This window comes from Chiloscyllium plagiosum, unplaced genomic scaffold (assembly GCF_037043375.1).
Source record: "Chiloscyllium plagiosum isolate Xiang-an unplaced genomic scaffold, Cpla_swu_hap1 HiC_scaffold_16, whole genome shotgun sequence".
Taxonomy (NCBI): domain Eukaryota; kingdom Metazoa; phylum Chordata; class Chondrichthyes; order Orectolobiformes; family Hemiscylliidae; genus Chiloscyllium; species Chiloscyllium plagiosum.
Window position 1 is genome coordinate 72,008,104 of NW_028270154.1, and position 70,722 is coordinate 72,078,825.

Sequence of the window (70,722 nt, forward strand, 5' to 3'; positions counted from 1 at the left end):
CCTTGTATGTCTGGATATTTTCACACACTGAACCATACGCTGTTCCTGCCACAATCTTGACCGTCTGCTGTTGTTGAAACACCAGAATGAGAATTAGGAAATTTCATGTCAAGATTAATCTGACTTTGATCTGAGTGAGACCAGTAAAGGTGATTACCTCAGATTACAACGGGATCTTGATCAGATGGGCCAATGGGCTGAGAAGTGGCAGATGGATTTTAATTTAGATAAATGTGAGGTGTTGCATTTTGGGAAAGCAAGTCTTAGCAGGACTTACTTAGTGGTAAGGTCCTAGGGAGTAACCTTGGAGTGCAGGTTTATAACTCCTTGAAAGTGGAGTCGCAGGTAGATAGGATAGTGAAGGCAGCGTTTGGTATGCTTTCCTTTATTGGTCAAAGTATGGAGTACAGGAATTGGGAGGTCATGTTACAGCTGTACAGGACATTGGTTATGCCACTTGGAATATTGCATGCAATTCTGCTCTCCTTCCTGTCGGAAGGATGTTGTGAAACTTGAAAGGGTTCAGATAAGTTTTACAAGGATGTTGCCAGGGTTGGAGGATTTGAGCTATAGGGAGACATTGAATAGGCTGGAGTTGTTTTTCCTGGAGCTGAGAGGTGACCTTTTGGGGGTTTATAAAATTATGTGAGGCATGGATAGGATAAATAGACGAAGTGTTTTCCATGGGGTGGGGGGAGTCCAGAACTAGAGGGCATAGTTTTAGGGTGAGTGGGGAAAGATTTAAAAAAGACCCAAGGGGCAACTTTTTCACAGAGTGGTATGTGTATGGAATGAGCTGCCAGAGGAAGTGGTGGAGGCTAGTACAATTGCAGCATTTAAAAGGCATCTGGATGGGTATATGAATAGGAAGGTTTTGGAGGGATACAGGCCGGGTGCTGACAAGGGGGGCTAGATTGGGTTGGGATATCTGGTTGGACAAGTTGGACTGAAGGGTCTATTTCTGTGCCGTACATCTCTATGACGATGATTAGTGAAAACAGACTGATACTGAAAAGACCAAAACAGACAAAGTAAAAATTCCAGCCACATTTCATTTCAGGTTTATTTATTTTTTTTTAAATATTTTTGGAAAAATATATTTTTTACATTTTTTTTCAATTTAAACACTCTTCACATTCAACACAAATTGGCAGTGAAACTACCAAGTTCATAACTGAAGATGCCCAAAACTCCCTCTCTTCCAGTGGGTTGGTGTTGTTTACCTTACTGTCTGTCCATCTCCACAATTTCATTACTCATTTCTCCCAGGTGTTCATACTTACTGTACCATGAGAAAGGGGAGACATTACTTAAAGCCGAACTGTTTACCCAAGCACAATATTTCTGACCTAAGCGGACCGTAGCTTTTTAGATGGTCGACTATTACAACAGTGGAGAAAACTATTGTGTTGCAGATTCTCACAACTCAATATGCACCTAAACTTCCTGTTCCCTCACTGAGTTAGACAGTAACACTTTCAGTCCTGGAACCAACTCTCAGTCCGCGCAAGTCCTCACTGCCTTTTTTCTTACAAGTCAAACAAAAAAGTCAAGAGAATCTCAAACATCTGTCTCCTAAATAAATGCATTTGTACAGCACAATTCATCAATTATGGACATCCCTAGTTAGTTCATAATGCAGTATTATTCTCAAATGAAGTCACTTTAGGGGGAAAAAAAGTCAAGCCAATTACTGAATAAATGTAAGCAAAAGTAAATTCCCTAGTCCCAGAGAAACATAGGGCTGCTCTCTTACTTTAGAGGGAAACAACTGGCAGTGTTTAACCTGAACGGCACCACACCTCAGCCAAGGGACAAAACTGAGAAGGCAGTAACCAGTGGTCATGCAGAAATTGAATTTGCTATTAGCATCATACCAGCAATCCAGCCAACTGAGGTCAGCGTGGGTTCAATTCCCACATTAGCTGAGGTTACCATAAGGTCCCAATCATGCAGTTGGGCCTCAGGTTAAATCATCACCATTCATCTTCTCTAATGAGAGCACAGTGATATGGTCCTCTGGAACTATGATTAATCTGAATTTACTTTGAACAAAATGTATTTTAGTACTGAACAGTAGTACCAGGACCACATCCAGTTCACTCTCTACACCACAATCTTAACCAATGCTGACACCCTGCTCTCTCTGCATCACAATTTTAATTAGCACCAACATCCTACTCTGTCCCACAATCTTAACCAGCACCAACTTGCACTGTCTTTACCCCAACTTTGCACCCCAATTTTAAATCAGCACTGATACCCTTCTCTCCCTGCGCCACAATTTTAACCAATACCAACCTCTGCGCTCTCTGCACAGCAAATTCTCTTGTCCACAAAAATTTTGATCCCCACTAAGCTTGTGGCCATCAGCTGCCAGTATTCACATGTACAATAAATGCAATATTAATTGATAAGTCAGCAATTTCTTGAAAATAGTTTCAAGGTTTGAAACTGCAATCCAGAGTGATACACTTGTGCTCGAGGCAGAATGGCTTCAACAGGGGTTTTGCAAGGTTATTGTTGTTGAAAGGATGTCTGACATATACATTACACAACATTTGGTGAAAAGGTGTAACTGGGTGTTTTTTGGACAGTGCGTTCCAGTTACTTAAAATTTTCAAAAATTAACACCCTCTATTTTGTCAAAAGAGACATACTCAAAAAGAGAAAATCAATCAACAAATTTCTACAAACGTGCCTTTGTGCTCCTACTTTCTGCTTGCTTGCTTATTCAATTGCAAAGTGTTTCTGCAAATATCGGGATATTAAACAGTACAACTGCCAAAAGTGCCACTCAATTGTTAGGCTGAAGGTTGAACACACTTGGATTTTGGTAGTCCATTTGAATTAGCCAAGATCACACATTTCAGACCCCACTGACATCCATGTATTGTTGTCTGTTACTCTCACACCTCAATGCACTTGGGAGAGCTGCCAAACTATTAGCTAATCAAAACTCACTTCTGGAATTCACAAAACATGTGCCACTAGATTCAAAAAGAGAAAAAGTGTATCACTGTCTTTCTAAACGCCAAACCTGTTGTAACATCTTTCTACACTGCAGACACACATTTAATCAATTCCCATTCACACACCCAGAGAGAACAGGAAAGGAAAAGATAATAATCCACAATAACTGTTTAATTCAACAAGTGGCCTTTCATCCTACATCTTATTAGCAACTAGACAACAATACACCAATAAACACACAGTCGAGGTCTTATGATGTGCCCAAACAGCAAAATGGTTGAATCTTCCCTGCTCAATAATGGACTGACAAATGACAGCCACATGAGTAACATACATTCTCATGCCCACTGCTATAACTTTAATTCTTGTGTGAATCTACACTTTGGTGCCATCTTAAACAGCATCACAATGACTCTACATTGCCAAATGAGTGAGTACAGACAGCCTTCCCTCTACACTGACCTTAACCAGCACCATAGCCTCCAATCACTAAACTGTGATCTTCACTTGTGCTGACATCCTTTAACCTCTACACCAAGATTGTTACCCACACCAACACCATGTCCATCTCCACACTACAATCTTAGCCAACATTGAGCCACTGCTTTCTCTACACAATGATCTTAACTGAAATTGACAAACCCCTCTCTCTACACTACTGTCTTAAAACAGCAGCACATGCATTATACCAGTGGACAGGGAATCTTGTCATTTGACAGGGACTGGGAGACAACATAACCTGCACCATGTGACAAATTCTGGGATTGATTGCGATAGGTGAAATTTCCTGATCAATTGCACTGAGATGGGTTTCACTGTCTTAATGAATTCCCATTGCCATGTCTCTGATGGATTGACATGAACTTTCTCAGCAACACAAACAAGGGGAAACATTCTGAACACAACTGTACCTACAGAAGCTATGCTTATTACAAACTGGTGAGACTGAAAAGATCTTCAGTAGTGTATTAGCTTAAAGTAGAAGCACGAGCAACTTCTCCCCGTAAGACCAGTTCATGAAAACCCTCAAAAGTCCAGATTGTCAGAACTTTGTTGAATTAAGTGTCCAGCTTTGCCAAGGGAATACATAATACCTCCTATTAATCTCTGACAAGAGACCTCATATTTCCCTGACTAGACCATTCTCCCAGCCTTCAAGCTAACTGTAGACAAGAGTGCTCACACTGGTTACCAAGTCAGAGTTTAAAACAAGCTGCGAGAACAAATCCTGGCCAAGGGCTAAGAACAAGGGAGTGAACAGAGAACCAGCAAGCTCAGGTCTTCACAGCCACTGGCAACTATCCATTTCACCAGTTATTTGGCAACATAAGTCAAGGAAGTCGCAGTCAGCTAGGCAGTGTTAGGGCAGCATCCCCAGTCCATGCTGGCTGCTCTTCCCTCCCCGTGGCACTTCTAAGCTTCCTGTTTTTTTCAGTCAACGACTAGAAGCAAGTTATTGAATAATAACAGTCTCAGTACATTTATTTAGCATGCAACACTAAGTGAAAACTTTGGCAATGCACGAGTGTAACACAGTGATAGAGAAGGGAGCTTCTACTACTGGTTCCTCTAATACTGGCGTCACAGTGTGGAGATTGTGCTACATCCACCAACACAGGCCTCTGGAATCATCTTCAGTACTTCATCCCAGGAACAAACTCCTTCGCATTGGGGTTCAAGTTACTCTTGCTCTGGGGAAAAAAAAAAACAAGTCAATCACTTGCACTCAAATGCTGCAAAACATGATCAGCACACTTATATTTCATCACAAACCTGAGAACATAAGGCCAAAGCAGTCGCACCATTCAACATGGTCATGCCTGATTCACATCTCAACTTCACGTCCCCATCTTGGCTCTGGATCACAATCCCATTTGCTAATAAAAATCCTCACCTTCTGAACGTTAACTGTCAAAGACTGCAGATGTTTGAATTGTGTGTGAGTATGCAACTGCCCTATCCTCAATCCCAGAGAAATGTTTCATCAACAAAGCCCACAGACTGCAACAACAGGGATAGTCATTGGTCATGAAGAATGGCTCCATCTAGGTGAAGATGGGAAAGGGTGGGAGAGGGGTGGAAATAGGGAAATGGGCAGGGAGAGATGGGAAAAGGGGAGATGGGGGAAGGGACTGAGAAAATGGTGGTAGGGTACTGCTTCATGGGGTGTGGTGGGGATGGTGCAGGGGAATTGGTGGGAAATGGGCAGGTGGTGGAGAAGTCAGGGAAAATGGGATGGGGAGATAGGGGAGAGGGGATCCATTGCAGAGGGGGGGCTGGGAGAGGGGAGAGGTGTAGGGGCAGAGCAGGTCAGGGGAGATGGTTGGGAGAGAAGTCAGGGAGACGGAGGCAGTGGGAGGAGGACAAGGGTTATGTGGGAAGGGCCAGGGTGAGAAGGGGAGACAAGATGAGGAAGTAAGGAACATTAGTTGATGGTGCGGAGAAGATGCAGTTTGTTGCATGTTGAGGATGGATGGGAAGCTTACAGGGTGAGGAATGTGTAGAGGAAGAAAGGTGAGGAATGGGGATGTATTGGTGGAGATGGGGGAAGCTGTGAGGAGAGAGCAGGAAGCAGGTGGTGGGAAGATAGGTTCAGGGGAGTGTGAGGAAAGAGATTTGAAGTTGGGAGCAGGGGAGTAGGGAATAGGGAGCAGGTAATTGAGGGGGAAGGATGGAAGACCAAAGGTAAAGAGAGGAGGATGGGGAAAGGAGTAGTGTGCCAAGGATGGAGAAAGGAGTAGTGTGCCAAGGATGGATGAAGTGTGTCAGTGAAAGGGCAGAGGTAGAGGTATTGTTGGAGGGAGGAAGTACAATGCACAGGCAAAGGTTCGGTGACTTCTGAATGTTTGAGTGGTTGATTTTCTGCTGACCCTACATTCTGCCTCTCATTTGCCCATGCCCATCTTCCGCTGCTCCTCAGTCTCTCAAACGTTGTGTCACTAGATCCTGAGTGATAATGAAATCAGAAAAGCCTGAATCTGTACCATGCATAAAAGGAGAGCACCCATCTAGAAACAGCACTTGCTGCAAAACCCCGATAATCCCAAGACCCAAGAGTCTGGTGGAGTCTGCAGGTGTATGATACGCAGTGTAGAGGTGGGTGCTTGTACAAGGTCAGTGTGTATAAGGTGAGTTTACGGGCAGGTGTCCCAACAAGACCAGCATGTAAAGGGCAAGTGTATGGGTGAGTGCCTGTACAATGTCAGTGCGTAGACGGCAAGAGCGGGAAAGGCTGACGTTGTGACTTCAGTGTGTAAAGTGTGACTCTGGGGTAAGCTGCCCTGAATAAGGGTGGCCATGAAAGTTCAGTGCTTATCTGCAAGTGTGGGGTGAAGCTGCATTTGTGATGTAAGCACATGCTGGCCACGTGTGGCTTTCTGTTATGGGTGTGTACAGGAAAGGTCATCTTCATTCCATGGTAAGGTGCAGCCTTTCCCACTCTTGCCACCTACGCACTGACATTGTACAGGTACTCACCCATACACTTGCCCTTTACATGCTGGTCTTGTTGAGACACCTGCCCGTAAACTCACCTTACACACACTGACCTTGTACAAGCACCCACCTCTACACTGCGTATCATACACACGCAGACTCCACCGCACTTGCCCTGTACACAATAACCTTAGAGACACCTCACCTACTCGCCACTTATACAGTGTAGGCTAATTACCACATTATTTGGCAAAAACTGGGGAATATAGATTGGAGTGGCTGCTTGAGGATAAATCCACATCTATCATGTGGGAATCTTGTTAAGGTCAGTTGATTGGAGTTCAGGGCTAACATGTGTGTTTTGGATTTTAAGACTAGGTGGCATATTTTTAAGCTGAGAGGAGAAAAAGTTTAGAAAGATACAAGGTGCAATTTGTTTGCATAGTGGTTCCTGTGTGGAATGAATTTCCAGAGGAAATGGCGGATGAAAGTAAATGTTACAACATTTAAAGGTCATTTGGATAAGTACATGAATAAGAAATGTTTGGAGGGATATGGGCCAAGCGCAGGCAGGTGGGATTAGTTTAGTTTGGCCTTATGGTCAGCATGGACTGTTTGGACTGAAGGCTGTTGCCATGCTGTATGACTGTATGACATTGATTATATTTTCCTGAGAAGAAGATAGATAAGGATGGCAAGATTGAATAACAAGAGAAATTGAGAACTTAGTCAAAAAGGAAAAAGATGCATACATAAGGCTTAGGAAAATGAAGACATCTCGAAGAATATACAGATACAGGAAAGAACATGAAACAAAGAATTCAGAGGGCTGAAAAGAACAAAGAACAAAGATAATTTACAACCCAGGAACAGGCCCTTCGGCCCTTCAAGCCTGAGCCGATCCAAATCTACTGTCTAAACCTGTCGGTCAATTCCTAAGCATCTGTATCCCTCTGCTCCCCACCTACTCAAGCATCTGTCCAGACGCATCTTAAATGAATCTACCGTGCCTGCCTCTACCACCTCTGCTGGCAACATGTTCCAGACACCCACTACCCTCTGTGTGAAGTACTTGCCGCATGTATCCCCCTTAAACTTTCCACCTCTCACCTTGAAAGCATGGCCTCTCGTTATTGAATCATTCACCCTGGGAAAAAGCTTGACTCTATCGACCCTGTCTATACCCTTCATGATTTTGTAAACCTCAAATCAGGTCTCCCCTCAATCTCCTTTTTTTTTAATGAAAATAAACCTAACCAACTCAACCTCTCTTCATAGCTTGCACCTTCCATACCAGGCAACATTCTCGTAAACCTTCGCTGCACTCTCTCCAAAGCATCCACATCCTTTTGCCAATATGGCGACCAGAACTGTACACAGTATTCTAAATGCGGCCAAACCAATGTCTTGCACAATTTTAACATGACTTGCCAGCTCTAATACTCAATACCCCGTCCAGTGAAGGCAAGCATACTATCTGCCTTCTTGACCACTCTATCCACCTGTGCAGCAAACCTCAAGGTACAATGGACCTGAACTCCCAGATCTCTCTGCCCATCAACCTTTCCCAAGGCTCTTCCATTCATTGTATAATTCGCTCGAGAATTAGTCTTGCCTAAATGCATCACCTCACATTTGTCTGGATTGAAAACCATCTGCCACTTTTCCGCCCAATTCTCCAGTCTATCTATATCCTCCTGTATTCCCCGACAGTCCCTTATGCTTTCTGCTACTCCACCAATCTTCGTGTCATCTGCAAACTTGCTGATTATACCAACAGTGCCCTCTTCCAGATCATTTATGTATATTACAAACAACAGTGGCCCCAACACTGACTTTTGTGGAACACCACTGGTCACCTTTCTCCATTTCGAGAAACTCCCTTCAACTCCTACTCTCTGTCTCCTGTTGCTCAACCAGTTCTTTATCCACCTAGCTAGAACATCCTGCACACCATGTAACTTCACTTTCTCCATTAGACTACCATGGGGAACCTTGTCAAACGCCTTACTAAAGTCCATGTATATGACATCAACAGCCCTTCCTTCATCTATCAACTTGGTCACTTCCTCGAAGAACTCTATTCAGTTCGTAAGGCACGATGTCCCCCACTCAAAGCCATGTTGCCTATCACTGATAAGCCCATTCTTTTCTAAATATAAATAGATCCTATCCCTCAGTACCCTCTCCAGCAACTTTCCCACCACCATCAGGCTCACTGGTCTGTAGTTACCCGGAATATCCCTACTACCTTTCTTGTACAGGGGGACATGAGCAACCTTCCAGTCAGCCGGCACACCACCTGTATTTAAGGATGCTACAAAAATATCTGTCAGGGCCCCAGCTATTTCCTCTCTCACCTCCCTCAGCAACCTGGGATAGATCCCATCCAGTCCTGGGATTTGTCCACTTTAATAACCTCTAGCCTATTCAACACATCTTCCCTACTTATGTCAACGTGATCCAGACTAATCAAACTTCTATCTCTAATCTCAAGATTCATCACATTCCTCTCCTCAGTGAACACTGATGCAAAGTAATCATTCAGAATCTCACCCATTCACTCAGGTTCGACACACAGCCTTCCTTCATTATCCTTTAGTAGACCAATCCTTTCTCTAGTTACCCGCTTGCATCTTATATAAAGAATAAAATGCTTTGGGATTCTCCTTAATTCTGCTCCCTAAAGCTATTTCATGACTCCTTTTAGCCCACTTGATTCCTCATTTAAGACTTGTCCTGCTCTTCCAATATTCCTCCAGGGCCCGTTCTGTTCTTAGCTGCCTAGACCTTCTGTACACTTCCCTTTTCCTCTTGGCTAGTTGTACAATTTCTCCTGTCATCCACAGTTCATGAATCTTGCCCTTCATATCCTTTGCCTTCAATGGGACATGCCTAAACTGCACTATCTTTGAAAGCCTCCCACATCTCAAATAGCTGTGTCCAATCCACATTTCCGAGCTCCTGTCGAATTTTGATATAATAGGCCTTGGCCCAGTTTAGTACTCTTCCCTTAGAACCACTCTTCTTTATCTAAGAGTATTCTAAAACTTACAGAATTGTGGTCACTGTTCCCAAAGAAATCCCCCACCGCAACTTTTACCACCTGTCCTGGCTCGTTCCCTAGTACCAGGTCCAATATGGCCCCTTCCCTCGGACTATTGACATACTGCTCTAGAAAACTCTCCTGGGCGCTTCTTACAAATTCTACCCCATCCAGACCTCTGACGCTAAGTGTATCCCAGTCAATGTTGGGAAAATTAAAATCTCCCATCACCACTACCCTATTGCCTCTACATCTTTCCATAATCTGTTTACCGATTTGTTCTTCTACCTCACACTCCCTGCTGGGAGGCCTGTAATACAGCCCCCAACAATGTAACTGCACTCTTCTTATTTCTCAACTCCACCCATAATGCCTTACCACCCAAGATCACCATAGCGTGCTCCTTTAGCACAGCTGTGATATCGTCCCTGACTAGCAATGAAACTCCACCCCCCTTTTATTTTCCTCCCTGTCTTGTCTGAAGTGTCTATATCCTGGAACATTTAGTTGACAATCATCATGCCATTCCTTCAACCAAGTCTCTGTGATTGCAATAACGTCATACTCCCAGGTACCAATCCAAGCCCTAAGTTCATCTGCCTTACACACTACACTCCTTGCATTAAAGTAAATGCATTTCAGGCCACCAGTTTTTTTGCACTCATCTGCTCTCTGCCTACTCTTCCCTTTATTAATGTTATCTTCATAATTCTTAGTGTCCACCTCGCTGCCTACTTGTTCTCTCTTCTGGTTCCCAGCCCCCTGCCACATAAGTTTTAAAACCTCCCCAACAGCAGTAGCAAAAAACTCTCCCAAGGACATTGGTTCCAATCTGGTTCAGACGTAAACCATCCATTTTGTAATAGTCCCACCTTCCCCAGATCTGGTCCCAATGTCCAACAAATCTGAACCCCTCCCTCCTACACCATCTCTAAAGCCACGTGTTCATCCTGCCTATTGTTTCATTTCTACGCTGGCTAGCACGTGGTACTGTAGTAATCCCGAGATCACTACCTCGGAGGTCCTTCTCTTTAACTTCTCTCCTTGCTCCCTGAATTCATCTTTCAGGACCTCATCTCGTTTTCCACTTACATCATTGGTGCCTATATGCACCAAGACATCTAGCTGTGCACCCTCCCCTTTTAGAATGCTCTGCAGCCGATCGTTGACATCCCTGACCCGAGCACCTGGGAGGCAACGTAACATCTGGGAGTCCCGTTTTCGGCCACAGAACCGCCTATCTACTCCCCTTACAATAGAATCCCTATGACTATGTCCCTATGAATCTTTTTTTCCGGCCCTTTTAACAGCAGTGCCCGCCACGATGCCATGATCCTGGCAACTGCTGCCCTCCCCTGGTGAGCCATCTCCCTCAACAGTATCCAAAACAGTATACCTGTTTTGGGGGGAGATGACCTACTCTTTTTCTGTCTTTTGGTCACCCATTCACTGTCTCCCTAACCTGCTGAGGGGCAATGAAATGTCTTTGGCAAACATGGTTAAGGAAAATCTCAAGGCATTTTACATACACATATAAAAGATCAAGTGGCAGCTTGGGATTGGGTAGGAGGGATTTATGCGTGGAGATGGAGGATGTGAGTAAGGTCCGTAACAAATACCTTGTATCAATATTCACAAAGGAGAAGGACATGGTAGATTAAGAGTCTTGGGAGGGGTATGTTAATAATTTAAAGCACGTCAAAATTTTTTTAAAAAGTGTTGTTGGGTGTTTTGAAAAGAACCAAGGTGGACAAGTCCCCAGGATCTGATGGGATTTATCCCAGAATGCTGAGGGAGGCAGAGGGCCTTGTACAAAATCTTTGTATCCTCTTTAATCACAGCATAAGTCCCAGCTATTTTCCCTGGGGCGTCGGAGGCCTTAGAGGTATTTAAAATGATGAGGGGCATGATTGGGTGAGTAGCTGAGGCCTTTTCCCAGGGTGGCAGAGACCAAAACTAGAAGACATTGGTTTAATTTGAGAGGGGTAAGATTTGAAAGGAACCTAAGGGGCAACTTTTTGCCTGTATGGAATGAGCTGCCACACGTAGTGGCGGAGGCTAATACAATTACAATATTTAAAAAGCACCTGGGTGGAACATGAATAGGAAGGGTTTAGAGGGATATGGGCCAAATGCTGGCAAATGGGACTAGTTTAATTTTAGATATTTGATAAGCATGGACAAGTTGGTCAGAAGTTGTACTGGACGGCTCTAAGACTCTGACTGGAGAATTATTATCCCTGTTGCCTTTCTTAAACAAAGGAACAATCTGGGAAATTATAGGCCAGAGAACCTTATATCAGTGGTAGGGAAATTATTGGAGAAGATTCTCAGGAATAGGATTTACTCAAATTTGGAAATAATATGGATTTATTAGTGATAAGTAGCATGGCTTGGTGCAGGGAAGGGAGTTTCTCACACACTTGATTAAGTTTCTTAAGAAAGTGACAAAGATGATTGATCAGGGCAGGGAGGTCTATACTGTCTATATGGACTTCAGCAAGTCCTTTTACAAGGTCCCTCATAACAGACTAATACAAAAGGTGAAGTAACATGCGATCCACAGTAAGCTAAGATGGATATGGCTTAGGTCATAGAAGACAGAATACCGATGGGAGGATGGTTTTCAGTCTGGAGATCTGTGATCAGTGGTGTTCCACAGGTATCAGTGCTGGGATCCTCTTCTTTGTAATATATAGGATTCAGAGTAGAATGTAGATGGGTTGATTAGTAAGTCTGCAGATGGCACAAAGTTTGGGGGGAGACGCGGTTAGAGAGGAGGATTGCCAGAGGATACACAGGGATATAGATAGGGTGCAGACTCAGGCAGAAATATGGCAGATGGACTTTAATCTGCCTGACAAAATAAGACAAAAGGTGAGAAGATACATTTTGGGAGATCTAATGCAGGATGGAAGTATACAGTAAAATGACAGAACCCTTTGTAGCATCAACATTCAGGTCCACAGTTCCCTGAAAGTGGCAATATAAGTGGATAAGGTGGTCAAGGAGACATATGGCATGCTTGCCTTCATCAGTATAAAAACTGGAAAAACATGTTGTAGCTGTATAAAACTTCAGTTCGGCAACCAAACCTCATTTGGAATATTATGTACAGTCCTGGTCGCCACTATCAGAAGGACGTGGAGGCATTTGACAGGGTACAGAAACAATTGACCAGGCTGTTGCCTGGTTCAGAGGGGATCAGCTATAAGGAGCGATTGGATATACTGTTCTCACTTGGACACCATTAAAAAAAATCACAATGCCAGGTTATAGTGCAACGGGTTTATTTGGAAGTACTAGCTTTCGGAGTGCTGTTCCTTCATCAGGTAGCTAGTGGGGTAGGATAACAGGACAATTTCTGTGCACTATGATCCCACTCACTAGCTACCTGACAAAGGATCATCAGTCTGAAAGCTAACTCTCCAAAATGAACCTGTTGGACTATAACCTGGCGTTGAGAGATTTTTAAATTTGTCCACTGGCACCTCCACATCATGTTTTCATTTGAACATGAAAGAGTGAAGGGCAACCTGATAGAAGTTTTTAAAATTATGAGAGGCATGTATAGATTGGATAGTCGGCATCTTTTTCCCAGGTAAGAAATGTCAATTATTAGGGGACATAGCTTGAAGGTAAAAGGGGACAAGTTTAAAGGATATGAGAGAGCAGCTTTGTTTTTTTTAAAGAGGGTGCTAAATGCCTGCAATGCACTGCCTGTGGTGGAGGAGGAGACAGACCCAATAGCAAGGTTTAAGAGGCATCTGGACAGATATATGAATAGGCAGAGATTTGAGGTAAAGGGTGTTAGTTTAGAAAAGCTTCATTTGTCAGCACAGTCTAGGTGGGCCAAACGGCCAGTTTCCTAAGCTGTTCTTTGTACATACACCCTGAAAAAAAGGATCCTCCCTTTCTCACTGATCTTATACAGGAAGCCTCCCTTACACTCATCTTGTACAGTGACATTACTACACAGACACCCAGGCGTACGCATCTTGTACATATTGACCTAACACAGGATCCCACAGTCCCCCAAACACACAACCTAAGGTTGTTGAGGAAGGTTTGTTTACTGAGTCAGTATAGGTGGAAGTTAGAAAGAGCAAAGGAGCAGCCACCTCATTGGGGATTTTCTACAGAACCCTAAGAGCAGTCGGGAGGTTGAAGAACTCGTAGGCAGGCAGTTTCTGGAAAAATGCACGTAGCAGGGTTGTTGTTATGGATGACTTCAACTTTCCCCAATATTGACTGGAACATCCTTAATGCAGATGGTTTGGATGGAGCCGTTTTTGTCAGTGTGTTCAGGAGGGTTTCCTTACTCAGTATGTAGACAGGCAGACGGGAGGAATAGCCATTTTGGATTTGGTGCTCGGCAATGAGCCAGGACAGGTGTCAGATCTCAAAGTGGGAGAAAACTTTGGTGACAGTGACCATAACTGCCTCACATTTACCACAGCTACGAAGAGGGAAAGGAGCAGTCACTATGGGAAGGTATTTAATTGGGGAAAAGGTCATTATGATGCTACCAGACAGGAGTTGGGAAGTACAGACTGGGAGCAATTCTTCCACAGAAAGGGCACAAAGACATTTGGAAACTGTTTAAGGAGTTGTTGAGAGTGATGCATAAACTTGTTCCTCGGAGACAGGCAAGATGGGGTAAGATTAAGGAGCCTTGAATGACGAGAACAGAGGAGCTTCTCGTCAAAACGAAGGCGGCAGCTTACGTTAGGTGGAGAAAACAAGGGTCGAGCATTTTTAGAGGATTACAGGCTTACTAGAAAGGAGCTCAAATGGACTGAGGACAGCCAGGAGGAGGCTTGAAAAAGGCTTGGCGAGAAGGATTAGGGAGAACCCAAAGGTATTTTACTCATAAGTGAGGAATAAGAGAATGATCAGGGCCGATCAGGGATAGCGGAGGGAACTTGTGCGTGGAGTCTGAGCAGATAGGGGAAGCCCTAAATGAGTTTTTTGCTTTGGTTTTCATGAAGGAAAGGGACTTTGTTGTGAATGAGAACTTTGAGGAGCTGGGAAACAGGCTTGACCAGATAAAAATTGATAAAGTTGATGTGCTAGAAATTTTGGAAAACATTAAGATTGTTAAGTCCCCAGGGCCAGACCAGATTTATCCTAAGCTGCACCTGGAAGTGAGAAAGGAGGCTGCTAAGCTGCTGACAAAAATCTTTGCTTCCTCACTCTCCACGAGAGTCGTACCGGACGATTGGAGGGAGATGAATGTTGTTCCTCTTTTCAAGAAGGGAAATAGTGAAACCCCTGGCAATTATAGACTAGTCTGTGGAAAGAATTCTGAGGGATAGGATTTATGACTATTTGGAAAAGCATAGAGTAATTCAAAGCAGTCAGCAATGCTGTGTGAGGTGCAGGTTTCGCCTCACAGATCTTAATGAGTTCTTTGAGGAGGTGACAAGACAGATTGATGAAGGCCGAGCAATGGATGTGATGTATATGGACTTCAGCTTGGCTTTTGATAAGGTTCCCAGTGATAGGCTCATTCATAAATTCAGGAAGTATGGGATTCAGGGAGATTTGGCTGTCTGGATTCAGAATTGGTTGGCTTACAGAGAGCAGAGATTGGTTGTAGATAGAAAGTATTCTGCCTGGAGGTCAGTGGTGAGTGGTGTCCCACAGGGCCCTGTTCTTGGGCCACTGCTCTTTGTAGTTTTTATAAATGACTTTAATGAGGAGGTTGAGGCGTGGGTTAGTAATTTTTCAGATGACACAAAGTTTGGAGGTGCAGTTGATAATATCGAGGGCTATTGCAGGCTGCACAGCGACATAGACAGGATGCAGAGCTGAGCTGAGAAATGGCAGATGGAGTTCAACCTGGATAAATGCGAAGTGGTGCTTTTTGGATGGTTGAAATTAAATAGTGAATATAGGATTAAATACAGGATTCCTGGCAGTGTGGAGGGGCGGGGCTCAAGGGCCCCTCCAACCGCCACCAGGACAGAACTCCACTGGTCCTCACCTACCACCCCACCAACCTCCATGTACAATGTATCATCCGCCGTCATTTCCGCCACCTCCAAACGGACCCCACCACCAGGGATATATTTCCCTCCCCTCCCCTATCAGCGTTCCGAAAAGACCACTCCCTCCGTGACTCCCTCGTCAGGTCCACACCCCCCACCAACCCAACCTCCACTCCCGGCACCTTCCCCTGCAACCGCAAGAAATGCAAAACTTGCGCCCACATCTCCCCCCTTACTTCCCTCCAAGACCCCAAGGGACACTTCCATATCCGCCACAAATTCACCTGCACCTCCACACACATCATCCATTGCATCCGCTGCACCCGATGTGGCCTCCTCTATATTGGGGAGACAGGCCGCCTACTTGAGGAACGTTTCAGAGAACACCTCTGGGACACCCGGACCAACCAACCCAACCACCCCGTAGCCCAACACTTCAACTCCCCCTCCCACTCCACCAAGGACATGCAGGTCCTTGGACTCCTCCATCGCCAGACCATGGCAACACGACGGTTGGAGGAAGAGCGCCTCATCTTCTGCCTGGGAACCCTCCAACCACAAGGGATGAACTCAGATTTCTCCAGTTTCCTCATTTCCCCTCCCCCCACCTTGTCTCAGTCAAATCCCTCGAACTCAGCACCACCTTCCTAACCTGCAATCTTCTTCCTGACCTCTCCGCCCCCACCCCATTCCGGCCTATCACCCTCACCTTGACCTCCCTCCACCTATCGCATTTCCAACGCCCCTCCCCAAGTCCCTCCTCCCGACCTTTTATCTTAGCCTGCTGGACACACTTTCCTTATTCCTGAAGAAGGGCTTATGCCCGAAACGTCGATTCTCCTGTTCCTTGGATGCTGCCTGACCTGCTGCGCTTTTCCAGCAACACATTTTCAGCTCTGATCTCCAGCATCTGCAGCCCTCACTTTCTCACCCAAGTGGAGAGGATTGTTAAGAAAGTATATGATAATTTGGCTTTCATTAACAGGGGGATCGAGTTTAAGAGCCGCAAGGTTTTGCTGCAGCTCTATAAAACCTTAGTGAGACCACACTTGGACTATTGTGTCCAGTTCTGGCCGCCCTATTACAGGAAAGATACAGAGGCGTTGGAAATGGTACAAAAGAAGGTTTACCAGGAAGCTGCCTGGACTGGAAGGCTCATCTTATGACTAAGCTTGGACTTTTCTCTCTGGAGAGGAGGAGGAACAGAGGTGACCTGATCAAGGTATACAAGGTAATGAGAGCGCATGGATAGAATCGATAGCCAGGGATTTTTCCCCAGGGCAGGACTGACTGGTACGACGGTTCATAGTTTTAAGGTGTTTGGAGGAAGGTGTAAGAGGTAGGTTCTTTACACAGTTGTGAATGCATGGAATGCGGTGCCAGCAATGGTGGTGGAAGCAGGGTCATTAGGGACATTTAAGTGACTGCTAGACATGTACACGAACAGCAGCGAATTGAGGGGAGCACAGAGATGTACAACCCTTCAGTCCAACCTGTCCACACCAACCAGATATCCCAACCCAATCTCGTCCCACCTGCCAGCACCTGGCCCATAACCCTCCAAACCCTTCCTATTCATATACCCATCCAAATGCCTCTTAAACGTTGCAATTGTACCAGCCTCCACCACATCCTCTGGCAGCTCATTCCATACACGTACCACCCTCTGCCTGAAAAAGTTGCCCCTTAGGTCTCTTTTATATCTTTCCCCTCTCAACCTAAACTTATGCCTTCTAGTTCTGGACTCCCCGATCCCAGGGAAAAGGCTTTGTCTATTTATCCTATCCCTGCTCCTCAATTTTGTAAACCTCTATAAGGTCACCCCTCAGTCTCCGATGCTCCAGGGAAAACAGCCCCAGCCTGTTCAGCCTCTCCCTATAGCTCAAATCCTCCAACCCTGCTAACATCCTTGTAAATCTTTTCTGAACCCTTTCAAGTTTCACAACATCTTTCCGATAGGAAGGAGACCAGAATTGCACACAATATTCCAACAGTAGCCTAACCAATGTCCTGTACAATAGCAACATGACTTCACAACTCCTGTACTCAATACTCTGACCAATAAAGCATACCAAACGCCTTCTTCACTATCCTATCTACCTGCGACTCCACTTTCAAGGAGCTATGAACCTGCACTCCAAGGTCTCTTTGTTCAGCAACACTCTCTGGGACCTTACCATTAAGTGTATAAGTCCTGCTAAGATTTGCTTTCCCAAAATGCAGCACCTCACATTTATCTGAATTAAACACCATCTGCCACTTCTCAGCCCATTGGCCCATCCGCTCCAGATCCTGTTGTAATCGGAGGTAAACCTCTTCGCTGTCCAGTACACCTCCAATTTTGGTGTCATCTGCAAACTTACTAACTGTACCTCTTATGCTCACATCCAAATCATTTATGTAAGATTAGATTAGATTACATTACATTACAGTGTGGAAACAGATCCTTCGGCCCAATAAGTCCACACCGACCCGCCGAAGCGCAACCCACCCATACCCCTACATTTACCCCTTACCTAACACTACGGGCAATTTAGCATGGCCAATTCACCTGACCTGCATATCTTTGGATTGTGGGAGGAAACCAGAGCACCTGGAGGAAACCCACGCAGACACGGGGAGAACGTGCAAACTCCACACAGACAGTCGCCCGAGGCGGGAATTGAACCCGGATCTCTGGCACTGTGAGGCAGCAGTGCTAACCACTGTGCCACCGTGCCGCCCACAAATGACAAAAAGTAGAGGACCAAGCACCAATCCTTGTGGCACTCCACTGGTCACAGGCCTCCAGTCTGAAAAACAACCCTCCATCACCACCCTTCTACCTTTGAGCCAGTTCTGTATCCAAATGGCTAGTTCTCCCTTTATTCCATGAGATCTAACCTTGCTAATCAGTCTCCCATGGGGAACGTCGAACTCCTTACTGAAGTCCATATAGATCACATCTACCGCTCTGCCTTCATCAATCCTCTGAGTTTTTTGAAGAAGTAACAAAATCAAATTTGAGAGACATGATTTCCCACGCACAAAGCCATGTTGACTTTCCCTAATCAGGCCTTGCCTTTCCAAATACATGTACATCCTGTCCCTCATGATTCCTTCCAACAACTTGCCCACCACTGAGGTCAGGCTCACCGGTCTATAGTCCCCTCGCTTGTCTTTATCACACTTCTTAAACAATGGCACCACGTTTGCCAACCTCCAGTCTTCCCACACCTCATCTGTGACTATCGATGATACAAATATCTCAGCAAGAGGCCCAGCAATCACTTCTCTAGCTTCCCACATAGTTCTCAGGTACACCTGATCAGGTCCTGGGGATTTATCCACCTTTAACCGTTTCAAGACATCCAGCACTTCCTCCTCTGTAATCTGAACATTTTGCAAGATGTCACCAACTATTTCCTTATAGTCTATGTCTTCCATATCCTTTTCCACAGTAAATACTGATGCAAAATATTCATTTAGTATCTCCCCCAATTTCTGTGGCTCCACACAAAGGCCACAGCCTTGCTGATCTTTGAGGGGCCCTATTCTCTCCCTAGTTACCCTTTTGTCCTTAATATATTTGTAAAAACCCTTTGGATTCTCCTTAATTCTATTTGCCAACGCTATCCCATGCCCCCTTTTTGCCCTGGGTTAAGTTATTTTATTTTAAATTAGGAATAATCCTCAGCACAACAATGGGCCGAACGGCCTGTTCTGTGCTTTACTTTTCTGTGTACTACACACTGACATCACACAGGCCACCTCCCTCTCACCCATACCCTGACATTACATTTGCAACCTTCCCCACACTTGTCCCCTGTACAGGTTGACTTTATACAGACAGACTCCCCGACACTCATCTTGAGCAGACAGCCTCCTATTCACTTGGCCTCTACACACTGACCTTACACAGGCACCCAGGTGTACACACTCTCTACACATTGACCCTGTGCTGGAAGCCTCTCTCTCTCACATTCATCCTCAAGACACCCAACTATATACTTGCCCACTACACACAGACATTACATCTCCCACACTAATCCTGTACAAACTGACATTAATAGACAACATCCACTACAATTTCCCTTTACCCTGACCTTACACTGGCAGCCTCCCCTACACTTGTTCTGTACACACTGTCATGACAGCCAACTTCCCCCAAACTCATCCGATATGCACCGAACTTATACAGGCAGCCTCCCCCACATCACCCGGTACAAGTGACCGTACACAGGCCCTCTCCATCACACTAGTGCTGTACACACTGACCTTGTGTGGTAAGCGACCCTCACACTCACCCTCTACATACTGACATAACATAGTATGATGATGCTGTGGCTTTAAGAGGTTAATTTGTCCTTTTTTTTTTTTAAATAAAATGAGATTGTAAGGCAGAGGCACCAAACAATCTATCAAACCATTTGAGTAAAAGCTTGAGTTTTGTTTAACAACCTGAATGGGTGTTAAACAGATCAGGATTTCTGGGCTTTGGTATTTCAGTACTATCAGAGGCTGTTGGGGTCTCAGATTTGGAGGCTTTATAAATGTCTCCTAGCTGCTACTCTGAATTTTCTTGATATATTTTTTCATTGGATTGGAGGACTGCATGTGACAATCTGCGACTGAATTTGCCTTTTTGCCAAGGAGTGTGTTGACAGGATGTTACTACGTTCAAAGCAGTTAATTAGTAAAAGGGAACTGTATCTATTATTCCGTTATGTTTTCCAGTAAAGTTATTCTAAGTTCTTCTTTCTTTTGTTTGTAACTATAGTGTTTAAATAAATCATGTTTTTGCTTAACATCAAGTAGTTCGACCAGTCGCATTGCATCTGGAACACAGCACTTCACATCTGCCTTTAAAATAAGAAAAAGTTAGGTCCAGGCTACCTTAAAACATTTTGAAGGGATCTGGTCTGGTCCAAAACAATAGACACGTACATCTACACTTGCCCTCTTCACACTGACCTTATGCAAATATCCTCCCCCATTCTTGCACTGAACGCACATGCAGACAGGCTTCACTACACTCGACCTCCACAAACTGACATTACACAGAACACCTCACCTCCTCTCATCCTGTATGTATGGAGATTACACAGGCAGCCTTTCTCAGTTGTCCTGTACTCCCACTGCTGGCAGTGCATTCCACACACCCACCACTCTCTGTGTGTAAAGAACCCACCTCTGACATCTCCCCAAACACCTTAAAATTATATCCCCTTATGACAGCCATTTCTGCTCTGGGAAACAGTCTCTGGCTATTCACTCTATCTCTGCCTCCCCACATCTTGTACACCTCTATCATGTACTGACCTTACAAATCAGTTTTCCCTACACTCTCCCTCTACACAATGACATTACAAAGACACGTATATGTGCACTCATCCTCTAACATTGTTAATATCAGTTTGTACAGGGTGACTTTGGGGGTGGTTATCTGTACAGGGACAGACAGCCTCCACTACAGTGACCCTGTACACAGTGACCTCACAGACAGTCTTCCGCACACTATTCCTTTACAAGCTGAGCTCATGCAAACAATTCCCCAAAGACCCAGCTTGCCCTCTACACACTGACTTTACACAGGAAGCTTCCCCCACGGATGCCCTCTTCACTCTGACAGCACACAGATAGCCTTACATACACTCATCCTTTGAGCTTGTCAAATATGATTCTTGCTCCCTGAGTGGATGAGAGCAGGGAGCCTGTAGGGAGGATGAGCAAACTGACCATAAAACCATAATACAGGGAGCCATTCAAGTACAGGGAGGAGAGAGAGAGACATGTAGTTGTATTCCAGGATTGCATAGTCAGAGGATTATCACTGTTCTCCATGGCCAGGATCGAAAGTCTCAAAGGCAACATTTCCTGCCTCGTGCCCAGGTTCAGGATACTTCATCTGCGCTGCAGAGGAACTTGAATGAGAGGGGAAAGATCCAGTTGTTCTGGTCCACGCGGATATCAATGACACAGGCAAAAAGAGGCAAGAGGTTCTGCTGAGGGAATATGAACACTTAGAGACTAAATTAAAAAGCAGAACCAAGAGACTAATCATCTCTGGATTACTGAATGAACCACGAGCTAATCAGTTCGTGGTTACGAAGTCGTGGCTATCACAGACATAGCTGCAAGGTGATCAGGGCTGGGAACTAAATATCCAAGCATATGCATCCTACCAAAAGGACAGGCTGATGGGCAGAGTTGCCTTGTTACTAAAGGAGCTTTAAATTGATGACATGAAATGATACAGAGTCAGAAGGCACAGAATCTGAATGGGCGGAGCTGAGGAACCACAAAGGGAAAAAGACCCCGATGGGAGTCAGGGAGGACTGGAAAATGGCAAATGTAACACCCTTGTTTAAGAAGTGAAGGCAGAGAAGACAGGAAATTTTAGGCCTGTTTACCCAATCTTGGTCTTTAGCAAGATTTTAGAATCCATTATGAAGGACGACACTGCAGAGTACTTGGAAGTGCATGATAAAATAGGGCTGAGTTAGCACAGCATTGTAAAGGAGAGTTCACATCTGACAAACGTGTTGGAATTCTTTGAGGAGGAATTATGCAAGTTAGACAAAGGAGAGCTAATGGATGAGATCTATTTCGATTTCCAGAAGGCCCATGACAAGGTGCTGCAGAGGATAATGCTAGGTAAGAGCCCATGGTGTTCGGGGCAAAGTACAGGCATGGATAGAAGATTGGCTGACTGGCACAAGGCAGACAGTAGGGATAAAGGGGTCTTTTTCAGGATGGCAGCCAGTGACTATTCGAGTTCCGCAAGGATCTATGTTAGAACCACAACTATTCACATTATACATTAACAATATGGATGAAGAAACAGAGGGCATCATGCAGATAACACAAAGATAGATGGAGGGAATGGTAATATTGAGGAAGCAGGGACACTGCAAAAGGACATATACTGGCTAATGGAGTGGGCAAAGTGGCAGCAGATGGAATACGATGCAGGAAAGTATGAGGTATTGCACTATGGTAGGAAGAATAGAGGCATAGCCTATTTTCTAAATGGAGAATGTGCTTCAGAAATCTGAAGCACAAAGAGACTTAGGAATCCTTTTTCAGGATTCTCATAAGGTTAACATGCAGATATAATTGGCAGTTAGGAAGGCAAATACAACGTTCGCATTCATTTCAAGAGGGTTAGAATACAACAGCAGTGGCGTATTGCTAAGACTGTACAAGGCTCTGGTCAGGCCGCATTTGGAATATTGAGAGCATTTTGGGCCCCACAATGAAGAAAGAATGTGCTAGCATTTGAAGGTGGTTTATAAGAACGATCCTCGGGGTGAAGGGCTTGTCATATGACAACGGTTGAGGACTATGGGTCGACACTCAGTGGAGTTTAGAAGGAGGAAGAGAAATCTCACTGAAACTTGGAATACTGAAAGGCCGGGATAGAGTGGACATGGAGATGTTTCCATTAGGAGAGATTAGGACCTGAGGGCAAAGTCTCAGAGTGAAGGGACGATTGTTCAGAACGGAGATGAGGAGGAAAATTGAACAGTTGGGAGAACTGTCACCAGAACAGCAGTTGTGGACTGCTAGTCAGAACTCAGAGATACCTGTCTAGAGAAGGAGTTCGCAGAGTAAAATCTCAACACTGACCTGGGGAGCAAATCTACTGACAAAGATAAACAGAAGATTTGACCGCTGGCTGGTCTTCAAATTTGAAGTTTTCTGTAAATCGTAATTGGGAGTTTTATCAGACTAGTATTATAAAAGGGAAGGTAACAGATAGGTTAGAGTAAGGGATTGAAAATTGTGGGCGGCACGGTGGCACAGTGGTTAGCACTGCTGCCTCGCAGCGCTAGAGACCCGGGTTCAATTCCTGACTCCGGCGACTGACTGTGTGGAGTTTGCACGTTCTCCCCGTGTCTGCGTGGGTTTCCTCCGGGGGCTCCGGTTTCCTCCCACAGTCCAAAGATGTGCAAGTCAGGTGAATTGGCCATGCTAAATTGCCCGGAGTGTTAGGTAAAGGGGTAAATGTAGGGGTATGGGTGGGTTACGCTTCGGCGGGTCGGTGTGGACTTGTTGGGCCGAAGGGCCTGTTTCCACACTGTAAGTAATCTAATCTAATCTAATAAAATAGCTGTTAATTAATTATTCTCTGTTCTACTTTGAGAAATAAAGTTGTTTATTTTACTTTAACTAGTTCTTGACCTATCGAATTTTCACAGATTACTGCACGGGATAAATCTTTTCTGGCTTGCTGGGTTAAAATAAGCAGGAGAGTTTACTACGTATCATAACAACAGTGATCTCACTCAGGGTGAGTGAGAGGGTGAGTAGCATCCCTCTCACTCACCCTGAGCACACTGGCCATAGAGGTACCTTTGCCCTTGCTCAACCCATACACATTGACTTTTCATAGACAGCTTCCCCAAGTCTCGTTCGCCACACTCACCAGACACAGGCAACCTTCCCCTATATAAACATAGGAGAAAGTGAGGTCTGCAGATGCTGGAGATCAGAGCTGAAAATGTGTTGCTGGAAAAGTACAGGTGGTCAGGTAGCATCCAAGGAGCAGGAGAATCGACGTTTCAGGCGTTTCTTGAAGGGCTCATGCCCGAAGCGTCAATTTTCCTGCTCCTTGGATGCTGCCTGACCTCCTGCGCTTTTCCAGCAACACATTTTCAGCCCTATATAAACGTACCTTACTAGGCAGCCTCCCCTCCACTCGCACTGGCCTTAGAAAGCAACCAACCCTACACTCACCCTGCATGCACTGACCTTGTACAGGCTGCCACGTGGCACTCGCCATATACATAGTGACCTTACACAGGTACACTCTCCCACACACACATTCTGCACTTATGCTCTCAGCCTCACCCACAGTAACCCTGACCAGATACTGGCACCCTCCTATACTCAACACGTACACAGATCTTACACAGGCAGCTTCACCACATTTGCCCTCTATACAGTGACCTTATTCAGAGACTCATCCTTACACTTATCCTATAAGCACTGTACCAACCCCCGGATTTAGCACCGCCCTCTTGACCTGCAATCTTCTTCCCGACCTCTCTGCCCCCACCCCCTGTCTGGCCTATCACCCTCACCACCTTCCACCTATCTTATTCCCAGCGCCCCTCCCCCAAATTCCCTCCCCCCCCCCCCTACCTTTTATCTCAGCCCGCCTGTCACACCAGCCTCATTCCTGAAGGGCTTATGCCTGAAACGTCGATTCTCCTGCTCCTTGGATGCTGCCTGGCCTGCTGTGTTTATCCAGCACCACATTTTTCAACTCCTATAAACACTGACCTATAAGCACTATAAACACAGGAAGCGTTCCTCAAATATACACTCTGCACATCCACTTTATACAAGTGGCCTCAACCACAGTCACCCCATATGCACGACCTTATACAGGCAGCCTCCTTCACACTCCCACTATACACACTGATCATACACAGACAGAATCGCCTACGCTGACCCTCTGCACACTGATCTTACACAAGCAGACTTCTCACACCAACCCAACACAGTCAGCTTCCACACATTCACCCTGTATCTTAGTTTGCAGGAGATAATGAGCTCAGCCTTACCACAAGCTCATCCACTGATCCATTGCTGCTGATGACAAGTCCATTCAGTTGCTCCTGGATCTGTCCAATGGTCTGGGGCAGATCCCTTGCTGGAATAAACCATTCATGTTCCTCCTCCTCTTGCAACATCTCCTGGAAGCAGCGCTCGATGAACTCTTCCTCCCACAACTCCTCGACAATCTGGATGGGCCAAAGACAAAGATTCTATTGCTTGCTGGAAAATGCAGTTCACTCTGAATCAAAGCTGTACTTCATATTCCACTAAGAAAGCTTGATTGTGCACAATTCAGTTTTTGTTTCAGAAGGGCATGATAGGCAGATAAGTGATCCCAACTAATTATTCGTGGAAGAAGATAAATGAAATGAGCTGGCTTCTGTGCTGGTCGTTACCCATTTTAAAACATTCACCAGTATTTGTAAAATCTGTGTACCTGGCTGCTTCGGCCCAAGACTCTGGAATTCCCTCCTGAAGCCACCTGGCTCCCTCTCCATTCCTAAGATGCCTCTTTGACCAAGCTTAAGACTGATCACATTTTGTTTGCCAGTACATTAACCAATACACATTGCTTGTAAGCAACACCATTCCTCAGTAAAGCATTGTGAAATATGCACAAAATCAAAGCAATACTGTTGATGTGAATTGAAAAGCAAATGATAAATTAATCTAAGTCAGGTTATCAGGGTCAGAAGAATACAAGCCCACATGGGACGTAATGGTTCTAAAACACAAAGTTTAACATTCCTGTTGCTGTAAACTTCTCAAGTGTTTCTCCCAGGCAGTCAACAATAGCAAAGCCAACTTGCTGTTTAAAGGGAGACGACACACTTCATTTAAACAAAGTGTGCAGCATATGTTTCAACACAGTTTTTGTTCAAATGCAGTGTGGAGTGTGTTTAAACAGAGAGCAGGTTGCATCTACACACATTACATGAGAATGCACAAATATGTGAACTAGGAACAGAAAAGGACCATCTGCCCTTCAAGTCTGCTGCAGCATTTGATGTGATCATGGAAGATCTGTCCAATTCCACACTCTCATTTACCTCTCATAACACTTGATTTCCTAGCTGAAAAAGAATCTATCCATATTCTGAAAATACAAACTTCATCAGTACGGAGGGTGCACAGTACAACCGAAAAGGTCAGTAATGAGGGAGCACTACCCTGCTCTAGGCTTGGCACTGAGGGAGTATTGTACTGTTGGAGTGATTGGTTTTCAAATTAACTGTTAAATTGAGGGTAGCTGGGAATGCAATAGGTAGATGAAGGTGGGGGTGAAGGTGATAGGTTGGAGGGGAGGGTGGAGTGGATGGGGGGAAAAAGGAGGATGGACAGGTAAGCTAGGTCAAGAGGGCAATGCAGAGTTGGAAGGTTGGAACTGGGATAAGGTGGGGGAGAGGAAATGAGGAAACTGGTGAAATCCACATTAATCCCATGTGGTTGGAGGGTCCCAAGGTGGAAGATGAGGCATTCTTCCTTCAGGCGTCGAGTGGTAAGGGTTTGGAGATGGAGGCGGCCCAGGACCGCACGCCCTTGGGGGAGTGGGAGGGGGAGGTAAAGTGTTTGGCCACAGGGTGGTGGGATGGTTGGTGCTGGCATCCCAGAAATGTTTTCTCGAACATTCTTCAAGTAGGCTTCCTGTCTCCCCAATTATGTATGTTTCCCTTCCAATTCCTATCCGCATTCTGACTCTCTTGTCAGGGACATGTTTCCCACCAACCAACCTTCCCCTTCTGGCACCTCCCCCTGTCCCCGCAAGAATTGCAAAATCTGCATCCAAACCTCCCCCCTTACCTCTGTCCAAGGCCCCAAAGGAGCCTTCCATATTCGACAAATATTCCCCTACTTCCACACGACATCGACTGTGTCCGTTGCTCCCGATGTGGTTTCCTCTACATTGGGGAGACAGGACATCTACTTGTGGAACGCTTCAGAGAACATCTTCAGGACAAATGCACACAACTTCCCCACTGCCCCGTGGCTGAACACTAACTCGCCCTCCCACTCTACTAAGGACGTGCAGGTCCTGGGCCTCCTCCACTGCCAAATCCTAACAACCCAACGCCTGGAGGACGAACACCTCATCTTCCGCCTTGTGACCCTCCAACCACATGGGATCAATGTGGATTTCACCAGTTTCCTCATCAGCTCCCCCCCCTCCCCCTTATCCCCGATCCAACCTTCCAACACAGCACTGCCCTCTTGATTTGTCCATCTTCCACCTATCCTCACCACCCTCCTCTCTGACCTATCACCTTCACCCCCCCACCTTTATCCACCTATTGCATTCCCAGCTACCTTACCTCCCCACAGCCCCATTTCCCCCTCTCATTTATCTCAACCCCCTTGACCCACAAGCCTCATTCTTGATGAGCAGCTTATGCTCGAAATGTCGATTCTCCTGCTCCTCGGGTGCTGCCTGACCTGCCTTGTTTTTCCAGCACCACATTCTTGACTCTGATCTCCAGCATCAGCAGTCCTCACTTTCTCCCAAGGATTAGGTTCTGAATACTGAGGGATATCTGACATTCGAGAAGAATAGTAAGCTATGTAAAGCTGGAAACATAGTACTTGCAACCAGGTTTGGCAATAGTTAGAGGTGATCTTGGTCAGTGGAGCAGGACATAGAACAGTTTGGATGAAACTGAGTTAATAATGGGCAACCACTTGCTTTTAAACTAAATGAGTGATCCCGTATTTTTCAACTATGACCCCTAGCTCTAGATTCTCCCACAACACAAAACATCCTTTCAAAATACAGCAGTCAAATCCCCTCAGGATTTTACAGATTTTCATTAAATCACGTCTTACTCTTCTAAACTCCAGAGGATTTAGGCCTAGCCAGTCTTGTCTTTCCTTTTGTTATAAGGCAATGTGCTTATCAGTCCAGTAAACCTTCTATCAGTTTCCTCCAACACGTTAACAGCCTTCCGCAAATAGTGACTAGTACCGTATACAGTAATCCAGATGTAGTCGCACCAATGCCCTGTAAATCTAAAGCATAACCTCCAGCCTTTCAAATTCAATTACCCTCACAACAAAACATAACATTCTATTAGCTTTCTATTGGACCAATAGTTACGTCATTAACTCTTTTTTAAAAATGCCTGAAGAAACTGTTTATATCTGCTTTTATACTTTTGGGTAACTCTCTCAAACTCTAATTTTCCATCCTCATTAATATTTTCATAATCCTTTGCTGTGTTTTGTATTATTTCAAATCCTCTAACCTGTCATCTATCTTTGCACAGTTGTGTTTTTTTGAGTTTGATACTTTGTTTTAGTTAACTAATTAGTGGGTCTGCTCCTTACATTCCAACAAATAAGAATTCTATCTATCTAAAGAGAGAATCCATGTCAATTCTAACATAAAATCAGCATTAATCACGAGAGCTGGGCCTTGCTATTTCAGTAACACCAAAGAACCAAACAACTTTTACCAATAAGAGACCTGGTCCAATTATGGAAGTGTCAGGACCCACTGGAAAGCAATATGTGGAAGTCTGAGTTAAAGCAAAAGAATAAAAAAGTTTAGAGATGTAATTTCTGTGCTTACCTGCCTATTGAATTCCTCTTCATTTTCCATCCACATGTACTCTGCAAAAGGATTGTCCTCATCGTGCGAGTGACCATTTAGAACAACTTCATCACTGTTGATGCTTGGAGAATTATTACTCTGACTTGGGTCTTTCATTTTTTCCAACCTATTTAAACAGTAAAATCAAACAAAACTTAGTGTAATTCTCAGCACAATTGATCCTCAAGAAGAAAATGAATACTGTGAAATCAGAAGTATTTACGTCACTAACATTTTAAAACCCACTTCCATCTCAGGCCTTTAGATGGGAAACGCTGCATGCAGTATCAGATAACCTAAACAGGTTAAAACATTTCCAGTACCACACTCACAATCACAGGCCAATTGAGAGCCCAGCAGGTCAACTCGATATGGTGGCTGCAGTTACACAATACAACTGACGAGGGCAGCAACCAACCATTGATCATTTCTAATAATCCCTATTTCTCCAATGTTTATGGAAAGAAAGGAGACCAAGAGCCCTGGATAGAGATGAGGTGGTGTGAGAGGAGACAGTGAATCCTGCAAAGGGATTGGTTGGTGTGAAAAGACACCAAGAGCCCTCGATAGGGATTGGTTGGTGGGAGGGATGGAGTGCCCTGGAAAGGGATTCATTGGTGTATAAAGTTAAAATCACAACACCAGGTTATAGTCCAACAGGTTTAATTGGAAGCACACTAGCTTTCGGAGCGACGCTCCTTCATCCCTGGACCAGAACTGGGTAGTGAGAGTCTTGTAGTGATACAGAGTGCCCTTAACAGGGATTGGTTGGAGTTAAGGGAGATTCAGTGCTCTGAATAGAGAATGGCTCATGGAGAGGAAATAAAGCATTCTGGATACGTAGTGTGCCAAGACTGACGTGGTGTTCGCTCACACTTACCTGGCCTATTTGATCTATTTTATAAATGAATAAAATTACAGCAATGCTTCTGCTGTAGGCAATTAACATCCTGTTTAAGTACAGAATTCAATATAATCTTAAATCTTAGTCCAATATAAATCTTAGTCAATTTCCTTCTCTTTGCCCTATCAGTAACATTTCCCAGACCACTTCTTTAGTTATTCACCCTTATTCCCATGATCTAGCAGATTGAATCTTCCAATCCTGTCCGACAGTTTAGGAATTTGTAATTCAGGCCCTAATGGAATCATCCCATTGACCTGACTTCCACACATATGGAGTTCATCTCTACATGTCACTTAGATATTTACAGCATGATGGGCCCATCACATATACACTGTTTAAAAATGACGATTTAATTATTCAAATCCCATTTCCCAGCAACTGGCAACCAGCCGTGTATACTTTTCCATTACAAGTGCACATCTAAGCAGTGCACTACTTAAATGTTACGAGAGTTTCTGCCTCCATCATCATTACGGGCAGTGAATACCTTTGCACTCTGGGTGAAAAAGATTTTCCTCATATCTCTAAACCTATTTTCAATTTATACCCAATGTCATTGATCCTTCCATCGAGGGGAAATGTTTCTTCCTGTCTACCCTATCTATGCCCCTTATAATTCTTTGCATCTCAATCAAGACACCCTCAATCCTCTCTACTCTAAGAAAAGTGATCCCAGTGTACCTAATCTCTCTTCATTATTGAAACTCTCCAGCTCAGGCAACATTCTGGTAAATCTCTTCTGCAGCCTTTTCATTATTCTCACATCCCATCCTATAATGCGAATTCCAGAATTGCATGCAATATTCTAGTTGCGGCCCTACCAAGATTATATACAGTTCTGGCATCACCTGCTTGCCCTGGAACTCTGTATCTCAACTAACAAGGCAATTACACCATATCTCTCATCAATCAGTACTGATGATATCCTAAAGTACTGATGTACATGCACAAAGTCCCTCTGACCTTCAGTGCTTTCCAGGGTCTTGTCACTCATGATTTCCCTTTCTTTGTTTGACCTGTCCAAATGCATCATCTCACTTATCCAGACTGATCAGACTACCTGACCAGCCTGTCTATATTCTCCTGTGATATAAGGCTATCCTCCTCTATTTATTACCCCACCAATTTTTGTATCATTTGCAAATCCTCTTGCATTCAAGTCTAAATAATTCATATAAATCACAAACAGCATGGGCCCTGTGTGACCCCATAGGACAAAGACCTCCATTAAAAAAAAAACACCCCTCAACCATCATTCTCTACATCTGCTTCCTGCTACTCGGTCAATTATAGATCAATTTGCCAATTTCTTTCAATGCCAGGGGCTTCTACCTATGCTATCAGTCTTCAATGTGAGTCCTTATGAAAAACCTTAATGAAGTCCGGGGAGACTTTATTAAAAGCACTGGTCTCATTTACATATCTGGTTACTACAGAGAACGTAGGGCCTCTCAAAGATCAAGAAGGTCATCTTTGTGTTGACAGATAGTAAATGAATATTTCATGTCAGTTTTTTAACTGTGGGAAAAGAAATGGAATATAGAAAATGCACAAAAATAAACTTTGATGTTTTAAAAAAACAGTTCACATTACAGAAGAGAAAGTTTGGGAAGTCATAGAGAATATAAAAAGGTGGATAAATTCCCAGGACCTGATCTAATGCATTCCAGAACATTATGGGAAGTAAGGGAAGAAAGGGAAGAAAGAAATCGAGAGACAACTTACAAAAAAAACTTGCATCATCCATAACTACGGGTGAGGAGCCAAATAACTGGAAGGTGGCTAATATTGTACTTTTAAGAAAGATTGTAAGGAGACACCGGGAAACTATAAACCTGTGGAGGCTGACTTTGGTTGTGGGCAAATTGTTGAAAGTGATTATAAAAGGTAGAATTAACAGACATTTAGATGGGCAAAAATTGATTAGGGATCTTCAGCATAGTTTTGTGCGAGGAAAATCTTCGCTCACAAACTTGACTGAGCTTTTTTTTTTGAAGTTACCAAAAACATTGATGATGGCAGAATAATAGATGCTGTTTATTTGGATTTTAGTAAAGCCTTTGACAAGGTTCTGCTTGGTAAACTAACCAGTAAAGTTAGGTCACATGGGATTCAGGGTGAGCTTCCGATAATTAGCTTATCAGAAGACAACAGGGTGGAGGAGGAGGATGGCTTTTCAAACTGGAGGCCTGTGACCAGCGGTGTTCCACAGGGATCAGCGCTGGGTCCTCTTGTATTTGTCGTTTATATAACTGATTTGAAGGAGAATATAGAAGGCATGGTTAATAAGTTTGTGGATAAAATTGGTGGCAGAGTAGACAGCAAAGAAGATTTGCTAAGATTATAAAGGGATCTTGATTAAACGGGTCAATGGGCTTAAAAATGGCAGATGCAATTCAATCTGGATAAGTGCATCGTATTTCATTTGGGCACAAAAACAAGGGTCGGGCTTATACAATTACGGTAGGGCCTTGGGTAGCTTTGTAGAAGGAGGACCTAGGGGTGCAGGTACATAATTCTATAGACAGAGCAATTAAAAAGTTTGACACACCTGCCCTCATTGTTCAACCCTTTGAATATAGGGAAGTCATGTTGAGGTTGTAGAGAAAATTGGTAAGGCCTCTTCTGGAAAACTGTGCCCAGTTCTGGTCGCCCAGTTAAAGGAAAGATATGAAGCTGGCGAGGGTTCCAGAGAGAATTCCCAGGATGTTGCAGAGTATGGAAGGTTTGAGTTACAAAGAAAAGCTGGATAGGCTGGGACTTAATTCACTGTAGTGTAGGAGGTTGAGAGGTAATCTAATAGAAGTTTATAAAACAGTGAGTGGTATTGATAGAGTTAATGGTAGCTGCCTTTTTCCTAGGATGGGGGATTTGAAGACTAGTGGACACATCTTTAACGCGAGAGGAGAGAGATTTTAAAAAAAAAGTGATTCGCATGTGGAATGAACTCCCTGAGGAGCTAGTGGATGTGGGTAAAGTTACAACGTTAAAAAGCCATTTGGATCAATACATGATTCGGAAAGATTTGGAGGGATATGGACCAGGTGCGGGCAGATTGGATTAGTTTAGTTTGGCGTTATGTTCGGCATGGATTGGTTGGAGTCAAGGTCTCTACCTGTACTGTACAACTCTATGACCTCTTCGTTCTCCAAACTTTAGGCACCTCTCTTGCTGTCAGAGTAGAATGGAACATTTTTACAAGCCTCAACAACCTAGGAAACTTTTTATCCAGCTGAGATTTACATAGTTTTCCGCTGCCAGACCACTGAAAACTTTCTATCTATACTAATTTCTTTAACTGTTCACACACCTTCCCTCTGACCACTACATGCATTTCATCCCTCTCACTGGTGAACACCAACACAAAGTATTCATTTTGAATTCCTCCGGTTCCATGCACAAATTACCAGTGTAGTCTTAATGGGCTGTATTCTTTTCCCCCCACTATCTTGTAACCCTTCAAACACCTGTAAAACAAGTCTGGATTTTCTTTTGTGCTTGCCAGTAGCCTCTCATATTCCCCTTTAGTTGTCCTAATCCTTTCTCTTCTTGAATGCATGCCACTGTTTTGTGACACATTTACCTCAAATATCTGCTCCCAGTCCACTTTGGTCAAATTATATGTAATCTTATAGAAGTACTTTTCCCTCAATTAAGAATTTTCAACAGTTATGCAGTAATCAGTTATCACATTGAAGTGTTATGTAATACAGAGCACTGAGAACAAGATAAAGAACAGAGTGCGCAAATGTAATATCAAATCAACAAAAAAGAAATAAAGGGAACGATCGGCTGGAATGGACAAAAAAAGAAATACAAGAAGGAAAACTAAAACACAATAAAATTTGAAATTTTACACTCCCCAACAAGAGTTTGAATTGAGAGGTAGCCAACAAATTAACAACAGAAGTGATAACATCAATAGCACCTCCTCATGTATTTATCTCTCATTAATCTGACCATTCATTTTGGCTGGTTGAGGCAGTATATTTCTTTCCCCTGCGATTGGTTGAATTTCATGGATCAGGAAGATTTACTAAAGTCAATAAAATAATTAAAGGGTTTGAGAGAGTAGACCAGAATCAGTTCCCAATTGAGAGGATGAACAAAACTACAGACAATCAATACAAGATCACAGAAATCAAACATCAAATTTGGGAGAAACCTCTTCCCATGAAATGATAAGGATGGAACTCATTTCCAGGCAGTGGCTAAAACCTATAGAAGAGGCTGATGAACATGAGGGAGAAGGGAGTAAAGGTCAAAAGCAGCAATGAAGCACGGCCGACACCGGGAGGAGAAACAAAAGGGAGGATTGGCAGGATGTAGAGTTTGAGCAAGGCAGCAATTTGGGATGCAGATGGTCAGTGGAAAGTGGAGTGGTTCAGGTGATGAGCAACTTGAAGTTCAGAGATTGAAGAACAAGGGGTGGGGGGAGCAGTGTGAGGGAGATGGTCAAAGGATTGGAAGCTGGAACAATTAGGGTTACTGGATGAGGTGGTGGGGATTGGGGCTGTCAGAGGACGAGGAGCTGCAGGAGGGGAGGTGTCAGAAGATATGGAACTGGGTATACTGGGATGTCAGAGGGAGAGAGGCTGAGGGAGTTGAAGCTGTCAGGAGGATGAGGAGCCAGACAAGTGAGGATGTCAAGAGAGCGAGGAGGTGGACATCAGGGCCAACTCACCATGTTTAAAAAAAGAAAAAAAAAACATTCAAAATGTGAAGCCCCAGGAAAACAAGGAATAATTGTTTGCAGTCTATATCTCCTTTTATTTCATTATAAGGAGAAGCGCCAAATTTAAACTCTTCAATCCAGGCTAACAAGAGCAGTGAATTGGGGGGGGGCGGGGAGAGCGCCTGTGAGAGACAGTGAACAGGAGGTGATTTAAGGTATATAAAATAAGGGCAGGCATAGGTACAGTTGACAGGTAAGATCCGTTGCCCAATACAGAGAAGTCAATCACCAGTTGTTCACATTTAAGCTATCTGGTCAGAGGGTTAGAGGGAACTTGAATAAAGGTTTTTTCACTCAGAGGTCAGTGGATGCCTGGAACTTGACGTCTAGTTGGGTGGGTGAGGTGGAAACCCTCAACCCAATTTAAAGAAACCTGGATTAAGCAGCACACCAGATGCTGGGAAATGGAATGAGAATGGGCAGTTTTGTTCCTCAGCCAGCATACTTGACAACCTGCATGTCCTCTTTCCATGCTGTAGCTTTCACATGTTTCTGGGGTCTTGGAGAACATGTGTACAAAGTGCCTGTCATGCTACAGCTCAAGGTCAGGGTGTCCAAGCTTACAGGGCAGCTGGAATCATTATGCAGCATCAGGCAGAGTGAGAATTCCTTGCGTTTTACATTCGAGGAGGATGCCCACCCAAAAGGCTTTTGCCTGAAACGTCGATTTTCCTGCTCCTCGGATACTGCCTGACCTGCTGTGCTTTTCCAGCACTATTCTAACTTTGACTCTAATCTGCAGCATCTGCAGTACCCACTTTCACCCAAAAGGCAGTGAGAGTTCAGGCTAAGAGATAGGTGACCATCAGGAAGAGGCAGGAAATATAGGGATCTTCAGGGTGTATACCACTCAAACATGCACTCAACACTGGAAACTGCTGGGAATGACAATACGCTGAAGGATATCAATTGACATAAGGACTGGACACATGGGAACAGCAAAGAATAGAAATGCACACACAGAACCTTGTTGCAATCTGGATAAACAACTTTTTCACTGAGGAAAGAGCTATGGAGACAGCCAAATTCCTGTTGTATCCCCATGGTAACACTGTGGCAAATCAGAATTGACATGCCTGGTTTGAACGGAGTTAAATATCGCAAGTGAACAACTTTCATTTCATTGCCATGTCCACTAGTCAGCACTCTTCTCTTCTGCTGTATAAATTGTTGTTTGTTTTCTAAATTGGCTTTCTTGTACCTTCCTGGACGAGTGCAAGGTGGAAAGCATCCATTTCTTGTCTCAGAATTCTGAAACTACTTCCTCGTGATATGATTGCAACTGTCTTGCATGCGAGACCTGGTGAGATGTCCTATCCATGGGTCAGAAATTGGCCTGTTCAGTCACAGAAGATCCAAGGCAAAAGCTTGCCATCCTGAGTTGATGTCATCCTCAAAAGGATGACATCCTCAAACTGACAAGAAGCAGAGCTGATTGAGGCAATGGTTGGGATGAAAACTGATAAGACATGATGAACTGAAAAAGCTGACAATGCTCAGAGTGAATAGCAAGTGAATAAAGGTAACAGAAGAGTTTGCTGTAATCTTTCAATCTTTACCAAGGAAGGTGATGGAAGATTGGAACGAGACAAATGTAACCCCTAAGGTAGCTGTACTACCTTAATAATTTAATCAATGTGAGTAAGATATTGGAACCATAAATCAGCGGAAAGATAATCAGACAGTAGGAGAGAATTACATTAATGAAGGAAAGCCAGCACAGATTTAAGGCAGATCCTGCTAATCTGATTTTTCTTTTGATGAAGTAATAGAAAGATGTAACACAACATGCAGTGATGTTGTCTGAACAAATATTTAAGGATGGACGTGACAGGTACAGGAGGGTTTAACCAGAATCCTTTGAAGTATGAGGGGTTTGCTTCAAGGTTTGATGGAAGGTACTGCATTTGTTATTTTTTTTAAAGAAACTCTTGTGGGACATGGACATTTATTGCCCCATTTCCAGTTGCCCTTGAGAAGGTAGTGGTGAGCTGCCTTCTTGAACCACTGCAATCCATTTGATGTAGACAGACCCACAATGCATTTAGGGAGGGACTTCCAAGGCGCTGACCAGGTGACATGATAATTCCAAGTCAAATGGAGAGTGGCTTGGAGGTGGTCGCTTTCCTATATATCAGCTGTCCATGTTCTTCTAGATGGAAGTGGTCTTGGGTTTGGAAGGTGCTGTCTAAGGGCATACAGTGAATTTTTGCAGTACACCAAGTAGTTCATACACACTGCTACTCCCCAGCACAGTGGTGGAGGGAAAAATTGCTTGCAGGGGTGGTGTCAATCAAGCGGATTGTTTTTTTCCTGGATGGTGTCAAGCTTGTTGAATGTTGAGCTACATCTAAACAAGTGGGGAATATTTCATCACACTGCTGAATTGTACCGTGTAGATGCTGGTCAGGCCTCTGGGATTCAGTAGGTGAATCACTTGCTGCAGTATTCCTAGCTACTGACCTGCTGCTGTAGCCACTGCATTTATATAGCGAATGCAGTTGAGCTTCTGGTCAATAGTAACCCTCCCAGGATGTTGACATGAGGGGATTCAGTCATGGTAATGCCATTGAGTGTCAAGAGACAGTGGTTAAGTTGTCTCCTATTGGTCACTGCCTGGCATTGAAGGACAAAAGTTACTTTTCCAAGCTTGGATATTGACCAGATCTTGTATTTAAAAATGGACTGCTTCAGAATCTGAGGAGTAGTGAATGCTGATAATTGTGCAATGTTGAGCACCAAACTGCCCCAATTCTGACCTTATGACCGAGGGAAGGTCATTGAAGCAAAGGCAGCTGAGACGAGATTTTCTAGGAGGTGTATACAATTAAACTTTAGATTTAAAGAAAGACAACTTGATGGTAAAAGGACAGTAGACACAGATCCTAAGCAAGACATATGGGTACAAACTGTTTTGAGCAGCAAATGGAAGTGACACTGGTATTGGTAACTTACAAGGGTAATACATGGGAGATGAAGAATGATTTGCAAATAAATTGCATGGGCACTCAAATATAAACTTGAAGCGTTTTGGCAATTAAGTGGGGAAATGGGAATGGCTCCCTACAAGACAACCATTGTGAAATCAACAGGCAAACAACTTGTATTAATAACAATGATACTACATGGTATATGCATCTACAAAGCTACTCATTTATTGGTACTGTATTCCTTGGTAACTTTTCCATGCAATTAACTGGCTGCTTGGTCATTCCTCTTCTCCAGTTCTTCTACAGCCAACTTTTCTGTAGAACTCTTCTCCCTACATTTACCTCTGTTTTGATCAGCTCTCCTCACTCAGTTTTCATTTAGCCCTACTCTCTTACTATCTTAAAAGGCTTCTCCATTGTTCTATGCATCTGTTTTTAAAAGTTTCTTTCCTGCCCAGATGCAGTTTTTTCAAGGGGTATTATTCAAATCTTCCCAGCACAGGTGCGAAGATTTCAAATCTACTCCTGTTAACTCTGTAGTGAATGCTTGAATCTTCCTGCTCAACGACACGGCAATCACAGATTAGCAATTTTTCAATTCCCCTTCCTAAATCAGCAACAGATTGTAAATTAGAAAGAATTTAATTTAATCAGGTTAAACAATTATTTTTTCTAAATGAAGCCTGAATCTTCAGGTACTCTTGCAACCTTCCTAAAATGAGACGATCAAAACTGTACACTACTCCAGGTGTGGCCTCATCTATGCCATGGACAGATGTAGCAATTTTCATGTGCTATTTGAAGTATTTAGATGTACACTTAATGCCAACAAGGCTTTCGGCCAAGTACCAGAAAATGGGATTAGAATTCTTCTGCATTTGTTTTGACCAGTGCAGACACTATGAGCCTATTTCTGTAGACCTGATTCTATTCTCTTTGCAATGTCAACACATTCACAAACATGTACTCCCTCCACCACTGACATTTACTTGCAGCAGTATCATCTACAGATTCACGGCAGAAAATCTCAAAAACCGTTCAATAACACTTTTCAAACACATGACTTACCCCATCGAGGGGGACATGGGCAGTAGACACATTGGAACACCACCTGCAAGTTCCCTGCCATGTCATCACAATTTGACTTGGAAATATATTGCTGTTCCTTCAGTGTCACTAGGTCAAAATCCTGGAACTCCCTAACTGCATTATGGGCGTACCTACAGCACAGGGTCTAAGAAGGCAACCCACCAGCACCTTCGCTCTCAACTAGAGATAGGCCAGAAATATTGGCCCCGTCACCAACACCCACATCCCATGGGCAGATAAAAATAAAAACATTCCAACTGCCTTTCTTAACATTTGCTGTAACCTGCGCACCAATGTTGTGACTCATACATCAGAACATTCAAATCCCTCATTACCTCAGGTTTTGCAATCTTTCTCTATTTAAATATGCTTTGCTATTCTTCCTGTCAAAATGGACTCTCTGCCATTTTTCCCTCCACTCTCTCAACCTACATCTACCCCTTTGCAGGCTCTCTACTTCCTCCTGAAGACTCATTTTCCTATCTATTTTTGTGACAATAAATTTAACAGCCATATCTTTGATCCTTTCAACCATGTCATTTATATAAGTTGTAAATATTGCAGCCTCAGCACTGATGGCAAAGGTACAGACTTCACACCCTGCCAATCCAAAAATGATCCTTTTCTCCCCATTTTCTGTTTTCCATTAGCCAACTAATCACCTATCCATACCAATATGTTACTTCCCACGTCATGACAGAACATCTGGCTGTTTATCTGCCTGTCATATTAACTCTCCCAGAACTTTACATTGCCCAAATACCTCGTTTAAGGTGAGCTGTCCCAGCTATTTGAGCCCCTCCAGCACTTCAGGACCAGCCAGGGAAGGTGAAAGATTAGCTTGTGGTTTTAGGGCCTGCACTTCAGAATTGGAGCTGTGCATGAACGAAGGGAGAGCAGTCTGGGAAGGTAAGTGATTATAAAAACGTATCTTGTGGATTTGGGGCCTGCACTTCGGGACCATAGCTGAGCAGGACTTCGATGTTGTGGCCATTTCAAAGATATGGATAGAGCAGTGCGAGGAATGGTAGTTGCAGGTTCCAAGATTTAGATCTTTCATTAAGAACAGGCAAGGCAGTAAAAGAGGGGGGAGGCATGGCCTCGTTAGTCACAGATAGTATAACAGTGGCTGGAAGAACTTTTGACGAGGACTCATCTACTGAGGTAGTGTGGGCTGAGGTTAGAAACAGGAGAAGAGGTCACACTGCTTGGAGGTTTTTATAGGCCTCCGCAGAGTTCCAGGGAGGTGGAAGAGAGGATTGGCAAAATTATTCTGGGTAGGAGCGAAAGGAACAGGGTAATTACTGGGGACTTTAACTTCCCCAACATTGACTGGAAATGCTATTACTCTAGTACATCGGATGGATCAGTTTTTATCCAATGTGTACAGGAGGGTTTCCTGACACAGTATGTCAAAGGGCCAAGAGGGGAGGCCACACTGGATCTGGTACTTGGTAATGAACCAGGCCAGGTGTTTGATTTAGTTGTAGGTGAGCACTTTGAAGAGAGTGACCATCATTGAGTTACGTTTAGTTTAACGATGGAAAGGGATAAGTGCATGCCACAGGTTAAGAGTTACCGATGGGGCAAGGGCAATTACCATGCGATTCGGCAAGAATTAGGATGCATAGAATGGGGAGCAAAATGCAGGGGATGCAGACAATGGAAATGTGGAGCTGGTTTAAGGAACAGATATTGCATGTCCTTGATAGGTATGTCACTGTCAGGCAGGGAGGTGGTGATAAGGTAAGGGAATTGCATCTCTTGTTAAACGGAAGGAAGAAGCTTGTGTTGATGAGACAAGATGGTTCAGATGAGGCGATGGAGAGTTACAGATCAGCTAGGAAGGATTTAAAGAGAGTTAAAAACAGAGGACACGAGCAGTCTTTAGCAAATAGAATAAAGGAGAACGCTAAAGCTTTCTATAAGTATGTGAAGAATAAAAGGATGACTAGGGTAAGAATGGGCCAGTCAAAGACAGAAGTGGGAAGTTGAGTGTGAACCCTGTGGAGATCGGAGGTGCTAAATTAACATTTCTCTTCGGTTTTCACTCAGGAAAAGGAGAATATTGTAGAGAAGAATAAGGTACAAGATATTAGACTAGAAAGGATTGAGGTTAGTTATGAATAGGTGTTATCAATTCTAGAAGGAGTGAAAGTAGACAAGTCCCCTGGGCCGGATGGGATTTATCCAAGGATTTTCTGGGAAACTAGGGAGGAGATGGCAGAGCCTTTGGCTTTGATGTTTGAGTCGTCATTGTCTATAGGTTTAGTACCAGAGGACTAGAGGATTGCAAATGTCATGCAATCATGCAAATGTTCAAGAAGGGCAGTAGAGATGACACAGGTAATTATAGACCAGTGAGCCTTACTTCTGTTGTAGGCAAGGTTTTGGAATGGATTATAAGAGATAAGATTTGTAACCATCTAACAAGCAACAATTTGATTTCAGATGGCCAACATGGTTTCATCAAGGACAGGTCATGTCTCACAAACCTTGAGTTTTTTGAAGTGACCAAGCATGTAGATGAGGGTAGGGCAGTTGACATCGTATACATGGACTTCAGTAAAGCCTTTGATAAGGTTCCACGTGGTAGGCTGTTGGAGAAAATGCTGAGGCATGGAATGGAGGGTGATTTAGCAGTTTGGATTAGAAACTGGCTTTCTGAAAGGAGGCAGCGAGTGGTGGTTGGTGGAAAATATTCAGCCTGGAGTCCGGTTACTAGTGGTGTGCCAGAAGGATCTGTTTTGGGACCACTGCTGTTTGTTATTTTTATTAATGACTTAGTTGCAGGCATAGGTGGATGGATTAGTAAGTTTGCAGATGGTGGAGTAGTGGACAGTGTGAAAGTGTGTTACAGGTTGCAGGAGGACTTGATAAACTGCAGAATTGGACTGAGAGGTGGCAAATGGAGTTCAATGCAGCTAAATGTGAGGTGGTGCACTTTGGGAAGAATAACAGGAAGGCAGAGTACTGGGTCAATGGAAAGATTCTTGGTAGTGTGGATGTGCAGCGGGACCTTGGAATCCATGTACATGGATCCCTGAAAGTTGACATCCAGGTTGATAATGCTGTTAAGAAGGCATCCAGTGTGTTAGGTTTCATTGGTAGAGGGATTGAGTTCCAGAGCCACAATATCATGCTGCAACTATACAAAACACTAGTGAGGCTGCACATGGAATATTGTGTACAGTTCAGGTTGCCATATTTCAGGAAGGATGTGGAAGCATTGGAAAAGGTGCAGAGGAGATTTACCAGGGTGTTGCCTGGTCTGGAGGGAAGGTCTTATGAGAAAAGGCTGAAAGACTTGGGTCTGTTCTCATTGGAAAGGCGGCAGCTCAGGGGGGGATTTGATAGAGACATACAAGATGATCAGAGGATTAGATAGGGTAGACAGTGAACGATGACGTTAGCTTGTATGAGGGGACATAACTACAAATTTAGGGGCGATAAAAGACAGATGTCAGAGGCAGGTTCTTTACTCAGAGTGGTAAGGGCGTGAAATGCCCTATCTGCCAATGTAGTTAACTCAGCCACATTAGGGAGATTTAAACTTGGATACATACATGGATGATGATGGGATGAGTTGAGAATAGTTCACAGGTCGGCACAACATCGAGGGCTAAAGGGCCTGTTCCGTACTGTCCTGTTCTATATATAAAGGGCAAGAGAGAAGCAAAAGTGGACATTGGGCTGCTGGAACATGACCCTGGAGAGATAGTACTGGGGAACAAGGAAATGGCTGAGGAACTGAATAACTAGTTCGCGTCAGTCTTCACATTGGATTCACAAGTTATATCCAAAAATTCAAGAGAGTGAAGGGGCAGAGCTGGGTATGGTGGCCATCACCAAGGAGAAGGCGCTAGAAAAACTGAATGGCGTGAAGGTGGAGAAATCACCTGGACCAGATGGACTATACTCTAGAGTTCCAAGGAGACAGTTGAAGAGATAGTGGAGGCGTTAGTAGTGATCTTTCAGGAATTGCTAGAATCAGGAAGGGATTACACCAGAGTTTAAAAAGATGGAAAATTACAGACCAATTAGTCTAACATCAGTCATGGATGAGATCCTGGAATCCACTGTGAAGAATGTGAATTCTGAATACTGTGAAGTGTATGGTAAAATAGAGCAAGGTCAGCATGGTTTCATCAAGGGGAAGCCATGCCTGACAAATCTGCAAGAATTCTTTGAGGAAGTACTAAGCAGATTAGACGGTGAGCCAATGGACATTATCTAGCTGGACGTCAAGACAACCTTTGACAAGGTGCTGCACAGGAGGTTACTGAGTAAGAGAAGGGAAACAAAGAACATGACACGTGTGATCTTTCTCTCCCTCGCGCTTCCTTCCCCACCGAGAACTGAGGGAAAGTGCTTACACAGTTTTACATCTGGTAGAGACTCCACAAGGTCCATTGCAAGAAGGCATTTCACGCAGTACCCTCAGGTACAACAATCTGGACTTAACATCAGACAGATAGCCAGGTGTTGCAAAAGCTGTTCAGCAGTGTGATATGTTTCAAAGTAATAATTTGAAGGATTCCATGAAACAAAAATCAAAATACTACACCTGCCACAAATCTTAAATAAAAATACTAAGTGCTAGACTATGAAGCCAGACAAGGCACCATCTGGAGAGATGTTGGGTTGGGAGGAGATGTGGGGGGACCAGAGAGGGAAACAAAGAAAGATAAACAGATCATCTGGTGAAAGATCATCCAATTAAAAACACTGACTTTCTCTCCAGTCGCTGCCTGACCTGAGTACAGTATTGTCAACACTTTTTTTTTACCAAATTCTATCAACCAAATTTTATAAGACATTTAAACTTATTCACATTGAAAGGCCTTGTAAACAGCCATACTTCTCCAAACAATGATTATTATCCAGTAATGACAGCCAGAAAAGAAGGTAAAAACAATGAATGCAGATGCTGGATAGCAGATTCTAGATTCGTGGTGCTGGAAAAGCACAACAGTTTAGGCAGCATCCGAGAGGCAGTAAAATTGACGGTTCGGGCAAAAGCCCTTCATCAGGAATACAGAGTGCCTGAATGGTGGAGAGATAAATGAGAGGAGGGTGGGGGGTGGGGAGAAAGTAGCATAGAGTACAATAGGTGAGTGGGGGAGGGGATGAAGGTGATAGGTCAGGGAGGAGGGTGGAGTGGATAAGTGGAAAAGAAGATAGGCAGGTAAGACAAGTCATGGGGAAAATGCTGAGCTGGAAGTTTGGAACTGCAGTGAGGTGGGGGAAGGGGAAATGAGGAAACTGTTGAAGTCCACATTGATGCCCTGGGGTTGAAGTGTTCCGAGGCGGAAGAGGAGGCGTTCTTCCTCCAGGCGTCGGGTGGTGAGGGAGCGACGGTGGAGGCGGCCCAGGACCTCCATGTCCTCGGCAGAGTGGAAGGGGGAGTTGAAATGTTGGGCCACAGGGCGGTGTGGTTGATTGGTATGAGTGTCCCAGAAATGTTCCCGAAAGCGCTCTGCTAGGAAGCGTCCAGTCTCCCCAATGTAGAGGAGGCCGCATTGGGAGCGACGGATACAATAAATGATATTGGTGGATGTGCAGGTAAAACTTTGATGGATGTGGAAGGCTCCTTTAGGGCCTTGGATGGAGGTGAGGGAGGAGGTGTGGGCACAGGTTTTGCAACTCCTGCGGTGGCAGGGGAAGATGCCAGGATGTGAGGGTGGGTTGTAGGGGGGTGTGGACCTGACCAGGTAGTCACGGAGGGAATGGTCTTTGCGGAAGGTGGAAAGGAGAGGGGAGGGAAATATATCCCTGGTGGTGGGTCCGTTTGGAGGTGGTGGAAATGTCGGCGAATGATTTGGTTTATGCGAAGGTTGGTAGAGTGGAAGGTGAGCACCAGGGGCATTCTGTCCTTGTTATGGTTGGAGTCTGAGGGCAGAGGTGCGGGATATGGACGAGATGCATGGGGGGACATCTTTAACCACGTGGGAAGGGAAATTGCGGTCTCGAAAGGAGTTGGCCATCTGGTGCATTCTGTGATGGAACTGGCCCTCCTGGGAGCAGATGTGACGGAGGCGGAGGAATTGGAAATAAGGATGGCATTTAACCGCCTCAACCTGTCTACCCCACTCCAACCTCTCACCCTCAACGCGCAATCCCAACCTCACCATCAAGCCAGCAGATAGAGGGGCGCAGTGACCTCTACACCGCTGAAGCCAGACGCCAACTCAAGGACACCTCTTCCTATCGCACCCTCGACCATGACCCCACCCTCCATCACCAAACCATCATCTCCCAGACGATACAGAACCTCATCACCTCAGGAGATCTCCCAACCTCAGAACCGGGCAGAGCGCGGTTCCCGGACTACCACCTTCCCAAGATTCACAAGCCTGACCACCCTAGCCGACCCATTGTCTCAGCATGTTCCTGCCCTACTGAACTCATTTCTACCGACCGCGACACTGTCCTATCCCCCCTAGTCCAGGAACTCCCCACATACTTTCGAGACACCACCCACGCCCTCCACCAAGACTTCTGTTTCCCCGGGCCCCAACGCCTCATCTTCACCCTGGATATCCAGTCCCTCTACACCTCCATCCGCCAAGAACAGGGCCTCCATTTCTTCCTCTCCCGACGTCCCCAACAGTAACCTTCCACCGACACACATTTGTTTGGCTGAACTGGTCCTCACGCTTAATTTCTCCTTTGAATCCTCTCACTTCCTCCAGACCAAAGGGGTAGCCATGGGCACCCGTATGGGCCCCAGCTATGCCTGTCTCTTTGTTGGCTAGGGCGAGCAGTCCATCTTCCATAATTACACCGGCACCATTCCCCACCCCTTCCTCTGCTACATTGACGACTGCACTGGCGCCACCTCGTGCTCCCGCGAGGAGGTTGAGCAATTCATCCACTTCACCAACACATTCCACCCTGACCTTAAATTTACCTGGACCATCTCTGACACCTCCCTCCCTTTCCCGGACCACTCCATCTCCATTAATGACGACAGACTTGACACCAACATTTTTACAAACCCGACTCCCACAGCTACCTGGATTACACCTCTTCCCACCCTACCTCCCGCAAAAATGCCAATTTCCTTCGCCTCCGCCGTATCTGTTCCCAGGAGGAACAGTTCGACCACAGAACACACCAGATGGCCTCCTTCTTTAGAGACCGCAATTTCCCTTCCCACGTGGTTAAAGATGCCCTCCAACGCATCTCGTCCACATCCCGCACCTCCGCCCTCAGACCCCACCCCTCCAACCGTAACAAGGACAGAACGCCCCTGGTGCTCACCTTCCACCCTACCAACCTTCGCATAAACTAAATCATCTGCCGACATTTCCGCCACCTCCAAACGGACCTCACCACCAGGGATATATTTCCCTCCCCACTCCTTTCCACCTTCCGCAAAGACCATTCCCACCGTGACTACCTGGTCAGGTCCACGCCCCCCCTACATCCCACCCTCACATCCTGGCATCTTCCCCTACCACCGCAGGAATTGCAAAGCCTGCGCCCACACCTCCTCCCTCACCTCCATCCAAGGCCCTAAAGGAGCCTTCCACATCCAAAGTTTTACCTGCACATCCACCAATATCATTTATTGTATCCGTCGCTCCCGATGCGGTCTCCTCTACACTGGGGAGACTGGACGCCTCCTAGCAGAGCGTTTTAGGAAACATCAACCACACCGCCCTGTGGCCCAACATTTAACTCCCCCTCCCACTCTGCTGAGGACATGGAGGTCCTGGGTCTCCTTCACCGCCGCTCCCTCACCACCCAACGCCTGGAGGAAGAACGCCTCATCTTCCGCCTCGGAACACTTCAACCCCAGGGCATCAATGTGGACTTCAACAGTTTCCTCATTTCCCCTTCCCCCACCTCACCCCAGTTCCAAACTTCCAGCTCAGCACTGTTCCCATGACTTGTCCTACCTGCCTATCTTTTCCACCTATCCACTCCACCCTCCTCCTTGACCTATCACCTTCATCCCCTCCCCCACTCATCTATTGTACTCTATGCTACTTTCACCCCATCCCCCACCCTCATCTCACTTATCTCTCCACCATTCAGGCTCTCTGCCTGTATTCCTGATTAAGGGCTTTGGCCCGAAACATCGATTTTACTGCTCCTCGGATGCTGGCTGAACTGCTGTGCTTTTCCAGCACCACTAATCCAGCCAGAAAAGAAGTCAATCTGAAAAGTACACTGGTTTTCGATACTTCTCCCACTGGTTAATGTCTTTATCAAGCAGCCTCCATTGAACAGTGGGAAAAGCCAGAGAAGCAGGTCTGAAATAGTGCACACAGTTTTGGCAGCCAACTACTCCATGCAATGAGTTTGGGAATGTAAGTAAAAGTCAGATGTCTCCAGATCAGACAAAATCAGACACTATCACATGCTCAAGGCTTAAGGCCTTCTCCCTACTTCAATCCCTTAAGGTATTCACTGAATCAATGGAGCTTTTCCCAATATATTCACTTACCCCTTGAACAAGAGCAAGGAGCACCCAGCCACAGGAATAATCACTCCAAGACAAAAGCAACGACCAACCTGTAAAGAAATCCCATCAGCTCAAGCTCATTTTTCACTTAAATCAACTGAATGGAGCAGGGTGAGAGCTGTCAATTAACAGCCAGGTCAAACCACCACCCTCCAAATACACACACAAGCACTTCACTATCATGTCAGGGCTATCACCTCAGCACAGATCAAACAAAAGCTTAGCAACAATGGAGCACCAACAACAGAGGGCACCAAAGAAGGGGCAAGGCAAACACTAGCTATGAAAGGGAATGCTATAGACTCCAGCAGTTGTGTGGTTTTAAACACAGTCCACCTTCTTCCTTTGGATCTGGCGGTGAGACACAGTAGTCCACCACTGGTTCCATACTTTCACCACACCAGCTAAAATCCAGGCCTGATTTTGAAAGCTCTTCAGGCCCAACACATTGCACCTACCCCTAGCCAAACTGAACCTCACCAAATAACAGCTCAGTTCACTTTCCCAGGCAACATCAAGTCCTATCTGACACTATTCCTTCGAACAAACATTGAAGAGCCAGTCCAATTTAACCCCCCACCCCACCAAGAGGGATCATCTGGCGACGCCCTGAGGGAAACGACCTATTACCCTAGCCTCACCAAAATTCTTGATACCCCACCGATTACCCTAGTCCCACCCAAACATTCATGGCTCTTCCCCATCCAGACCACGGCCCCCACCATTTAGACACAGTCTCCTATTACCGGAGCAGTTCCGCATTTGCCCGGAGCTCGCTCTATAACCTGACCCCCACACCCCGGTCCCCCGCCTCCTTTGTCCTGGGGATACGCTAAGCCATGACCCCGCCCTTATTTAGCCTGGCCCAGTCCCCGCCTCCTACAGCCTGCCCCGTGACCCAGCACCTCATCGCCCCTACACGTTCTGGGCCGAGGTGCTGCATGACCTGCTCCTGCCCCACACAATCAGGATCCGCACCATCCAAACATCACGCTCCAATCACCTCAACACAGACCCCGCCCCATATTGTCCAGGCCCCGCCCCCTTTGCCCCTCTCCCATCAGGCAGTGCGCTGGCCATACATCTCCCGGATGTAGCCGTCAGGCTAACGGCCTTTTGAGTCTGTGATGTCGGATTCCCAACTCCACACTCACTCTGCCGTTAAGCCGGCTCTTTACTTTGTTGTGTCCGTGGTAAGGCCGCAATACCGTACTGTTCAGTGGTCTGTGCCCTGCAATGTGTCCAAGCCCTCAATCCGCACCCTCTCCCTCTCCTCAAGATCGCTCCGGCTTCAGGCAGCCAACAGGCAAACCGGAAACACGTCACCGTGCCACTGCGCGTCATCGCTCTGTGACATCACGTGTCCCGGGCGGCAGGTGGAACACGTGACACAGAGGACGCGCGGAAACTGTTTGGGCGGGTGAGAGAGAGAGCGCGCGTGTGACAGAGAGTGCATGTTCGTTCGTGCACATGACTGTGTGCGCGCGTGTGACAGAATGAGAGTGCATGGGCGCGTGACAGTGTGTTCGGGGTCTAGATCAGTGTGGCGCTGGAAAAGCACAGTAGGGCAGGCAGCATCCGAGGAGCGGGAGAATCGATGTTTCGGGCAAAAGCCCTTCAGAGCGCGAGCGAGTAACAGGGAGAGTGCGTGTGACAGAATGTGCACTCTGGGCTTTTCCCCGAAACCTGTTGTGCTTTTCCAGCACCACTCTGATCTAAACCCTGTGCGTGAGCGTGACAGAGTGCATGCCAGTTGACAGTGCATGAGACACTGCATGTGCACACGTGTCATAGAGTGCATGTGTGTACGACACAGTGCGCCGCATGTGACTGCACGTGCGTCTCAGCAGGTGAGTGACAGAGAGAACATGCATGGCCGTGTGACAGTGATTGTGTGGCCGTGTGACATAGCACGTGGGTGTGCAACAGTACATGCGTGTGACAGCGTGCGGGTGTGCATGTGATAGAAAGCATATGCGCATGCACTTAAGTGTGCGTGCATGTGACAGAATGCACGTCTGTGTGACAGACACTGCGTGCACGTGACACAATGCGTGCCTGTGAAACAGAGTGCATCTGCATGTGACAGAGCTCGTGCCTGTGACAGTGTGCGTGTGACAGTTTGTGTGCGCATGCTGGAGTGCATGTGCGTTTGACAGAGTGCATGTGAAAAGAGTGTGCTCATGTGACAGACACAGAGTGCGTGACAGTGTGAGAGTGCACTTGTGGGTGACAGCACACACATGCATGATAGAGCATATGTGTGTGACAGCACACGTGGCAGAGTGCATATGATTGCGCACGTAGGAGGTAGAGACATTGTGCGTGTGACAGAGTGCGCACGCACATGTGACAATGCACAAGGAAATAGCTGGAGCCCTGACAGATATCTTTGTGGCAACCTTAAATACAGGTGATGTGTCGGCTGACTGGAAGGTTGCTCATGTTGTCCCCCTGTACAAGAAGGGTAGATTAGATTACTTACAGTGTGGAAACAGGCCCTTCGGCCCAACAACACCGACCCGCCGAAGCGCAACCCACCCAGACCCAGACCCCTGCATTTACCCCTTCACCTAACACTACGGGCAATTTAGCATTGCCAATTCACCTAACCTGCACATTTTTGGACTGTGGGAGGAAACCGGAGCACCCGGAGGAAACCCCGCATACACGGGGAGAATGGTCAAGCTCCACACAGACAGTCGCCTGAGGCGGGAATTGAACCCAGGTCTCTGGCGCTGTGAGGCAGCAGTGCTAACCACTATGCCACCATGCCGCCCTTTTTTTTCACAATGATCCCCCATCACTGGCACTGTGACCCCCACATCACTCTCACAGTGACCCCCCAATCACTGTCACTCTCACGGTGACCCCCCCCATCAGTCTCACAGTGACTCCCCCCAGGTAACTACAGACCAGTGAGACGTCGGTATGGGGAAGGTACTGAGGGAAAGGATCTATTTATATTTAGAAAACAATGGGCTTATCAGTGATAAGTAACATGGTTTTGTTTTGGGGAGATCGTGCCTTACCAACTGAATAGAGTTCTTCGAGGAAGTGACCAAGTTGATAGATGAAGGAAGGGCTGTTGATGTCATATACATGGACTTTAGTAAGGCGTTTGATAAGGTTCCCCATGGTAGTCTAATGGAGAAAGTGAAGTTACATGGTGTGCAGGGTGTTCTAGCTAGGTGGATAAAGAACTGGTTGAGCAACAGGAGACAGAGAGTAGGAGTTGAAGGGAGTTTCTCGAAATGGAGAAAGGTGACCAGTGGTGTTCCACAGGGGTCAGTGTTGGGGCCACTGTTGTTTGTAATATACATAAATGATCTGAAAGAGGGCACTGTTGGGATAATCAGCAAGTTTGCAGATGACACGAAGATTGGTGGAGTAGTAGAAAGTATAAGGGACTGTCAGAGAATACAGGAGGATATAGATAGACTGGAGAGTTGGGCGGAAAGGTGGCAGATGGAGTTCAATCCAGACAAATGTGAGGTGATGCAGTCAGGCAAGACTAATTCTAGAGCGAATTATACAATGAACGGAAGAGCCTTGGGAAAAGTTGATGGGCAGAGAGATCTGGGAGTTCAGGTCTATTGTACCCTGAAGGTTGCTGCACAAGTGGATAGAGTGGTCAAGAAGGCAGATACCCACTGGAGGGGGTATTGAGTATAAGAGCTGGCAAGTCATGTTAAAATTGTGCAAGACATTGGTTCGTCTGCATTTAGAATACTGTGTACAGTTCTGGTCGCCACATTACCAAAAGGATGTGGACGCTTTGGAGAGGGTGCAGAGAAGGATGTTGACTGATATGGAAGGTGCTAGCTATGAAGAGAGGTTGAGTAGATTAGGTTTGTTTTCATTAGAAAAAAGGAGATTGAGGGGGGACCTGATGTGAGGTTTACAAAATCATGAAGGGTATAGTCAGAGTAGATAGAAGCAAGCTTTTTCCCAGGGTGAAGGATTCAATAACGAGAGGACACACTTTCAAGGTGAGAGATGGAAAGTTAAGGGGGATACATGCGGCAAGTACTTCACACAGAGGGTGGTGGGAATTTGGAACACGTTGCCAGCAGAGGTGCTAGAGGCAAGCATGGTAGATTCATTTAAAATGCGTCTGGACAGATGCATGAGTAGGTGGGGAGCAGAGGGATACAGATGCTTAGGAATTGACTGACCAGGTTTAGACAGTGCATTTGGATCGACTCAGGCTTGGAGGGCTGAAGGGCTTTTCCTGGGCTGTAAATTTTCTTTGTGGGATTGAAAGGGAGTTAGTGCGTGCGTGCGTGCATGTGTTTGTGACAGAGAGAGGGAGAGAATGCACTCCCAACTCTGTGAGAGTGACAGAGAGAGAGAGCGAGCGAGTGGGCACATGTCTGAGAGTGACAGAAGGTGAGAGTGATAGAGATAGAGAGAGTATGCAAGTGTGTGTGAGACAGAAAGGGAGACTGCACGCGTGTGTGAGAGTGATAGAGGGAGAGTGTGTGAATATGTATGTGACAGAGGAAGAGCATGCGTGTGCTTGTGTGTAACAGGGAGAGTGTATGTGTACCTTGTCTGTGACAGAAGGAGAGTTTGAGCATGTGTGTGAGTGACAAAGAAATTGAGAGAATGCATGCGTGTGTGTGAGGCAGAGGAGGAAGAGTGCGCAAGTGTGTGTGACAGAGAGACTGAGAGTGTGCGCGCCTGTGTGTGACAGAGGGAGAGAGTGTGTGCACGTGTGTGTGACACTGCACACGTGTGACAGACGGAGAATGCATGCGCATATGTGACAAAGTGCATGCACAAGTGTGACGGAGTGTGCATGCGTGCTTGTGTGTGACAGAGAAAGGGAGAGCGTGCACATGTCTGACAGAGTGAGAGAGTCCAAGCACATGTGTGACAGAGAGGGAGAGTTCATGTATGTAAAAGAGAGGGGGAGGGAGTGTGTGCACATGTCTGTGACAGGGAGAGTGTGAGCACGTGTGAGAGTGATAAAGAGAGGGAGAGAGTGTACATGCCTGTGTGAGACAGAGGGGGTGAGAATGCGCACGCATGTGTATGTAACAGGGAGGCAGAGTGTGTATGCATGTGTCTGTGACAGGAGAGAGTGCTTGTGCGTGTACTTGTGTGTGACAGAGGTACGAGAGTGCTCACGCGAATGTGAGTGTGTGATAGAGGGAGAGAGTGTATGTGTGTGAGAGACATGGAGAGGGAGCGAGTATACGTGCGCGTGTGACAAAAATGGAGAGAGTGCGTGCACACGTGTGAGAGTGACAGATGGAGAGAGTGCATGCGTGTCTATGTGAGAGAGACAGAGAGGAGAGTGTGCATACCTGTGTGAGAGCAATAGAGAGGGGGAGAGATTGCATCCATTTGAAAGTGTGATAGAGGGAGAGAGTGCACAGACGTGTGACAGAGAGAATGAGAGAGTGTGTGCACATGTGTGTGACAAAGAGGGAGAGAGTGCATGCGTGCATATATGTGATAGTGAGAAAGTGTGTGCACATGTCTGTGACAGAGAGAGGGACAGTTTGAGCATGTGTGTGACAGAGAGAGCAGAGAGTGCGCATGCGAGTGTGTGATAGAGAGAGGAAGAGTCACAGAGATGTACAGCACGGAAACAGACTTTTCAGTCCAACTTGTCCATGCCGACCAGATATCCCAACCCAATCTAGTCCCACCTGCCAGCACCTGGCCCATATCCCTCCAAACCCTTGCTATTCACATACCCATTCAGATGCCTTTTAAATGTTACAATTGTACCAGCCTCCACCACATCCTCTGGCAGCTCATTCCATACAAGTACCACCCTCTGCGTGAAAAAGTTGTCCCTTAGGTCTCTTTTATATCTTTCCCCTCTCACCCTAAACCTATGCCCTCTGGTTCTGGACTCTCCCACCCCAGGGAAAAGACCTTGTCTATTTACCCTATTCATGCCCCTCATAATTTTGTAAACCTCTACAAGGTCACCCTCAGCCTCTGACGCTCCAGGGAAAATAGCCCCAGCCTATTCAGCCTCTCTCTTATATCTCAAATCCTCCAACCCTGGCAACATCCTTGTAAATCTTTTCTGAACTCTTTCAAGTTTCACGACATCCTTCCGATAGGAAGGAGACCAGAATTGCACACAATATTCTAACAATGGCCTAACCAATGTCCTATACAGTTGCAACATGACCTCCCAACTCCTGTACTCAATACTCTGACTAATAAAGGAAAGCATACCATACGCCGCCTTCACTATCCTATCTACCTGCGACTCCAATTTCAAGGAGCTATGAACCTGCACTCCAAGGTCTCTTTGTTCAGCAACACTCCAAGGACCTTACCATTAAGTGTATAAGTCCTGCTGAGATTTGCCTTTCCAAAATGCAGCACCTCACATTTATCTAAATTAAACTCCATCTGCCATTTTTCAGCCCATTGGCCCATCTGATCAAAATCCTGTTTTAATCTGAGGTAACCTTTTTCACTAACCACTACACCTCCAATTTTTGTGTCATCAGCAAACTTACTATACCTTTTATGCTCACAGAGTGCATTAGCATTTGTGACACAGAGAAGGAGAGAGTGTACAAGCCTGTCTGTGGCACAGGGAGAGACTGTGCACACGCGTGTGAGAGTTATAGAGAGAGGGAGAGCGTGTGCACGCTTATGTGTAACAGAGAGGAAAAGTGTGTGTGCACATATCTGTGACAGCGAGAGTATATGTGCGCGTATGTGAAAGAGAGTCGGAGAGTGTGTGCACATATCTGACAGAGGGAGAGTGTGAGCACGTGTGAGAGAGTGACAGAGGGGGCGAGAGTATGCACGCATTTGTGTGACAGAGAGAGGGAGAGAATGTGGGCATGAATGTGAAAATGAGGAAGAGGGTGCGCATGCATGTGTGTAACAGAGAGAGAGGGAAAGTGTGCACATGCATGTGTATGACAGAGAGAGAGAATTCACAAGCGTGTGTGACAGAGAGAGGGAGAGAGTGCACATGTGACAGGGAGAGAATGCACGCATGTGTGTGAGAATGACCGAGAAAAGGAGAGTACTCACGTGTGAGAGTGACAGAGAGGGAGAGATTGTGCCCATGTATGTGTGACACAAAGTGCGCAGAGAGGCAGAGTCTGTATGCATGTATGTGACAGAGAGGGAGTGCGTCCTTCTGTGACAGAAAGGGAGAGAGTGCATCTTCATATGTGTGTGAGAGAGAGGGCCAGTGGGCATGCACATGTGTGTTTCACGGAGGGAGAGAGTGCTTGCGCAAATGTGAGAGTGATAGAGAAAGGGAGTGGGTGTACACGCACATATGTGACAGACTCACGTTTATGACAGAAAGGGAGAGAGTGCGCACGCACTCGTGTGTGTGACAGAAAGGAAGAGTGTGCGCTTGTGTGAGTGTGACAGAGAGGAGAATGTGTGTGTGTGAGTGAGAGTGATAGAGGGAGAGAGTGTATGCACATGTGACAGAGAATGAGAATGCACATACATGTCTGTGACAGGGAGAGTATGAGCACGTGTGTGTGACGAGAGGGAGAGAGTGCATTCGTGTGTGTATGGGGCAGAGAGGGAAAGCGTGCGCGTGCTTGTGTGACAGAGCGGGAAAGAGTATGCACGCACCTGTGTGTGACATAGAGGGAGATAATGTGTACATGCGTGTGTGTGACATAGAAAAAGAGTGCACGCACACCTGTGTGTAACATAGACAGAGTGTATGCCCACACCTGTGTGTGACATAGACATAGAGAGGGAGGGGGTGTGCGTGTGCTTGTGTGTGACATAGTGTTACGAAGATGTAGGCGTACTGTATGTTTAAGATAGTTGAAAAGCTAGCAAGGACTTAGAACGGCACAGAGAGTCCGGAACAAGGTAACAATATAACATTTGGTTGAAACAGCTAGAGTAAATGGGTTGCCATGAGATAAAAACAAATTCAAATTTGGCCAATCAGATTAAATTATGCCCCACGATACCAAACTGCAATCAAGTATGAATTTAGTATTTTGATAATATTAAAGCCAATGAAACAATCCAATGTTTTGGAGTATAAATATCAGACATTTTGAACAGTTAGCCAGAACGACAAAGAGAACTGCCAATGGACCAACAGATGTTGGCTGCTACTAAGAACTCTCTGAGAGGTACCTGTCTGGAGAAGGACTTTGCACAGAAAAAACTATTGAAACCAACTTGGAGAGAGAATCTACAGAGGACACTCAGCAAAGCTGACTGGACTTGAAACGTGATTTTTTACTGTCAATTGTAATTGAGACCAATATTGCAGAGGGGAGGTAAAAGATAGGTTTAAGAGAAAGGAGTTGTAGTTGTTAGTTAATGTTCTCTGTTAGACTTAAAGAATAAAGTTCTTAAATTTTTTCTACTTTAAATAGTGACTTTTGGGATAGTTCTTTGCCTCTTGAATTTTAACAGATTACAGCTCGGGGTGAATCTTTTCTGTTTGGCTGGTTTAAATTAGCTGGGAGGTTAACCCCGTGGCATAATACACAGAGAGAAAGAGTACGTGAGAGTGTGTGTGTGACGTACAGAGGGAGAAGTGTATCCGCGCGTGTGTGTGACAGAAAGACAAAGAGTGTGCGGGCACATTTATGGAACAGTCTGAGAGAGTGCACGCTCGTTTGTGTGAGAGACAGAGTGAGTGCACGCATGCTAGTGTGAGAATGACAGAGAAGGAGAGAGTGTGTGCATGTGTGCGAGTGAAAGAGAGAGGTAGAGAGGAAGGAGGGGAGAGTGTTTGGTGGGGGAAGGAGGGGTGTGTGTATATGGGGGGAAGGAGGGGAGAGTGTGGGGGGGAAGGAGGGGAGGGAGAGTGTGGGGGGGAAGGAGGGGAGGGAGAGTGTGGGGGGGAAGGAGGGGAGGGAGAGTGTGGGGGGGAAGGAGGGGAGGGAGAGTGTGGGGGGGAAGGAGGGGAGGGAGAGTGTGGGGGGAAGGAGGGGAGGGAGAGTGTGGGGGGGAAGGAGGGGAGGGAGAGTGTGGGGGGGAAGGAGGGGAGGGAGAGTGTTGGGGGGGAAGGAGGGGAGGGAGAGTGTGGGGGGGAAAAAGGGGAGGGAGAGTATGGGGGGGAAGGAGGGGAGGGTGTGTGGCACGGGGAAGGAGGGGAGAGTGTGTGGGGCGGGGAAGAGAGGAGAGTGTGGACGGGGGACGGAGAGGAGAGTGTGGGGGAAGAGAGGAGAGTGTGGGGGGGAGGGAGAGAGGAGAGTGTGGGAGGGGCAGGAGAGGAGAGTGTAAGGAGAGAAGAGAGTGTAGGGGGCAGGGAGAGAGGAGAGTGTTGGGAGAGAGGAGAGTGTGGGAGGGGAAGGAGGGGAGAGTGTGGAAGGGGCAGGAGGGGAGAGTGTGGGAGGGGCAGGTGGGGAGAGTGTGGGAGGGGCAGGGGGGAGAGTGTGCGGGGGTAAGGAGGGGAGAGTGTGCGGGGGTAAGGAGGGGAGAGTGTGCGGGGGTAAGGAGGGGAGAGTGTGCGGGGGTAAGGAGGGGAGAGTGTGCGGGGGTAAGGAGGGGAGAGTGTGCGGGGGTAAGGAGGGGAGAGTGTGCGGGGGTAAGGAGGGGAGAGTGTGCGGGGGTAAGGAGGGGAGAGTGTGCGGGGGTAAGGAGGGGAGAGTGTGCGGGGGTAAGGAGGGGAGAGTGTAGGGGGGTAAGGAGGGGAGTGTGTGGGGGGGTAAGGAGGGGAGAGTGTGCGGGGGTAAGGAGGGGAGAGTGTGCGGGGTAAGGAGGGGAGAGTGTGCGGGGGTAAGGAGGGGAGAGTGTGCGGGGGTAAGGAGGGGAGAGTGTGCGGGGGTAATGAGGGGAGAGGTTGGGGGGGTAAGGAGGGGAGAGTGTGGGGGGGTAAGGAGGGGACTGTGTGGCGGGGGAAGGAGGGGAGAGTGTGGGGGGGTAAGGAGGGGAGAGTGTGCGGGGGTAAGGAGGGGAGAGTGTGCGGGGGTAAGGAGGGGAGAGTGTGCGGGGGTAAGGAGGGGAGAGTGTGCGGGGGTAAGGAGGGGAGAGTGTGGGGGGTAAGGAGGGGAGAGTGTGGGGGGTAAGGAGGGGAGAGTGTGGGGGGGTAAGGAGGGGAGAGTGTGCGGGGGTAAGGAGGGGAGTGTGTGGGGGGGGTAAGGAGGGGAGAGTGTGGGGGGGTAAGGAGGGGAGTGTGTGGGGGGGTAAGGAGGGGAGAGTGTGCGGGGGTAAGGAGGGGAGAGTGTGCGGGGGTAAGGAGGGGAGAGTGTGCGGGGGTAAGGAGGGGAGAGTGTGCGGGGGTAAGGAGGGGAGAGTGTGCGGGGGTAATGAGGGGAGAGGTTGGGGGGGTAAGGAGGGGAGAGTGTGCGGGGGTAAGGAGGGGAGAGTGTGCGGGGGCAAGGAGGGGAGAGTGTGCGGGGGTAAGGAGGGGAGAGTGTGCGGGGGTAAGGAGGGGAGAGTGTGCGGGGGTAATGAGGGGAGAGGTTGGGGGGGTAAGGAGGGGAGAGTGTGGGGGGGTAAGGAGGGGACTGTGTGGCGGGGGAAGGAGGGGAGAGTGTGGGGGGTAAGGAGGGGAGAGTGTGGCGGGGTAAGGAGGGGAGAGTGTGGGGGGGAAGGAGGGGAGAGTGTGGGGGGGAAGGAGGGGAGAGTGTGGGGGGGAAGGAGGGGAGAGTGTAGGGGGGAAGGAGGGGAGAGTGTGGGGGGGATGGAGGGGAGAGTGTGGGGGGGAAGGCGGGGAGAGTGTGGGGGGAAGGCGGGGAGAGTGTGAGGGGGAAGGCGGGGAGAGTGTGAGGGGGAAGGAGGGGAGAGTGTGGGGGGGGGAAGAGGGGAGAGTGTGGGGGGGAAGGAGGGGAGAGTGTGAGGGGGAAGGAGGGGAGAGTGTGAGGGGGAAGGAGGGGAGAGTGTGAGGGGAAGGAGGGGAGAGTGTGAGGGGGAAGGAGGGGAGAGTGTGGGAGGGAAGGAGGGGAGAGTGTGGGAGGGGAAGGAGGGGAGAGTGTGGGGGGAAGGAGGGGAGTGTGTGGGGGGTAAGGAGGGGAGTGTGTGGGGGGTAAGGAGGGGAGTGTGTGGGGGGTAAGGAGGGGAGAGTGTGGGGCGGAAGGAGGGAGAGTGTGGGGCGGAAGGAGGGGAGAGTGTGCGGGGGTAAGGAGGGGAGAGTGTGCGGGGGTAATGAGGGGAGAGGTTGGGGGGGTAAGGAGGGGAGAGTGTGGGGGGGTAAGGAGGGGACTGTGTGGCGGGGGAAGGAGGGGAGAGTGTGGGGGGGTAAGGAGGGGAGAGTGTGCGGGGGTAAGGAGGGGAGAGTGTGCGTGGGTAAGGAGGGGAGAGTGTGCGGGGGTAAGGAGGGGAGAGTGTGGGGGGGTAAGGAGGGGAGAGTGTGGGGGGTAAGGAGGGGAGAGTGTGGGGGGGTAAGGAGGGGAGAGTGTGCGGGGGTAAGGAGGGGAGTGTGTGGGGGGGTAAGGAGGGGAGAGTGTAGGGGGGTAAGGAGGGGAGTGTGTGGGGGGGTAAGGAGGGGAGAGTGTGCGGGGGTAAGGAGGGGAGAGTGTGCGGGGGTAAGGAGGGGAGAGTGTGCGGGGGTAAGGAGGGGAGAGTGTGCGGGGGTAAGGAGGGGAGAGTGTGCGGGGGGTAATGAGGGGAGAGGTTGGGGGGGTAAGGAGGGGAGAGTGTGCGGGGGTAAGGAGGGGAGAGTGTGCGGGGGCAAGGAGGGGAGAGTGTGCGGGGGTAAGGAGGGGAGAGTGTGCGGGGTAAGGAGGGGAGAGTGTGCGGGGGTAATGAGGGGAGAGGTTGGGGGGTAAGGAGGGGAGAGTGTGGGGGGGTAAGGAGGGGACTGTGTGGCGGGGGAAGGAGGGGAGAGTGTGGGGGTAAGGAGGGGAGAGTGTGGCGGGGTAAGGAGGGGAGAGTGTGGGGGGGAAGGAGGGGAGAGTGTGGGGGGAAGGAAGGGGAGAGTGTGGGGGGGAAGGAGGGGAGAGTGTGGGGGGGGATGGAGGGGAGAGTGTGGGGGGAAGGCGGGGAGAGTGTGAGGGGGAAGGCGGGGAGAGTGTGGGGGGGAAGGTGGGGAGAGTGTGGGGGGAAGGAGGGGAGAGTGTGGGGGGGAAGGAGGGGAGAGTGTGGGAGGGAAGGAGGGGGAGAGTGTGGGAGGGAAGGGAGGGGAGAGTTGTGGGAGGGAAGGAGGGGGAGTGTGGGAGGGAAGGAGGGGAGAGTGTGGGAGGGAAGGAGGGGAGAGTGTGGGGGGGAAGGAGGGGAGTGTGTGGGGGGTAAGGAGGGGAGTGTGTGGGGGGTAAGGAGGGGAGTGTGTGGGGGGGTAAGGAGGGGAGTGTGTGGGGGGTAAGGAGGGGAGAGTGTGGGGCGGAAGGAGGGAGAGTGTGGGGGGAAGGAGGGGGGAGTGTGGGGGGGAGGAGGGGGGAGTGGGGGGGGGACGGAGGGAGAGTGTGGGGGGGGTCGGAGGGGAGAGTGTGGGGGGGACGGAGGGGAGAGTGTGGGGGGGACGGAGGGAGAGTGTGGGGGGACGGAGGGAGAGTGTGGGGGGGACGGAGGGGAGAGTGTGGGGGGGACGGAGGGGAGAGTGTAGGGGATGTAAGGAGTGGATAGTGTGGGGGTGTAAGGAAGGGAGAGTGGGGTCGGAAAGGAGTGTGTGGTGGGTGGTGAGGACGGAGGGGAGAGAGTGTGGTGGAGGGTGAGGGCGTAGGGGGGTGAGTGTGTGGGGGAGGAGGGGATAGTGTGTGGGGGGGGAGGAGGGAAGAGTGTATGGTGTGGGGGTGAGTGCGGAGGAGGGGAGAATGTGTGGCAGGGTAAGGGAGGTAGAGTAAGTGGGGGGAGGAGGGAGAGTGCGTTGGGGGGAAGGAGGGGCGAGTGTGTGAGGGGGGAAAGGAGGGAGAGTGTGTGGGGGGAGACGGAGGAGAGAGAGTGTGGGGGGGAAGGAGGGGAGAGTGTGGGGGGGAAGGAGGGGAGAGTGTGGGGGGGGAAGGAGGGGAGAGTGTGGGCGAAGGAGGGGAGAGGTGTCCGGGGGAAGGAGGGGAGAGTGTGGGGGGGAAGGAGGGGAGAGTGTGTGGTCGGGTGGTGAGGGCGTAGGAGGGTGAGTGTATGGTGGGGGGTGAGGGTGTAGGAGGGGAGAGTGTGTGGGGGGTAGGAGGGGGGAGTGTGTGGGGGGTAGGAGGGGGGAGTGTGTGGGGGGTAGGAGGGGGGAGTGTGTGGGGGTTAGGAGGGGGGAGTGTGTGGGGGTTAGGAGGAGGGAGTGTGTGGTGGGTAGGAGGGGCGAATGTGTGGGGGGTAGGAGGGGGAATGTGTGGGGGGTAGGAGGGGGGAATGTGTGGGGGGATAGGAGGGGGGAGTGTGTGGGGGTTAGGAGGGGGGAGTGTGTGGGGGTTAGGAGGGGGGAGTGTGTGGGGGGTAGGAGGGGCGAATGTGTGGGGGGTAGGAGGGGGGAATGTGTGGGGGGTAAGAGGGGGGATGTGTGGGGGGGTAGGAGGGGGGAATGTGTGGGGGGGGTAGGAGGGGGGAGTGTGGGGGGGGGTAGGAGGGGGGAATGTGTGGGGGGTAGGAGGGGGGAATGTGTGGGGGGGTAGGAGGGGGGAATATGTGGGGGGAGGAGGGGGAGTGTGTGGGAGGAGGAGGGGAGATGTGGGGAAGAGGAGGGGAGAGTGTGGTGGCGGTGAGGGCAGAGGAGGGTGTGTGTGTGCGCTGAGGGTGGGGGGGATGGAGGGGCGAGTGTGTGGTGGGGGGATGAGGGCGGAGGAGGGGAGTGTGTGTGGTGGGGTTGAGGACAGAGGAGGGGAGAGTGTGTGGTGGGGGGTGAGGGCGGAGGAGGGGAGAATGTGTGGCGGGGGAATGGGGGTAGTGTATGTGAGGGGGAGGAGGGGAGAGTGTGTGGGGGTGAAGGAGGGGAGAGTGTGTTGGGGGAAGGAGGGGAGAGTGTTTTGGGGGGGAAGGGGGGGAAGGAGGGGAGAGTGTTTTGGGAGGACGGAGGGGAGAGTGCGTGGGGGGGAGGGGAGTGCGTGGGGGGGAAGGGGAGTACGTGGGGGGGAGCGGAGTACGTGGGGGGGGAGGGGAGTACCTGGGGTGGGAGGGGAGTACGTGGGGGGGGAGGGGAGTGCGTGGGGGGGGGAGGGGAGTGTGTGGGGCGGGAGGGGAGAGTGTGTGGGGGGAAGGTATAGTCTGTGAGGGGGTGGGTGGAGAGTGTGTTGGGGAGGAGGGGAGTGTGTGGGGCGGGAGGGGAGAGTGTGTGGGGCGGGAGGGAAGAGTGTGTTGGGGGGGGAGTAGGGGATAGTGTGTGGGTGGGGCGAGGGGGAAAGAGGGGAGGGTGCGTGCAGGACGTAGGGGGAGGGTGCGTGCAGGACATGGGGGGAGGGTAGAGTCTGTGTGGGGGTACAGGGGAGAGTGTGTAGGGGGAGGGGAGAGTGTGTAGGGGGAGGGGAGAGTGTGTAGGGGGAGGGAAGAGCGTGTGAGGGGGGGAGGGGAGAGTGTGTAGGGGGAGGGAAGAGCGTGTGAGGGGGGGAGGGGAGAGTGTGTGAGGGGGGGGAGGGGAGAGTGTGGGGGGGAAGGAGGGGAGAGTGTAGGGGGGAAGGAGGGGAGAGTGTGGGGGGGAAGGAGGGGAGAGTGTGGGTGGGAAGGAGGGGAGAGTGTGGGGGGGAAGGCGGGGAGAGTGTGAGGGGGGAAGGAGGGGAGAGTGTGTTGGGGAGGAGGGGAGTGTGTGGGGCGGGAGGGGAGAGTGTGTGGGGCGGGAGGGAAGAGTGTGTTGGGGGGGGAGTAGGGGATAGTGTGTGGGTGGGGCGAGGGGGAAAGAGGGGAGGGTGCGTGCAGGACGTAGGGGGAGGGTGCGTGCAGGACATGGGGGGAGGGTAGAGTCTGTGTGGGGGTACAGGGGAGAGTGTGTAGGGGGAGGGGAGAGTGTGTAGGGGGAGGGGAGAGTGTGTAGGGGGAGGGAAGAGCGTGTGAGGGGGGGAGGGGAGAGTGTGTAGGGGGAGGGAAGAGCGTGTGAGGGGGGGAGGGGAGAGTGTGTGAGGGGGGGAGGGGAGGGTGTGGGGGGGTAAGGAGGGGAGAGTGTGTGGGGGTAAGGAGGGGAGTGTGTGGGGGGGAAGGAGGGGAGAGTGTAGGGGGGAAGGAGGGGAGAGTGTGGGGGGGAAGGAGGGGAGAGTGTGGGTGGGAAGGAGGGGAGAGTGTGGGGGGGAAGGCGGGGAGAGTGTGAGGGGGAAGGAGGGGAGTGTGTGCGGGGGTAAGGAGGGGAGTGTGTGGGGGGGTAAGGAGGGGAGAGTGTGCGGGGGTAAGGAGGGGAGAGTGTGCGGGGGTAAGGAGGGGAGAGTGTGCGGGGGTAAGGAGGGGAGAGTGTGCGGGGGTAATGAGGGGAGAGGTTGGGGGGGTAAGGAGGGGAGAGTGTGGGGGGGTAAGGAGGGGAGAGTGTGCGGGGGTAAGGAGGGGAGAGTGTGCGGGGGTAAGGAGGGGAGAGTGTGCGGGGGTAAGGAGGGGAGAGTGTGCGGGGGTAAGGAGGGGAGAGTGGGGGGGGACGGAGGGGAGAGTGTGGGGACGACGGAGGGGAGAGTGTGGGGGGGACGGAGGGGAGAGTGTGGGGGGGACAGAGGGGAGAGTGTGGGGGGGACGGAGGGGAGAGTGGGGGGGGACGGAGGGGAGAGTGGGGGGGGACGGAGGGGAGAGTGTGGGGGGGACGGAGGGGAGAGTGTGGGGGGGACGGAGGGGAGAGTGTGGGGGGGACGGAGGGGAGAGTGTGGGGGGGACGGAGGGGAGAGTGGGGGGGGACGGAGGGGAGAGTGTGGGGGGGACGGAGGGGAGAGTGTGGGGGGGACGGAGGGGAGAGTGTAGGGGATGTAAGGAGTGGATAGTGTGGGGGTGGTAAGGAAGGGAGAGTGGGGTCGGAAAGGAGTGTGTGGTGGGTGGTGAGGACGGAGGGGTGAGAGTGTGTGGTGGAGGGTGAGGGCAGGGTGAGGGCGTAGGGGGGGTGAGTGTGTGGGGGGAGGAGGGGATAGTGTGTGGGGGGGAGGAGGGAAGAGTGTATGGTGGGGGGGTGAGTGCGGAGGAGGGGAGAATGTGTGGCAGGGTAAGGGAGGTAGAGTAAGTGGGGGGGAGGAGGGGAGAGTGTGTTGGGGGGAAGGAGGGGCGAGTGTGTGAGGGGGGAAAGGAGGGCAGAGTGTGTGGGGGGAGACGGAGGAGAGAGAGTGTGGGGGGGAAGGAGGGGAGAGTGTGGGGGGGAAGGAGGGGAGAGTGTGGGCCGGAAGGAGGGGAGAGTGTCCGGGGGAAGGAGTGGAGAGTGTGGGGGGGAAGGAGGGGAGAGTGTGGGGGGGTAAGGAGGGGAGAGTGTGCGGGGGTAATGAGGGGAGAGGTTGGGGGGGTAAGGAGGGGAGAGTGTGGGGGGGTAAGGAGGGGACTGTGTGGCGGGGGAAGGAGGGGAGAGTGTGGGGGGGAAGGAGGGGAGAGTGTGGGGGGGAAGGAGGGGAGAGTGTGGGGGGGATGGAGGGGAGAGTGTGGGGGGGAAGGCGGGGAGAGTGTGAGGGGGAAGGAGGGAGAGTGTGAGGGGGAAGGAGGGGAGAGTGTGGGGGGGGAGGAGGGGAGAGTGTGGGGGGGGAAGAGGGGAGAGTGTGGGGGGGGAAGAGGGGAGAGTGTGGGGGGGGAAGAGGGGAGAGTGTGGGGGGGAAGGAGGGGAGAGTGTGAGGGGGAAGGAGGGGAGAGTGTGAGGGGGAAGGAGGGGGGAGTGTGGGGGGGGAAGGAGGGGAGAGTGTGGAGGGGAAGGAGGGGAGAGTGTGGGAGGGAAGGAGGGGAGAGTGTGGGAGGGAAGGAGGGGAGAGTGTGGGAGGGAAGGAGGGGAGAGTGTGGGGGGGAAGGAGGGAGTGTGTGGGGGGTAAGGAGGGGAGTGTGTGGGGGGTAAGGAGGGGAGAGTGTGGGGCGGAAGGAGGGGAGAGTGTGGGGGGGAAGGAGGGGGGAGTGTGGGGGGGAACGGAGGGGGGAGTGTGGGGGGGACGGAGGGGGAGAGTGGGGGGGGACGGAGGGGAGAGTGTGGGGGGACGGAGGGGAGAGTGTGGGGGGGACGGAGGGGAGAGTGTGGGGGGGACGGAGGGGAGAGTGTGGGGGGAACGGAGGGGAGAGTGTGGGGGGGACGGAGGGGAGAGTGTGGGGGGGACGGAGGGGAGAGTGTGGGGGGGACGGAGGGGAGAGTGTGGGGGGAACGGAGGGGAGAGTGTGGGGGGGACGGAGGGGAGAGTGTGGGGGGGATGGAGGGGAGAGTGTAGGGGATGTAAGGAGTGGATAGTGTGGGGGTGGTAAGGAAGGGAGAGTGGGGTCGGAAAGGAGTGTGTGGTGGGTGGTGATGACGGAGGGGTGAGAGTGTGTGGTGGAGGGTGAGGGCGTAAGGGGGGTGAGTGTGTGGGGGGAGGAGGGGATAGTGTGTGGGGGGGGAGGAGGGAAGAGTGTATGGTGGGGGGGTGAGTGCGGAGGAGGGGAGAATGTGTGGCAGGGTAAGGGAGGTAGAGTAAGTGGGGGGGAGGAGGGGAGAGTGTGTTGGGGGGAAGGAGGGGCGAGTGTGTGAGGGGGGAAAGGAGGGGAGAGTGTGTGGGGGGAGACGGAGGAGAGAGAGTGTGGGGGGAAGGAGGGGAGAGTGTGGGGGGGGAAGGAGGGGAGAGTGTGGGGGGGAAGGAGGGGAGAGTGTGGGGGGGAAGGAGGGGAGAGTGTGGGCCGGAAGGAGGGGAGAGTGTCCGGGGGAAGGAGTGGAGAGTGTGGGGGGGGAAGGAGGGAGAGTGTGTGGTCGGGTGGTGAGGGCGTAGGAGGGGTGAGTGTATGGTGGGGGGTGAGGGTGTAGGAGGGGAGAGTGTGTGGGGGGTAGGAGGGGTGAGTGTGTGGGGGGTAGGAGGGGTGAGTGTGTGGGGGGTAGGAGGGGTGAGTGTGTGGGGGGTAGGAGGGGGGAGTGTGTGGGGGTTAGGAGGGGGGAGTGTGTGGGGGTTAGGAGGAGGGAGTGTGTGGTGGGTAGGAGGGGCGAATGTGTGGGGGGTAGGAGGGGGGAATGTGTGGGGGGTAGGAGGGGGGAATGTGTGGGGGGTAGGAGGGGGGAATGTGTGGGGGGGTAGGAGGGGGGAATGTGTGGGGGGGTAAGAGGGGGGAATGTGTGGGGGGGTAGGAGGGGGGAATGTGTGGGGGGGTAGGAGGGGGGAATGTGTGGGGGGGGTAGGAGGGGGGAGTGTGGGGGGGGGGGTAGGAGGGGGGAATGTGTGGGGGGTAGGAGGGGGGAATGTGTGGGGGGGTAGGAGGGGGGAATATGTGGGGGGAGGAGGGGGAGTGTGTGGGAGGAGGAGGGGAGATGTGGGGAAGAGGAGGGGAGAGTGTGGTGGCGGTGAGGGCAGAGGAGGGTGTGTGTGTGCGCTGAGGGTGGGGGGGATGGAGGGGCGAGTGTGTGGTGGGGGGATGAGGGCGGAGGAGGGGAGTGTGTGTGGTGGGGTTGAGGACAGAGGAGGGGAGAGTGTGTGGTGGGGGGTGAGGGCGGAGGAGGGGAGAATGTGTGGCGGGGGAATGGGGGTAGTGTATGTGAGGGGGAGGAGGGGAGAGTGTGTGGGGGTGAAGGAGGGGAGAGTGTGTTGGGGGAAGGAGGGGAGAGTGTTTTGGGGGGGAAGGAGGGGAGAGTGTTTTGGGAGGACGGAGGGGAGAGTGCGTGGGGGGGAGGGGAGTGCGTGGGGGGGAAGGGGAGTACGTGGGGGGGGAGCGGAGTACGTGGGGGGGGAGGGGAGTACGTGGGGGGGGAGGGGAGTGCGTGGGGGGGGAGAGTGTGTGGGGGGGAAGGTATAGTCTGTGAGGGGGTGGGTGGAGAGTGTGTTGGGGAGGAGGGGAGTGTGTGGGGCGGGAGGGGAGAGTGTGTGGGGCGGGAGGGAAGAGTGTGTGGGGAGGGGGAGTAGGGGATAGTGTGTGGGTGGGGCGAGGGGGAAAGAGGGGAGGGTGCGTGCAGGACGTAGGGGGAGGGTGCGTGCAGGACATGGGGGGAGGGTAGAGTCTGTGTGGGGGTATAGGGGAGAGTGTGTAGGGGGAGGGGAGAGTGTGTAGGGGGAGGGGAGAGTGTGTAGGGGGAGGGAAGAGCGTGTGAGGGGGGGAGGGGAGAGTGTGTAGGGGGAGGGAAGAGCGTGTGAGGGGGGGAGGGGAGTGTGTGTGAGGGGGGGAGGGGAGAGTGTGGGGGGGTAAGGAGGGGAGAGTGTGGGGGGGTAAGGAGGGGAGAGTGTGCGGGGGTAAGGAGGGGAGTGTGGGGGGGAAGGAGGGGGGAGTGTGGGGGGGAAGGAGGGGGGAGTGTGGGGGGGGGAAGGAGGGGGGAGTGTGGGGGGGGAAGGAGGGGAGAGTGTGGGGTGGACGGAGGGGAGAGTGGGGGGGGACGGAGGGGAGAGTGGGGGGGGACGGAGGGGAGAGTGTGGGGGGGACGGAGGGGAGAGTGTGGGGGGGACGGAGGGGAGAGTGTGGGGGGGACGGAGGGGAGAGTGGGGGGGGACGGAGGGGAGAGTGTAGGGGGGACGGAGGGGAGAGTGTGGGGGGGACGGAGGGGAGAGTGTAGGGGATGTAAGGAGTGGATAGTGTGGGGGTGGTAAGGAAGGGAGAGTGGGGTCGGAAAGGAGTGTGTGGTGGGTGGTGATGACGGAGGGGTGAGAGTGTGTGGTGGAGGGTGAGGGCGTAAGGGGGGTGAGTGTGTGGGGGGAGGAGGGGATAGTGTGTGGGGGGGGAGGAGGGAAGAGTGTATGGTGGGGGGGTGAGTGCGGAGGAGGGGAGAATGTGTGGCAGGGTAAGGGAGGTAGAGTAAGTGGGGGGGAGGAGGGGAGAGTGTGTTGGGGGAAGGAGGGGCGAGTGTGTGAGGGGGGAAAGGAGGGGAGAGTGTGTGGGGGGAGACGGAGGAGAGAGAGTGTGGGGGGGAAGGAGGGGAGAGTGTGGGGGGGAAGGAGGGGAGAGTGTGGGCCGGAAGGAGGGGAGAGTGTCCGGGGGAAGGAGGGGAGAGTGTGGGGGGGAAGGAGGGGAGAGTGTGTGGTCGGGTGGTGAGGGCGTAGGAGGGGTGAGTGTATGGTGGGGGGTGAGGGTGTAGGAGGGGAGAGGGGGATGTAAGGAGTGGATAGTGTGGGGGTGGTAAGGAAGGGAGAGTGGGTGGGGAGAGTGTGTGGTGGGGGGTGAGGGCGGAGGAGGGGAGAATGTGTGGCGGGGGAATGGGGGTAGTGTATGTGAGGGGGAGGAGGGGAGAGTGTGTGGGGGTGAAGGAGGGGAGAGTGTGTTGGGGGAAGGAGGGGAGAGTGTGTTGGGGGAAGGAGGGGAGAGTGTTTTGGGGGGGAAGGAGGGGAGAGTGTTTTGGGAGGACGGAGGGGAGAGTGTGGGGGGGGGGGGAAGGAGGGGAGAGTGTGGTGGGAGGAGAGTGTGGGGAGGGAGAATGGTGATGGGAAGGAGGGGAGAGTGAGGGGTGGGGGGGCAAGGAGGGGAGACTGGGGGGTGGGCGGAAGGAGGGGAGAGTGTGGGGTGGGAAGGAGGGGAGAGTGTGGTGGGAGGAGAGTGTGGGGAGGGAGAATGGTGATGGGAAGGAGGGGAGAGTGAGGGGTGGGGGGGCAAGGAGGGGAGACTGGGGGGTGGGCGGAAAGAGGGGAGAGTGTGGTGTTTGGTGAGGGCAGATGAGGGGAGAGTGTGTGGTCGGGTGGTGAGGGCATTAGAGGGGAGAGTGTGTGGTGGGGGAATGGGGGTAGTGTATGTGAGGGGAAGGAGGGGAGAGTGTGTGGGGGAGGTAAGGAGGGGAGAGTGTGTTGGGGGGAAGGAGGGGCGTGTGTGTGAGGTGGGAAAGGAGGGGAGAGTGTGTGGGGGGAGACGGAGGAGAGAGAGTGTGGGGGGGAAGGAGGGGGAGAGTGTCGGGGGGAAGGAGGGGAGAGTGTGGGGGGGAAGGAGGGGAGAGTGTGTGGTCGGGTGGTGAGGGCGTAGGAGGGGTGAGTGTATGGTGGGGGGTGAGGGTGTAGGAGGGGAGAGTGTGTGGGCGGTAGGAGGGGTGAGTGTGTGGGCGGTAGGAGGGGTGAGTGTGTGGGGGGTAGGAGGGGGGAGTGTGTGGGGGGTAGGAGGGGGGAGTGTGTGGGGGTTAGGAGGGGGGAGTGTGTGGGGGTTAGGAGGAGGGTGTGTGTGGTGGGTAGGAGGGGCGAATGTGTGGGGGGTAGGAGGGGCGAATGTGAGGGGGGTAGGAGGGGGGAATGTGTGGGGGGATAGGAGGGGGGAGTGTGTGGGGGGAGGAGGGGGGTGTCGTGGGGGGTAAGGAGGGGGGAGTGTGTGGGGGGTAGGAGGGGCGAATGTGTGGGGGGTAGGAGGGGGGAATGTGTGGGGGGGTAAGAGGGGGGAATGTGTGGGGGGGTAAGAGGGGGGAATGTGTGGGGGGGTAGGAGGGGGGAGTGTGGGGGGGGTAGGAGGGGGGAATGTGTGGGGGGTAGGAGGGGGGAATGTGTGGGGGGGTAGGAGGGGGGAATATGTGGGGGGGGAGGGGGAGTGTGTGGGAGGAGGAGGGGAGATGTGGGGAAGAGGAGGGGAGAGTGTGGTGGCGGTGAGAGCAGAGGAGGGTGTGTGTGCGCTGGGGGTGGGGGGGATGGAGGGGCGAGTGTGTGGTGGGGGGATGAGGGCGGAGGAGGGGAGTGTGTGTGGTGGGGTTGAGGACAGAGGAGGGGAGAGTGTGTGGTGGGGGGTGAGGGCGGAGGAGGGGAGAATGTGTGGCGGGGGAATGGGGGTAGTGTGTGTGGCGGGGGAATGGGGGTAGTGTGTGTGAGGGGGAGGAGGGGAGAGTGTGTGGGGGTGAAGGAGGGGAGACTGTGTGTGGGGGTTAAGGAGGGGAGACTGTGTGGGGGGGTAAGGAGGGGAGACTGTGTGGGGGGGAAGGAGGAGAGAGTGCGTGGGGGGGAAGGAGGAGAGAGTGCGTGGGGGGGAAGGAGGAGAGAGTGCGTGGGGGGAAGGAGGAGAGAGTGCGTGGGGGGGGAGATAGGGAGAGTGCGTGGGGGGGAAGGAGGGGAGAGTGCGTGGGGGGGAAAGAGGGGAGAGTGTGTGGGAAAGGAAGGAGGGGAGAGTGTGTGGGAAAGGAAGGAGGGGAGAGTGTGTGGTCGGGTGGTGAGGGCAGAGGAGGGGAGAATGTGTGGGGGAGGTAAGGAGGGGAGAGTGTGTGGGGGAGGTAAGGAGGTGAGAGTGTGTGGGGGGGTAAGGAGGGGAGAGTGTGTGGGGGGGTAAGGAGGGGAGAGTGTGTTGGGGGTAAGGAGGGGAGAGTGTGTGGGGGGAGAGTGTGTTGGGGGTAAGGAGGGGAGAGTGTGTGGGGGGATAAGGAGGGGAGAGTGTGTGGGGAGGTAAGGAGGGGAGAGTGTGTGGGGGGGTAAGGAGGGGAGAGTGAGTGGGGGGGTAAGGAGGGGAGAGTGTGTGGGGGGATAAGGAGGGGAGAGTGTGTGGGGGTTAAGGAGGGGAGAGTGTGTGGGGGGTAAGGAGGGGAGTGTGTGTGGGGGGTAAGGAGGGGAGTGTGTGTGGGGGGTAAGGAGGGGAGAGTGTGTGGGGGGGTAAGGAGGGGAGAGTGTGTGGGGGGGTAAGGCAGGGAGAGTGTGTGGGGGGGTAAGGAGGGGAGAGTGTGTGGGGGGAAAGGAGGGGAGAGTGTGTGGGGGGGAGAGTGTGTGGGGGGGTAAGGCGGGGAGAGTGTGTGGGGGGGTAAGGCGGGGAGAGTGTGTGGGGGGGTAAGGCGGGGAGAGTGTGTGGGGGGGTAAGGTGGGGAGAGTGTGTGTGGGGGTAAGGAGGGGAGAGTGTGTGGGGGGAAGGAGGGGAGAGTGTGTGGGGGGGTAAGGAGGGGAGAGTGTGTGGGGGGTAAGGAGGGGAGAGTGTGTGGGGGGTAAGGAGGGGAGAGTGTGTGGGGGGTAAGGAGGGGAGAGTGTGTGGGGGGGTAACGAGGGGAGAATGTGTGGGGGGGTAAGGAGGGGAGAGTGTGTGGGGGGGAAGGAGGGGAGAGTGTGTGGGGGGGAAGGAGGGGAGTGTGTGGGGAAGAGAAGGGGAGAGTGTGTGGTGGCAGTGAGGGCAGAGGAGGGTGTGTGTGTGCTGGGGGTGGGGGGATGGAGGGGCGAGTATGTGGTGGGGGAATGAGGGCGGAGGAGGGGAGTGTGTGTGGTGGGGTTGAGGACAGAGGAGGGGAGAGTGTGTGGCGGGGGAATGGGGGTAGTGTATGTGAGGGGGAGGAGGGGAGAGTGTGTGGGGGTGAAGGAGGGGAGAGTGTTTTGGGGGAAGGAGGGGAGAGTGTTTTGGGGGAAGGAGGGGAGAGTGTTTTGGAGGGGAAGGAGGGGAGAGTGTTTTGGGGGGGAAGGAGGAGAGAGTGTTTTGGGGGGACGGAGGGGAGAGTGTGGGGGAGGAAGGAGAGGAGAGTGTGGGGGGGGAGAATGGTGGTGGGAAGGAGGGGAGAGGGAGGGATGGGGGGGGCAAGGAGGGGAGACTGGGGGGTGGGCGGAGGAGGGGAGAGTGTGTGGTGGGGGTTGAGGGCGGAGGAGGGGAGAATGTGTGGTGGGGGTTGAAGGCAGAGGAGGGGAGAGTGTGTGGTGGGGCCTGGGGCGGAAGGAGGGGAGAGTGTGTGGTCGGGTGGTGAGGGCAGAGGAGGGGAGAATGTGTGGGGGAGGTAAGGAGGTGAGAGTGTGTGGGGGGGTAAGGAGGGGAGAGTGTGTGGGGGGGTAAGGAGGGCAGAGTGTGTTGGGGGATAAGGAGGGGAGAGTGTGTGGGGAGGTAAGGAGGGGAGAGTGTGTGGGGGGGTAAGGAGGGGTGAGTGTGTGGGGGGGTAAGGAGGGGAGAGTGTGTGGGGGGGTAAGGCAGGGAGAGTGTGTGGGGGGGTAAGGCAGGGAGAGTGTGTTGGGGGGTAAGGAGGGGAGAGTGTGTGTGGGGAAAGGAGGGGAGAGTGTGTGGGGGGGGAGGAGGGGAGAGTGTGTGGGGGGGTAAGGCGGGGAGAGTGTGTGGGGGGGTAAGGCGGGGAGAGTGTGTGGGGGGGTAAGGCGGGGAGAGTGTGTGGGGGGGTAAGGCGGGGAGAGTGTGTGGGGGGGTAAGGAGGGGAGAGTGTGTGGGGGGGAAGGAGGGGAGAGTGTGTGGGGGGCAAGGAGGGGAGAGTGTGTGGGGGGGTAAGGAGGG

General features: G+C 50.0%; 1 protein-coding gene across 4 annotated transcripts; it reads right to left on the bottom strand.

Annotated features, from left to right (window-relative positions):
• Positions 1-1,045: 1,045 nt before the first annotated feature.
• Positions 1,046-48,054, bottom strand: LOC122556771 (polyadenylate-binding protein-interacting protein 2-like). 4 transcript variants are annotated; one of them, XM_043703916.2, is made up of 5 exons: positions 47,930-47,998; positions 46,699-46,766; positions 28,559-28,706; positions 25,002-25,181; positions 1,046-4,664 (listed from the first exon to the last, which is right to left on the bottom strand). In XM_043703916.2, exons 3-5 carry the CDS (start codon positions 28,694-28,696, stop codon positions 4,608-4,610), a joined length of 375 nt encoding a protein of 124 aa, XP_043559851.1. In that variant the 5' UTR covers positions 28,697-28,706; positions 46,699-46,766; positions 47,930-47,998; the 3' UTR covers positions 1,046-4,607. The 4 variants fall into 4 exon arrangements, with proteins under 4 accessions (XP_043559851.1, XP_043559848.1, XP_043559845.1 ...); XM_043703913.2 differs by having other exon boundaries at positions 47,871-47,953; XM_043703910.2 differs by lacking the exon at positions 46,699-46,766 and having other exon boundaries at positions 47,930-48,054.
• Positions 48,055-70,722: the final 22,668 nt, after the last annotated feature.

Bases quoted from the DNA above. Each gene is read 5' to 3' on its own strand.
- LOC122556771 (XM_043703910.2), bottom strand. From the start codon at position 28,696: ATGAAAGACCCAAGTCAGAGTAATAATTCTCCAAGCATCAACAGTGAT. The intron at 25,182-28,558 runs GTAAGCACAGAA...TGGCCCATCCAG, and splicing joins AAGAGGAATTCAATAGGCAG to ATTGTCGAGGAGTTGTGGGA. The intron at 4,665-25,001 runs GTAAGGCTGAGC...TTTTTTCCCCAG, and splicing joins GATCAGTGGATGAGCTTGTG to AGCAAGAGTAACTTGAACCC.